We start from the raw sequence: 72,089 nt of genomic DNA, 5'->3' as shown, positions 1-72,089 counted from the left end.
CAAAGGCAGAACAGCATGTGCTTTGAGAACAAAGTTTTTCAGGACCCCCTCTCCAAAATATGGTGAAAACGGGAGAAAAATCGGCATTTTTAGTGGATATTCAGGTGGTTGCCTAAAATTAACTTATCTTTTTTTAAAATGTAAACACAAATCAGTCTTTAACAGCCAGATGGTTAATGAAGGCAAGCTAGGCAACTTCTATAATTCACAATAATGCTTATGGTAATGAGCCTGCATTATAAACTAAACTGCCAAGTGATACATAGCACCTACTTCATATAACAAAGCCCTTGGAGTGGTTGATACTAAAAAGAGAAATGTTTCATCTCTGTGAAGGAATATTGGAAGTATAATTAACAACCCTCGTTAAGCACTCACTTGAATAGAACACTCAATGTTTGCTCTAAACAAATGCTTTCAGCTGAAAATCTTTGTAACGCACTGTGGAAGAGCGAGGCTAGAAGCAAGAGAAAAGTAAAAGGTAGCCACTAGAGGAAATGAGCTCATTTATCCTGGTTTCCAATAAGGACACCATTTCCTTTTTCCATTTGTTTTGCTGTTAGCAGAGAAGCTGGGGTACCCATGGGGGAAGCTGCAGATAATGTTAAACTTGGGACTTTTCCTCACATGCCACTTATAGTTGTTCGATTCAATGTTTTTAAGAGTGAATTTGTAGCTGATTGTCTACACCTTTGGTCCCATGTCACTGTTTTTAGAGAGTCGGTATGTAGCCTAATATCAGTCCAGATATAAGTTGGGAAATGTCCATTTCTCTTTTTTAATCTATCATCCAGAAAGCAATGGTCACATCCAGAAATCACAAAGGACAATATTTTGTGGTAAAGCGAGTTCTCCTTCATGGAGAGCATGTGTTGCGGTGGGGGCCAACAAGACACCCCTCTGTTGCTGGGCGGGATCGTTTAGATGGCCAAGGACTGTGATTGGGTTCTGCGGGTTGTTGGGGAGAATTTAATATTGCAAGTTTTGATGGACATCCCAGAGGCTATATAGGTTTCTGGCATGCAGCATGAGCCCCTCTTCGCTGCATGCATCAGATCACCCTCCCTCCCTCCCTTATTTTAGGCCTCTGCGTTGACCTTGCTATGCCTGTCATGGGTTGTCTGCTTTCGGGGCAGGGGCCTGGTAGGAATTTTTCCATTTGGCTGATTGGCTGGTGCCATTTGGTTTTCGCCTACTGCGTAGCAATTAGTCACAACTTGTAAGGTTGCGGTTAGGCATTGGTTATTAAATTGGTTGGTGAAGGGGTAAGGATTGGCTGTACCTGCCCCTCCAATGCTGCTGCTGCGCGGGGAATTCCATTAAAGGAATCCAGGGGCTCACCATGCTTTTGTCCGTATCCCCTGGTCAGGGGCTAAGGCCACGCAAGAGCCCCTGGGAACATTAGGGGAGAGGCGAGGGATAGACCCCTGGCTCTCATTCTCTCCCCAAAGTGTTTTCCCTTTACTGACTTCTGCAGGGCAGATGTCAGTCTGTCCCCGGGCGGGGACAGATAGTCAGAACCAATGCCTAAGCAACCACTCACATTTTGTATTTTAATAAAGTTGTGGCCAAAATTATGCTAAAAACCTTAAACTTAAATTTCTGTGTGAAGTGTGTGTTATTTGAGGGGTGCCTTGGGGACCTCTGCACGCAACGAGAATGTACTGTGACATACAAGCATGTACAGTCAAACCTCGGAACTCAAACAGCTCTGTTCAGTTCCTGAACGCTGAAAACCCAGAAGTAAGTGTTCCAGTTTTCAAATGTTTCTTGGACCTTGGATGTCTGACGTGACTTCTGCTTGAGTGCCAGAAGCTCTTGCAACCCATAGGAAGCTGTGCCTCGGTTATCGAACGTTTTGGAAGTCGAATGGTCTTCCGGAACAGATTACGTTCGAGTTCCGAGGTGTCAGGAGTGCAGTTCCCGGCTTGATCACACGGTAAGCATAGTTAATTAAAAAGGATGATTTATTGTCAAAACAAACAGATAGCTCCAGAAGGGTCTAACACAGCCTCCAACATCATCAGTCAAGATGACCCTTCTGAAGACTCCTTCTGGTTTCCACAGAAGATGTTGAACTTTCACACTTTGCGTCTTTTGCTTTGTTTCTGGTCTAACAGCCCTCCCCTTAGCCAACTCTTAGGAGGGATTGGATCAGCTCCAATCTCTTCCTGTTCTGACAGACTACTTCCTTCTCTGTTTGGTGTAGTGGTTAGGAGCGGCAGACTCGTAATCTGGGGAACCGGGTTCGTGTCTGCACTCCTCCACATGCAGCTGCTGGGTGACCTTGGGCTAGTCACACTTCTCTGAAGTCTCTCAGCCCCACTCACCTCACAGAGTGTTTGTTGTGGGGGAGGAAGGGAAAGGAGATTGTTAGCCGCTTTGAGACTCCTTCGGGTAGTGAAAAGCGGGATATCAAATCCAAACTCTTCTTCTTCTTCTTCTTCACGCCTGTTTCGCTGGGTTCCTGCCCACTCTCAGTCATTCCCTTATCAACTGGCATTCCAAGGGGCGGGGGAGTTGGCACTAGCCAATGTTCATCCTACATACCAGTTAACCCTCTCTGTTCCTGGCTGTTTTCTTCAGTTGGCTGGAAATCTTCACTGGGAGCTGGCTCATTCCTGACACGAGGTTTGACTGTACTTTCCCCTATTCTCCATCCCTCCTTCATATAAAGGAAGTTTTAGTAAATAGGCTTACTGGTGTTACAGGCTTCCCACTTTAGATGTCATGTATATTTCTTCAGTTCAGAAGCAGGCAATAAACAATCTTTTTCTCTTCCTCGCTCCTCCACTCATTCATAGGAGACAACTCCTAGGAACCATGGAGGCTTTGGCCTCCCCATAAAATATTTGAAGGGAACTGCCACCCCAAAGTTGATGGGCATTGCTGTTCAAATGGTGTGCATGCAGCATGCCATGTGATCAATTATGCAGGGAGAGGCTTACCTGTCCCCCGTCTAATATTTTATTCAAGATGGCGCCCTTACACCCATTCCACGCTTTACAACTGCTAATACATTCTTGATATGATACAGAACACAGAAAACAGTTTGAAACACTGATAAGAAAACTTTGTATGTTCTGAACACGTGCAGTTTTAAACTTGCTTAAATCACAGCTCCATCGCATAAACTGGAGTTTACCTCTGCTGCAATTGTGCTAAATAAATTTGCTTGGGTATAAGCACCATTTTGTCATTGATTTAGGGTGTTTCCCTGCCTGCTATATGCACCTTTGCCTCATATTTCAGGAAAGACTTAGGGTGGGGGTGGGGGTACTGGTTGCTGCAGGGGAAGAAGAGGAACAGGATACTGTCGTTCATCAAAATTACTTACGTTATGAGCCAAGCCATGGTTTGTTGCACCATCTGAACATGACAATGGTTGTCAAAAGAAAGCAGCTCTGCACCACAACTGTGCTCATTATGCCACTGTAGGGGCTTCCAAACATAATAATAGAGACTCCGCCATTATGTCTGTTTCCTGAAGGTGTAAATAACTAACATGAAGCTTTGTTTCTTGGTTGCAGTCCAGCTACCTTAAGTAAAACCCATTACCACAACATCTATAAGTGTAATGGTTTTCCATGGTTTAAGGCTACGTCTGCAAATAGGTTCATTCTCTTCTCCTTTGCACATTATCTTTATTAAGCAGCCAAAGAACCTGCTGTTATAAAGGTCTTTCAAAAGCTTTACTTTTGTTTCAGTCTCTGGCTCAGATTCTCCACACTCCCTGTCATACTGGACTTGGTTCATTGTTTGGTGCCGTGTGGCTTCCATTACCCAGTTTGCCGTTCTTTTGTTGCAAGTCTATGGTTTCTTCCACACTTCCAATCAAGCTGTTAAATGGCTTTGTTGTCTTGCAGCATTTCTGTCTGGCTTGTTTCATTCTGGAGTCGGTTTGGATACTCTGTGTATGAGGCTATTAATATACACACAAAAATATTTGGAACTATCTTTTGAGATGGGAACAATTTAAATTGGCTGAATCTAACTGAATGAAAAGGGACGCAGGTGGCGCTGTGGTCTAAACCACTGAGCCTAGGGCTTGCTGATCAGAAGGTTGGCGGTTCGAATCCCCACAACGGGGTGAGCTTCCGTTGCTCAGTCCCAGCTCCTGCCAACCTAGCAGTTCGAAAGCACGTCAAAGTGCAAGTAGATAAATAGGTACCGCTCCGGCGGGAAGGTAAATGGTGTTTCCATGCGTTGCTCTGGTTCACCAGAAGCGGCTCAGTTATGCTGGCTAAATGACCCGGAAAAACTGTCTGCAGACAAATGTCATCTCCCTCGGCCAGTAAAGCAAGATGAGCGCCACAACCCCAGAGTCGTTAGTGACTGGACTTAACTGTCAGAGGTCCTTTACCTTTACCTAACTGAATGAAAACAGGTTTCAGTTGCGGGGAGGGGGGTATGCTTTCCCATTAAACACCCTAGATGAAGGTTTTCTTGTACAATAAATGCACAATTGGTAATTTGTTCTGGTGAGTAATCCAAACACCTTTCTCTCTATATATATCACAAATTATTAAGCCACCTTCAATTCTTGAATTTATGTTAAAATATGTGCTATTTTATTGATGAATGTGGTGTGTATATACCCCCCCCCAACAATCCTTATTAAGAATAATGTTTTAAAGATGTTGGATCAGACTGTATCCCCACTGAGTCACAGAAAGTTTAAGAATTAAATCAACATTTTAACACAGATTATAATCAACTAAAATCCTTTCCAACTGTGATATGTTAAATATTTATCAATCATAATTTGCTGAAAAAATTGAAAGTTAAGAAAGTATCCCTTTTTAGTTTCAAACATATTTGTTCTAGAATAACTATTCTGACTTCCTAAGATTGGTTAATCTGGTAAACTTGGCTAAATCCAATCTCTTCCATAAAGGTTCTATGGGACTATTTGGCATCTTTCTGCAGCGAGCTGTTACTCTTAGCCATTGTACACATGCTCAAAACAAATTCCAAATCAACCAACACCATATCATTAAGTAACCCAGTAGTAATATCAAAGAACCAAAAGGCAAATCATATCTAATAAAAATTTATCATAATGCTGACTCCTATTTTGCACACTGCAACAGTGGTAATGGTTTGCATTAATAAGTCCACACTTTCAACAGCATATATTATTGATATGCAGCAGCAGTCCGTGAGCCAACCAAGAGGAGAATGGCTTATCCACATAATGCTAAATTATTTGGCTTACAGGTATTCAATGTGGTGCCATGCAGATATTGTGGACTACAACTCCCATCTTCCTTGTCCATTGGTCATGACAGCTGGAGCTGATGGGAAATGTAGTCCATAATTACCTGGAGGGAACCATATTGACACACACCATCAGGAACATCTGTCTAAAACCTGTTAAAGTGAAGGGGAGTTACTCTGTATTCTTTCACAATTCCAATGAAACTGGGCAAGACAAAATCCTCAGGGAGTTAAGCCTAATATTCCAGTGACAGTGAAGCATGTTGCCCCCCAAGAAGGGCTGATATCCCACAATGAGCTATTAAAGCAAAGAACTTTTTAAAAGTAGCATGCATGGAAATTATGAGTAGGTTAACACTATTTGAGCTGGTTATTAGTATGAATATTCTGACCCTTTAAATACTTCTTAATATTGTTCAGCATATGACAGCAACCAAGCAGGATGAAGTCCTCATCAAATAAAACTCCTATTTCCTCAAAGGGTGTTCCCATATTTGTTCAGCTGAGCAATCATTTATTCCCTCAACTATTTGCCAAAGACAGTAGCCAGGGGAATCTATTTGGCACAAAGCAAATAACATGAATATTCAAGAGTGTGTTGCAGTATTACAAGAAACTCCTCAAAGTGTACTGTCAAAGTATTCCTGCTGAACATGCACATGTCCCCAAGTGTCTTAACCGAAGCTTTGACAGGTAAAATCCAATCACTTACCGTACCGCTGTCTGGCGTGAGAAATTCTGCACTACACAGTGACCTGTCAAACATGATTTTACATTCATGCAAATTTGGAGTGTTTCTTAAGGGTCACTGCACTGAAATCAATGGCATAAAGAACAGAGACTCAACACTTGCAAACATCAGCATACAGCCAGTTTGAAATACAATGCAATGGAAGCTCAGGTGCATGTCAAACAGTTTCCCGTTGCATGATTCAGGCTCAGAGATTTTTGCCACTTCCCAGAGCAACCTGCTTCTCTGCAACCCAAACATGGTCCCCAGCCATGTGGAGAGAGACTATGCATGTGTAACGTACACATCCATCCATCCATTCATTCATTCAGAAATACAGACATACATACATACATACAAACACTCTGCTCATTATCGGACACCGAACACATGGAGGTAGGGATAGCTGGCACAATACTACTTCTCTTTTACATAAAGTCTGTTTCTGCTTCTACGCATATTCCTTGCAATGTGTGAATTACCCGATTATGTTCCATCCCCTGCCTCTCTTTGCCGTCTTTGTAAGTGCGAATGAATCTGTGTGAGTTTTCCTGGAGCTGTCATCAACGAAGCAGCAATCCCCCTCTTAATTCCTCTATCTCCACAGCTGCATCATACCATATCGGCACAATATTTTTTTACCCTTTTCATTTCAGCCCAGTGCAGTGCTTGCTTCCACTGGGAGCGTGTAACCGAATATGTAATTTAAGCACATCTATATACAACATTTTTATTCAACTTATTGTTTGGATTCGTTGTAACATCTACATTCAATAATGTTCTTTACTCGCTGCATTGCAGAATGTAGCACTGAGTTTATGAGCTTTCATTTATTGCTTATATCAAAGAGAGATTAAAGAAAGAAAAAAAACCCTAAAGCCTCAAATCTCCCTCCGACTGTTTTAATATTGCAATCAACCTGTCTGCAATCCATTCTGACTCTTTATACACACTTACCCTGAAGTAAATCGCACTGAAATCAGTGGGGCTTACTCCCAAGTAATCAGGACTAAACACATCAGGATCGCATCTCCTTTCTTTTTAATGTATCCCATCCAAACAATACTACAGCTGAAAAGGGAACTAAAACAATGGGAGGGAGGGGTTTTAATCATTTTTACTCCGTAATAAATCACCATGTATAAATATAAAATGTTTTAAGCTCTTTATGGCTGAGCACTTTGCTAGATAATTAAACACTTTCTCTTTGAAAACATGCAATCTTTCTGTCTGTCACAATAACAGTTACTGCGATGTGCTAAGGAGGACTGTTTACCAATCAGGTTGATTTGTAAAAAGGGATAACCACAGTCACTTCAGAAAAGATTGGCTTCCACCAGGAAACAGGCACTCCTCGCAAATCAATACCTCATTGCCTACTACCTGCGTTGTGTATTCCTAATCTGACGGACCTTGTTTAGAGGAAGATGGAGAATGACAGGCCAATCCTAATGTCTAGATCCACTAGCTAGAGTGGTCTGAGACTGCAGGGGAATGCTTCTCTATTGGCGAACAAGAGCTGCGCTGGCAGAGGCTCTTCTGCACCTATCTGCAGAAAGGTCCGTGGCACACCCTCCAAGTAACAACATTCTCACCTGCTTCTGATTAGCATTCCTTTTCTTTATTTTTACACTTCTGTGTAAAGCGCAGAATAGACTTGAGATTGGCTTACTGTATCCTAGTTTGGATGGAACGTGGGTGGCGCTGTGGTCTAAACCACTGAGCCTAGGGCTTGCCGATTGGAAGGTTGGCGGTTCGAATCCCCACGACGGGGTGAGCTCCTGTTGCTTGGTCCCAGCTCCTGCCAACCTAGCAGTTCGAAAGCACATCAAAGTGCAAGTAGATAAACAGGTACCACTCTGGTGGGAAGGTAAAAGGTGTTTCCGTGCACTGCTCTAGTTTCGCCAGAAGCGGCTTAATCATGCTGGCCACATGACCCGGAAAACTGTCTGCGGACAAACACCGGCTCCCTTGGCCAGTAAAGCGAGATGAGCGCCACAACTCCAGCGTTGTTCGTGACTGGACTTAACTGTCAGGGGTCCTTTACCTCTTTTTATCCTAGTTTGGAATGATATCGTCTGAATTGATTTGTTCTCCTACATGACTTAGCAGCATGGACATCCATTTGGCTAGGACACTGAATGCGAGAAAAAAAATAGATCAAGAGTATTTCCCCGGGGGCAGCAATATGCATCAGAATCTCTTCGGGGAATTAAAGTGAATTGGGGGGGGGGGGAATAAATTCAAAGTAAACAAATGAAAGTATATATCGTACCTTCCACCTACTAGCCCTTGAACACTTCAAGTTATTACTATTAAATGTCACTGTAACAAAAGTTGACATTCTATAGGGGAATTTCCCACAAAAAGGGGGGGAAGGTTGACAGCTATGTTCTATTTGGAAAAAGAGCTGGCTTCATTTCTACCAAAAACAATATCATTTCTTGTTCATTCTTAACTGATTATATTTCCAGCAATCTTAATTACTGGCCTAGCTGGGATAAAATGGGTTTTAAACACAGTACAGAAGGAGTGGCAACTGACATGCATTGCTGTTATGGATCTCGAACAGATGACTGCAATTCAATCCAAACTTAGAATCATAGAATCATAGAGTTGGAAGAGACCACAAGGGCCATCCAGTCTAACCCCCTGTTGGGGAGAAAATCTATAACAATTAAGGAAAGTCGGACGGCTCAGGAATGAACTTGTCAATTGCTTCTGGTGTCTCTGTTGAATACTGTCAAGCTATGTGACACATTAAATATTACTACAATTATATATATATTTTACTGTGTGTTCAAGTCTAGCCTGAAATACACAATTCATTTATTCCCATTTATGGAATTTTGGAATTGCACTGCATGCTTTTATACTCTTCATAATAAGATGAATAGTGCTGATTTTTGTAGCACATTCAATCCATTCAGAAACAAACTAGAAGCAGGCAATAGTGCTCCTCACTTCTACTCAGTCACATAGCTCTGCAATAATCCTTCATTAAACAGTCACATTTTTACACTAATGATGCTGCAATTTAATGAACGGTGGCTCCTAACAAATCCTGCCAATTTTTCTAGAGGATCTGAGATTCTCTTATCGGTGTGAGGGGCTCAACTACGATGTTACTGACATGCTACAAAGCTTCAAAATAAGCTTGCAATTCCCAAATCCAACTTGCTCTAGCTACGCTGTTGCTGTTTTTCGAAGATATCACCATAGTAAAAATCTGGTCACATCTCTGTGGAAGGCCGTATTTATTATTTTACCCAATCCATCTTTCCACACAAGTCCTTTCTGAAGATATGTATTACCTGGAATCTATAGCCATTTATTCAGAAAATAATATAGATATTGTTTTAAGTTGCAGGAGGTAGGTAGGTTGTATACTGAGACCCTTCTAAGCCCTGGATCCAGCAATTGTTAAAAGATAAGCCAGGCGAGGTGATAGCCTGGGTAATGGGCCATTCAGGAGGAAGTGTCTTGGCCCCAGAGGGCAAATGAGTGGGCCTCCTTCCCTCACCTGGCTAGTACCGTATTTTTCTGTGTATAAGACGATATTTTTTTCTTAGAAATAACAGGCAAAAATAGCAGGTCGCCTTTTACATGGATAGCAGAGAGGGGATGGGCTATTGGTGGCAGCAGCCAAATGGAGATAGGCAGCTGTGATTGGTTGCTGCAGCAAGGCCTGCTGACGATTGGCTGTGGCTGCGGCAATTAGACATGGATTTACGGCACTGTGCTGCTTGCATTGGTGGGCAGGCTGTAGAACGATTGGCTGTGGTGATGCACCCCCCCCCAAAAAAAAGCTCAATAACTCTAGGCAATCCCCCCCCCATTTTTTTGTTGTGGTCCCAAAAAATAGGGGTCGTCTTATACATGGGGGCGTGTTATACCTCGGAAAATACGGTAATTAGGAAGAAAAGGACCCAAGTGGAGAGTTGAGTGATATGAGCTAGAAGTGAGAAGTGGAAAAGCAGCAAGTTGGGGATCCAGCAGGGGTGCCGAATTGCTCCCCACATTGAGGGGGCCCAGTGTCATGTTACCCGTCCCGTCCCTGCCCAGTGCGCCAGCACTTTCTCAGTGGCGGGGACTGGGGAGCATGGAGGGTGATCTCCACCTTCTGCGCTTCCTGTTCCTTCCCAGCGTGCCAGCACTTGCCCAGCTGGGTGGGGGGTGGCAGCCTCCTCTCGGGGGGCTCCGTCCCCTGCCCAGAAATATTGAGGGGGGTGAAGCCCCTTCTGTCCCTGTAGTTGGTGCCCCTGGAAGCCAGAGAGAGAGAGAGAGGTTTGGTTTCCGTTTGAATCCAAGACTACAGCATTGGGGAAGCAAGGCACTCTGGGGTGTTAATGCTGTGAACCCCCTCCGCTGCAGGCTCAGGTTGTATGTATGTGTAAATCAGAGGTTCCCAAACTTATTTGGCATAATTTGACTAAAACTGGAAGGGAAAGGTCTGCAAAAGGGGCCTATGGGTTTCCTTAAGAGCCCCCCACTTTTGTCATAACAACAACAACAACAACAACAACAACAACAACAACAACAACAACAACTTATTTATTTATACCCCGCAAATCAAATATTTTTATTTTCCAACATCATACAGAACACAAATGTATACATCAAATAAAGTTTTACAATGTCGCCAAACTCCGCCGAGTTTTTATTGACTTCCTTCCCTCTCATCTCTGGCTTTCTAATTTTTACATCATTCCTACGCTTTCTCTTCTATTCTCTTTTCTTCTTCCACATATTTTATTGTCTCGGTATTTTCATTACTAATTTTGTCCTGTTACAAGATTTCTTTATACCCTGTAAGTGCTTACACCTCTTTATAATCTTTTATATATTCCAAAAATTTACCCCACTCCAATTGAAACCTTTGATCCTTTTGTTCTCTTATTTTCCCAGTTAATTTCGCCAATTCTGAGAATTCCAATACCTTCCTTCTCCAATCCTTTACTGTTGGTACCTCTTTTAATTTCCATTTTTGCGCCAATAATATTCTTGCTGCCGTGGTGGCATATAAAAAGAAGCTTTGATCTTTCCTTTCAATCTCTTCCCCCACCAAACCGATCAAAAACGCTTCCTGTTTTTTTGGGAATGTATACTTAAAAATTTTCTTTAATTCATTATAAATTGCTTCCCAAAAAGGTTTAACTTTTTCACATGTCCACCACATATGGTAAAACTCGCCATCCTTTCTCTCACATTTCCAGCATTTCTTATCATATTTTTTATACATTTTTGCCAATCTTACTGGTGTGAGGTACCATCGATACATCATTTTCATGATGTTTTCCTTTAGGAGTATGCATGCTGTAAATTTCATATGTTTCTTCCAAAGGTTTTCCCACATTTCTAATTGTATGTTGTGACCGACGTCTACTGCCCATTTTATCATTACCTCTTTAATTTCTTCGTCTTTGGTGTGCCATTCTAATAAGTAATCGTACATCTTAGATAATAATTTCTCTTTACCTTCTAGAATTTCTATTTGGAATTTTGATTTTTTGCTGTTAAAATTACCCTTTCTTTTATCTTCGTTGAATAAATTATAAATCTGGTGGTATTGGATCCATCCTGTCAATTTTCCTGCTACCTGGTCATATGCTTTGATTTTCCAACCTTTATCTGACTCAATTAACAATTCCTCATATGTTACCCAGTTTTCTTCTTCTGTATTAATTTTCTTTATTGTTAATATCTCTGTGGGTGAAAGCCATCTAGGCGTTCTTCTCTCCACCAAATCCTTGTATCTTAACCACACCTCGTATAAAGGTTTTCTAAATACATGTGCCAGGAATTCCCTGTGCACTTTCACTTTATCTTGCCAAAGGTAGGAGTGCCAACCGTACCTATTATTGAAGCCTTCCAAATCTAGCAACTCCTTATCCCTCAGCACCATCCACTCTTTAAGCCAAAGCATACATGATGCCTCATAATAAATTTTTAGATCTGGCAATCCAAAACCTCCCCTCTCTTTTTTATCTATTAATAACTTATGTTTAATTCTTGGGCGTTTGCCTTGCCAGATGTATTTTGACAAATTTTTCTGCCATTCATTTAACTGGCTTGTTCCCTTAATTACTGGTAGCAGTTGGAAAAGAAACAAGATCCTTGGTAGCACACTCATTTTTACACTTGCAATCCTTCCCCACAATGACAAATTTAATTTACTCCAAATTTCTAAATCTCTTTTGATTTCCTTCCAAATAGAGTCGTAATTATCATTAAACAAATTTATATTTTTGGGTGACAGCCAAATTCCTAAGTATTTAACCTTTTTTACCACCATAATGCCATATTTATTTTCTAATTCTTCCATTTCTTTTTTACTTAAGTGCTTAACCAGCATTTTCGTTTTTTCTTTGTTTAACTTAAAACCTGCTAGTTTTCCAAATTCTTCTATTGCTATCAACATCTCTTCCACACTTTGCATTGGTTCTTCTAGTGTCATTACAATATCATCCGCAAAGGCCTTCAATTTGAACTCTCTCTTCCCCATCTTAATTCCTTTAATGTCTTTTGTGGCTCTTAATTTATCTGCTAAGACTTCCAATACAACGATAAACAACAATGGTGATATCGGGCAGCCTTGTCTTGTGCCCTTTGTAATTTCAAATTTATCTGTTAACGTACTATTGATCACTAATTTTGCTGATTGTTCTTTATAGACTGCCTTGATCCCATTTAAAAAATGTTCCCATACCTCCATCTTTTTTAAGATCTTCATCATGAATAGCCACGACACATTATCGAAGGCCTTTTCGGCATCAATGAAAATTAAAGCCGCTTTCTTATCTATTTTCAGATCTAGATATTCAATTAGGTCTACAATTGTTCTAATATTATTTTTCATCTGGCGTCCTGGGAGAAACCCAGCCTGATCCCTATGGATTATTTTATTTAGAGCCTTTTTCAATCTTCTTGCCAAAATATCCGTAAATAACTTATAATCCAGGTTCAATAATGAAATCGGCCGATAATTTTTTACATTCAATAAATCTGTGCCCTGTTTTGGAATTAGAGTGATGAAAGCCTCTTTCCATGAGTCCGGGACTTTCCCATTAATTAGAATCTTATTCATCACCTCTAACATTCTTGGTATTAGCTGCGGTGCCAATTCCTTATAATATTTTGCTGACAAGCCATCGGGGCCTGGTGCCTTCCCTCCTTTCAACCTTTGTATTGCAGCTTTAAGTTCTTCCTCTGATATTGGAATGTTCAATTGTTCTTGGTCTTCCTTTAATATTCCCTTTGGTTTATTCTTATCCAAGTATACATCCATTTCTTCTTCTTTCTCTTGATCTTTCTGGTATAAATTCTTATAACATTCTTGGAAAATATTTTTAATATCTTTTGGATTTTCTATTAATACTTCATTTCTTCTAATTTTATTTATTATGCTCTGCTCTTTTCTTTTTTTCAGCTGCCACGCAAGTAGCTTCCCCGATTTGTTAGCATATTCAAAATTCTTTTGCTTTAGCCATTTTAGCTTCCATTCTATTTCCTGGTTGGTTAATATTTCAAATTGATTTTTTAGCCCCTTAATACTCTGCTTTAGATCTTGATTTTTTGGATTTAAGATTAATTGCCTTTCTTTATCTTCTAGCGCTTTTAAAATTTCTTCTTTCTTCTTCTCTCTTTCTTTCCTTTTTCCAATATCTTGCGATATCAAGAACCCCCTTAACACCGCTTTGCTGGCATCGCAGACCACATTTATATCTGTTTCTTTATTTAGATTCAATTCAAAATAATCATTTAAGACCTTTTTTGCCTTTTCTGTTATTTTCTCATCACTAAATAGGCTCTCATTCATTCTCCACCTGGTTTTGGCACCTTCTCCTTTTAGTTCCATATATACGGCATTATGGTCCGATAAGGTTCTTGGCTGAATCTCTACTTTATTTACTTTTAATAATATTCCTTTTGTGACCCACTGTGGGCAGCTTCCAACAGAATATTAAAATGCAATAGTCTATTAAACATTAAAAGCTTCCCTAAACAGGGCTGCCTTCAGATGTCTTCTAAAAGTCTGGTAGTTGTTTTTCTCTTTGACATCTGGTGGGAGGGCGTTCCACAGGGCAGGTGCCACTACCAAGAAGGCCCTCTGCCTGGTTCCCTGTAACTTGGCTTCTCGTAGCGAGGGAACCGCCGGAAGGCCCTCAGAGCTGGACCTCAGTGTCCGGGCAGAACGATGGAGGTGGAGATGCTCCTTCAGGTATAAGACGCTCCTTCAGGTATAAGACGCTTGTTCATAATACAGGGAGTGTTCATCTTGTCAAAGTTCAGTGCTATTTCTTCTGCATTTATGACCCTTGGCTGGCCCAGAGCGAACTAATTGTGCTTAGAGCTTCTTGGTAATTCAGGGAGTTGTATCTGTTGCAGCAGAACACTGAACGTCTAATCTCTTTATCTCCAGCCACTCAAAGTATTTCCATATTGCAGTCATTTTTATGGTCTTTACCATTGTCACTGACTCACTGTAATACCTAATCACTTCCCATATTCATTTGGACTTAAATGATAGCCCTTTTTTCCAGTGTAGCTTTTTGACATGATTAGTCATAATTGGTATCATTTTTGTCAAGCATCTCTACAGTAGATGGGATAAACTGTCACGTTGTCTGCACGATTGCTAGATAAAGGAAGAAAAACATTTTAAACCCCATGCTTTAACTATTCTTCTGGGGGCCATTTCAGCTATTACTATATGAAGTGGAGGTTTCTGTTATTATGTGACAACATTTCTCCAAACTGAAAATATAACTCTGCATTTTATATTACAAAACAGGTTGATTAGGGGAAATTATATGTATTTTCCTAAGAACTTATCACTGCAGAAGGAACCCAAAACCATTTAGGCAAATACTTTTAATCACAGGTTCTTGAAAAACTAGATTTTAACATGGGAATTACTGTTGTTACTGTGGGAAGCACTTGGCATTTCTCATGTGAAAACTGAACTAAATTTTCAAAGTGAAAATCAGTCTTTCTTTTTTTTAAGTGAGGAGGGTCCGCAGATATAGTTAGAGTTGCCAAGTGATTAGGGTTTTACTAGCCCATATAGAATCTCACCTTCCATGCCAGTTGACAGAACGGGAGTAGTGAAAACCAGGGTAAAATGATGGGTAAAAATGTACCCCATGTGCACATGAGCAATAGTTGGCTAATATAACTTTGCTGTGGCAAAGGGTTTCACATGAGCCCATCATGGCATAGCACCGCCATAAGCCTTGAAAACCAGACCCTGCAAATAGGGAGCTAAAACGTGGAAGTTCAGGAAGATGCTCTGGAGTCTGGGCTACAAGCTGGCTGAACCTGATTGGTTGGATGCTGGTCCCAGGGGCCACCTGACAAGCAAAGTGATGGAGCCTTGCGGCATTTTGGTGGGCCAGGGAACTGATCCTGCTGAGGCATTGAGGTTCAATGTCTAGGGCAGGGATGTGGAACCTGTGGCCTTCCAGATGTTCTCGGACTGCTTCTCCCTCATCCCTGAACCTGAATTTACACATCTTTGCATTTGAGCAAAATAAACCCAGTCATTCTGAACACTTAAAGGAATGCGCCACCTAAATGCAAAAATATTATTATGGTCGTGTCTGTTTTACAGCTGGTTGGATGAGGGAAGAGGCACGCAAATCCCAACCACAAGGAAGGGAGGGCATTTCAGAAGTTTGAGTACTATAGATTAGCTGAAACTCACCAAGTCTGCCGTCCATAAGCCCTAAGCTAGAAAGCTGACAGGAGGTTATATTCAATGGTTTGGAAAGGAAATATGTTGGTATTTGGTTGCTAGGCAATGGACTTGTGGGCCTCTGTCTCCCTACTTAAAGGACCACAGTGTCATGTCGTTTTTATACCACTTCTGTCAAAGTCCTTGCCTGCTTGCATACATAATAACTACACACAGAAATGCCTATAATTCAAAATAACGCCAAATAAAGCAAGAAAAATCCTTGCATGGCACTTTTAAGAAACCCATTAAAACTTTGTCTCTTTTCTGAGAAAGTTGTTTACACTCACCCTCCTGTCAGCTGTCTGGCTTATAGCCTTCTCATCATGTTGGCTTCTTGACCTTTCCGCCATATGTCTGCTGACCTTTTGGACTGTTCCCTTTATGGGATTCGGCCATATGCCCAGATCCCATGCTCAGAGCACCACTTCCAATAATGGATTAGAGCAGAGGCCTCAGAGATAAGAGCTGACATTGCTTTCCATTGTTGCTGTAACCTTTGCTAACTCAGCAGCGCAGACACTCTCTCCCGGTCCCAGAGTTGCTGTTTCCTGCTGTTTGACGCCTGTTTCAGGAATGACCTACTTGATAGACATAGCACTGTCCAAACATCCGCAAAAGCCATTTTAAATCTAATGTTCACTGCTAACATTAGATGTAAACGGTGATGTTCTACTGGCCATTAATCTGTATGTGTAATCTGCTTTTCGTAGTGACATAATATAAGGTTTGTTTCACATCTTATTTGCCTTCCTGGCGAGACAGAAGTGTGCCCATAGGAATGCTGGTGACAAATTATTGCGTGTCAGACACAAGCTCCTGTTTTCACGTACAGAACAGCTCTACCAGGGAGTTTGGTGTGCAAATAAAATGAATTGTGTTCCCTGCCCTTCTCCTTGAATTTCACACTGTTTAGTCTTAAACCTGACTGTATATTTAACAGCTGGGATTTTGGCTTTCTGAATCTTTGTTCAAATAAGCACGATACGTGGACAGCGATATCACAAAACCAAACGAAACCCTGAACAGTAGCTCTTCATGTTCTGTAGTTGTCGCCTGCTTTACATTTCCTCTTCTGAATGGTACATTATTATTATTTTGAAACATGCTGTAAAAAGTGATTTTATGAAATGGTGGTTTCATCGCTAATGTTGGCATTGTACCAGAATCAAGTGGTCCCTTGATGCGGTTGCAAATCAACAAAGGACCACATGTAAGGAACGACACCATTAATCCATCATTTTTCCTTTGGCAAAGAACCTGGAATTTCCTATAATGTGCAAAATGATGCATATAGAATTTCTGTAATATAAAAGTATGCAAATGTATAGGCCTCCTGCACCATTCCTTATCTGCTTCCTAAGCAAGCTGGTTTGCCTTCAAAGAGGTATTTAATCATGGTTATTTCTTCCGTTGATTCTTTGTTCATCCGTAATTCATAAGGATAGCACTGCAAGTTTTTTTTTCTTCCTTTGGGGAAGAGGGAGATTTTTAAATATTCCAACAACATGAACTGTGCCTTAAGTTTCAAGCACGATTTTTCCTGGCAACTCCCAGAGCGAAAGGACTACTGAATTTGTGAGCCTCCTCCCTTTCCCACCCACACAACAGATGGCATATTACACCCTTCTCTGTGAGCTTACAATGTCTCCACAATGTCTCAACAGTCAGTTCTTCTTGTAACGCTACTGGCAGAATGTGTTCTGCTCCTTCTGTAATTTTTTGATATTAGGTGTTGTGTTGTTGTTTTTAAATAAAACAACAACAACAGCCAAGCCCAAGTGTCAAGGTTTTGTATATTTGCCCACATTTTCAATCAAAGTTAAAATTGTGCACTGTGGGAATCTTGCATCGATCTCACATCCACGTTGTTTTCCCTAAAGGACGTTCTATTGATTTCTCATTTTCTGTTCTTCCATCAAGGGCATAAACATAACCAGAGCCACATCCACATGGAAGTTTATTCTGCTTCGTTGCTTCTTTAGCAGATTGTGACTCTCTTTCTCAGTGTGTCCCTAAATGGGACAATATAGAGGTGTAGGGAGGTACTTTTAGATTTTTGACCTTGTGGTTGCATGGGTCCCCTTCAGAACATGAAGACCCTTTGTATTTTGCTCTGTGGGGCCCTGGACTTGTGCCTCAAAGTCTTGCCCTGACAGCCCCACTCGCACTCCAGATCAGCTTTACAAGCTCACTCAGTATGTGGCTAAAGTGCAAATCTCGTTTTGTTTCAAGAGTGGTGAGGCTCCCAAGAAGACAAAGTAGATCTATGTTAAACGGCAATGTTGAAATGTCAATGTGGTGAGTGAGGCTTCTGAAGGTCGGCACATCATTGAAAGCTATTAAATTCATCAATGTAATGAATGTGCACTTATTTTAAGAAGTGCAAGAACACACAAGGGGCAATCACAGCTAGCTAACTGGCCATAGATTTGTGACTGATCGGCAATAATGTTCAGAGTAGCAAAAACACTTGCAATAAGTGTACATCCTGCCATTGTTCTGATCGCTCCCCAGTTAAAGAAAGAAAGCTCTTTACTGTAAGCAGGGCAGGATACTCCTGGCTCTCGCTTGTGAAAGATTACCAACAAAAGGAAGGAAAATTAAACACAACCTTTTTCCTAAAGGGCAGTTGCAAAATACACACACACACACACACACACACACACAACTTTGACATCCCTGCTTCCTCCATGTTCATTAAACATGTGAGCTCCCATTGTTCGGTCCCAGCTCCTGCCCACCTAGCAGTTCAAAATAGGTACCGCTCCAGCAGGAAGGTAAACAGTGTTTGCGTGTGCTGTTCTGATTCGCCAGAAGCGGCTTAGTCATGCTGGCCACATGACCTGGAAGCTGTCTGCAGACAAACGCCGGCTCCCTCAGCCTATAGGACAAGATGAGCCCACAACCTCAGAGTCGTCAGCGACTGGACCTAACTGTCAGGGGTACCTTTACCTTTAAAGTGTCACCTGAGAGGTGATCTGGGACTTAGCAAAAGAGAATAGTGTCATCTGATTGTTGTAAAACCCCCCCCCCCCAAGTCTTCGAATAGGTTTTACCCTTCTGCTAGTGGGAGAGCCAATGAAACAATTTGTAAGAGTTGGACACATATATACAGAGAGCAGGGTTGTTTAGTAGCATAATAGACTGGAACATAATAGACTGCAAGTATTCTTTTGCAACCTGATGCAGGACTAGTGGTTGTGTTGCGTGCTTTAGGAATATCTTTGCTTTCCATTGGATTTTCTTTGTATATTTGTAAATAAACAAATACCATGACGTGACCATAATCTTACACAGTCTCTCTCATTCACACCCCCTTCTACGCACTTGGAAGAGTGAAAAAATCATGGGGAGATCGTTACATTTCAGCGTAAATATCTGGCGAGGCTAGACACTTTTAGCTTTGAAGTGTAAGCTCCATAGCTGCATAATTTCTACTCTAAAATAACTATTTACATGTTTATTCCTGTGGCGGCTTCAGTGGCAAATGTTTCATTCACTGCCTCTTTTTCATCTTGTTTCTTTTTGCCTGCGACGATAAATAGACAGATATCGAAAATGATTCTCTTTGTACATTGCCATATAAAGATGGCAATGTGTGTATTTGCATTGTATTATTTCTGATGAGGGTTTTGACAAATTTACTGCCGAGCCAAATTTTAAAAGCGTTTGATTTTTGATGTGAAAGTTGCTGTTTCAGGGTGGGACTGTAAATTATTGCTGAAAAACAAGCCCATTCCTTGCAAAAATAAAAAATAAAAATTAAAACCACAACGGCAGATCCTAGTTAGGATGCTGAGCCTTGTGTTGTTTGACACTATGGTTGCCAGAACACACCACCATAGGAGCTGCCAGCACTGTAGGGAAAAACCCGCTGCTGTAGAAGCTGCCACCACAGGTTCCTTTGTCTCCGTTGCTGCCGCTACTACCAGAAAAGCTGCTTTTATTCTGTGGCTTTCAGCATGGCTTCTGATAATGATGAACTGTTAGTGGAAGACATGGAGCCACGTATCACAAGCAATTGGGCCCAGTTCTGATGCCCCTGTCCCAAGGAAGCTTACAAAAATGGGGTGCCCCTTTTGGACTGGACAAGAGGGGTTTGTAGGTGGGTTCCCACAAGGCAAGACACAATGATAACAGCAAGAACCTTTATTGAACTAACAGAACTGGACAACAGGGGCAAAACAACTGCTTATATACATTTCTGAAGGCCTGGGCCACTCCCACTCCTAACGTGATTGGCTGTCTAAACTTCCAAGCTGCAAATCATGACTTTAAGGGCCAATGGCAGAGGCCCAAATCCTGAAATGTTCTGTGATTGGATATCATGTATTGAATCAGAACACAGGGGCTCAGAATCCAGACTCAAGCACAGGCAAACACAGACCACTGAAAACTGGTGGACAAACTAAGGGATTCTGATGAAATCTGATGAGAACAATATGTGAGCACAGTCTTGAGATGTCTAGATCTCATCGCTTTAGGGAGCTTTTATTTTCTTGCATGCTTATCTTTAAATGATGAGATTTCCAGAGCAGAGATGAGTTGACAGGGCAAACACTCCTTCATAATTTTAGTAGGGCACAGAGTGAATTGAAGCCCATTGGAAATTAGCTGATTCATAATTGCTAGGTCAAGGAGTAATTGCCATCTCAAAATAACTACCATGAAATGGCTGATCACTATATTCAGCATTCTTCTAATACACTCTCGATTTCCTTCTTGGCCTCTTGTCTAAATGATGGAATGGTTCTCAGTATAGTGGTTGCTTCTTGTTCTGTCTGGGAGATGATAGTCACATTGGGTATGGTCATAACAACAATAGTTATTGTGGTTTTAAGTTATTGGGTCTTCAGCAGTGCTGTGAAACAAAGCACTCTATTTCCAGACTTTTAACAGCTCAATCAATTGAGTTCTGGCACTGGATATGCTTGCAAAATAGTCAAAGTCCTACTTGCCTTGCTCTTTTTAGCTCTGCAGGGTGCCTCCAGATAGAGCAATAGCCATCAGTTGCTTCTGAAAAGTACATGAGCAAATTTCTGCTTCAGAGTTATGTCAAGCTGGGTGGTGCTTATGGTAACTTCTCTTTGAGCCACTCTGAACTGACCTTCTGGTGCACTAGTTTTGATCTTTCTCCCTGTGGACAAGATATTTTGCTGCCTGAGGCAAAGGGCAAGTTGGTGCCTCCTCACATGCTGAGTTGATTGGCAGTTGGCTCTTTCTTCAATATGGACAACAGAATAGCACCTGAGGGCAGCAGATTGGTTTAGAGGCTGCCGGCCAGGTCTAGCACACATAGCTCTGATCTCCAACAGAGAAATCTGGTTTGGGAGCTCATGGGGAACAGCTACAGGGGCTACAGCTCCCCAGCCTTGGCCACCTGAGGCGATTGCCTCAGCTACAATTTCCAGAGTTCCCTGGGAAGAGGGACTGACTGACTGACAGATAAACCACTCTGGGAATTGTAGTTCTGTGAGGGGAACAGGGGTCTTCTCAGCACCCTTAATGAACTACAGTTCCCAAGATTCCTTGGGGGAAGCCATGACTGTTAAAGTGGTACAAGAGTGCTTTAAATGTGTGGTACAGGTGTGCCCTGAGTGTTTTGTACTTATATTATTATTATTATTATTATTATTATTATTATTATTATTTACACACAAACACACACACACATATAATGTTTGTTTATATCATTCAGTGCCTTGTGAGGTGAGATACAAATTTATTAGTCAGAGATAGATACGTACATATACAGTATAGCTAGATAGATATAGCGTTTATAACCCACGATTCTCCTACAAACCAGAAGATTCAAAATGCACAGCCCTCATTTTTAGCTTCCTTTTTGAATGATTGTTTCATTGCTGTATTCCCCATTTAAGCTATGTTTATTCAAAACTCTTTGGTTCCCGTGTATGCTGGGTAATTTGGCTTGTAGCAAGGCTAGCTTATAATTACTAGCTTGCGATTTGGCTGGTAGTGATATTAGCATTGTGGTTTACTCTGCCTTAATGATGACAAGGACCCAACATTGTGATGATTGTCTGCAGGAATCTGCCAGAAGTCCACATTTGTTCAAATTTCCCACTGCTTTTGCATTTAGTAGATAGGGTGGATTTCAACAGTCGGCTGCTGATGGGCAATTTTGATGCCACATTTCCCTCATATTCAGCATTCGTGAACATGTTGCTGCTATGGAAACATATCCATGCTGTTAAATGTTCAAGTTATTAAAACTTATTTTAGAGAAAATTACTCATTCCTAAGGCTGCTGTGCCACACACACACACACACACACACACAAATGTTTGCAGGAGGTTTACAGCAAAATCATTGCCCATTCCACGTAGAATGGCAGCATACAAGTTAGAAAGTTATTCCCTATATGCAAACATTCACTTTAGAAAACATCCAAATGCATGATCACTGGCTCTTTTTAGCATTTATTTTTAGAGGAATAAAATGTTAGGCAAATCCAAAGTGCCTTGATATAATGTGCCTCATATACCTCTAGAACCATGGTTCCCAACGTGGGGCACAGGCCCCACAGGAGGGCAATTTGATTTTTAAGGGGGGCAGTTTGAGAATGAGTTATTAACAGTGGGGATGCGGGTGGCGCTGTGGTCTAGGGCTTGCCGATCAGAAGGTCGGCGGTTCAAATCCCCACGGCGGGGTGAGCTCCCATTGCTCGGTCCCTGCTCCTGCCAACCTAGCAGTTCAAAAGCACATCAAAGTGCAAGTAGATAAATAGGTACCAATCCGGCGGGAAGGTAAACGGCATTTCCATGCGCTGCTCTGATTCGTCAGAAGCGGCTTAGTCTTGCTGGCCACATGACCCGGAAGCTGTACGCCGGCTTCCTCGGCCAATAAAGCGAGATGAGCGCCACAACCCCAGAGTCGTCCACGACTGGACATAACAGTCAGGGGTACCTTTACCTTTAGGGGCCTCATATACCGTATACAAATATACTGTATATTGTGACATACACATTTTTAAAATTAAAATCAGAATGTACAAGGCAGTCAGCTGGTGACAATGGAGAGGTTATCTAAACAGAAAATACACTGGGCGCATGCGCATTCGGGGGAAGGGGGGTAGCGCTCAGTCAACAATTGTGGAATTTCCCCCTGAATGCGACTGCTCCGTAGCTGCTCAGTTGGAGCAGTCGCTATTTTTTGGTTCTCTTTTATATGTTTTGAAACTTTATTTGCTATTTTTTCATATCACTTCTTCTTCTTCTTCTTCTTCTTCTTCTTCTTCTTCTTCTTCTTCTTCTTCTTCTTCCAATTTCTTAGTGATTTCTTCCTCAATACTTCAACAGTCCTTTCGTTCTTTTATTTTTCTCTTTCATGGATGCCATGTTCTTTGGGAGCTTTTAGGCTTCCTCCACATGAATAGGAGTTCACTTTTTTTGAATAATAAAAATGATATGTCACAGGGAGGGGGTGCATCAGGATTTTAGAGATGCTTAGGTGGGGCATGACCAAAAAAAAAAAAGAGGTTGGGAACCACTGCTCTAGAGTAATAATCATTCCAGCCATGGAATCGCTAGCAAAGTTGCCAATTCATACCTGGTGCCACGATGTGATTTAGGTTGAATGACAATGATCAGCCCTTCTCTTATGCTTTCTCTCTACCTATTCAATGAGGATTGAGATTCTGCCCCCAGCATCTACATGTGCACTCTCTCTGAGCCCGACTTCCATATATGGGGTGGAATGTAAGAGAGGGTCTGCCTTGTCACAACTATGGACCCCATAGTTCACAGGGCCCATTTTAACATTCCTCCCAATCTGCAGAAAGCAGAACGGTTGTCGAGGATGCATGGTTCAAGGATGGGCTGGGACAGAATGAGATGAATGCTAATAGCCCTGATCCTGCTGTAGTCATGTTACACTAAGGTGCCATTTAGAAGGCAAGAGAGTAGGTACCTTTGCACAATCCCATCTACACTGCAAAGCAGATTAGCGAATCATCTGGATCCAAACGTGCACATCAGATTCACATTCAATCAGTGTGCAGAGAAAACAAGAATCAGGGCAAGTGTATTTAATACACTTTAAGGCACAATTTAATACAATTTATTTAATAAATACTATTCTGGAGGCCCAGTTTGATCCTGAACCACGATATTCTGGAGGCTGTTCAAAAATTAAGAAGCCATTATATCTCTAATGGTCAAGAAAGCCAGGATGACTGTAATGATTCCAAAATGAATGTTCAGTTTCAGGGTTTTAATTTTGCAGCACATACTCATCCTGAATAGATGGATTTATTTTCCCTGCCAAACCGAAGCAAGAATGGCAAATAATCTGTTTCTTAATCAATACAAGCTATGTGGCCTGTTGCAGGACTATTATGCATTCCAATATATGAATATGTTGACATCTAATTCAGCACAGAACTTTGCACTTCCTTAATGATAATGATAGCTTCTTCTTGCTGCTGATAGCATTTAAGATGCTGTCTAACGCAAACTCAGCTGCAGCAATTTTAACATTTTCCCCTCAGAAAAGCTTGGTGCTGATTTATTCCAAGGACTATGGTTGAACCACAGCACTGTACTGCCATATGAAGTGCACTGGAAGGCCATATCTGCCTCATACATTGTAAGCATAGTCAAGTCACAGCCACCCCACAGAAACTGTAGTTTGTTTAGAATGCTACGATTTGTTAGGACACCCCTATTCCCCCCACAGAGCTGCAATTCACATAGTAGTTTAACAATTAATCCTTGTGTCCAGGGATCTTCCAGACCTCACTGCCTGACCCTTGGGATTCTTGCAAAGCCACACCCCTTCCTGTTCCTGTTCTTCCCAGGCCACACCCCATCCTGTTCCTGTTTTGCACTGCCCTCGAGTGTTTTGCCTGTCCCATTGTTCTAGGTGCATTTTATGACAGGGGATTTCAAGCAGCTTCTGAGCTCTGGGCGCAGTACTGTGCCTAAGATTTCAGATTAAAACTGCAGAGTGGAAGGAAAGGAGGGCCTTTTTCTGCCTCCCCACTTCCAACTACTCTATGAAGACTGGAGGAGAGACCCTCTTAAGAATATTGGGGGGTGGGGAAACAGGGGAAGGACTAGACCATGTGAAAAATGAACATAATATTTTAGCTGCAGTTCATTCATTTTCACCCAAACCAAGAGTCCAAGTCTTTTGTTTGAGAGTGGGAGCCAGAACATTAATTTATATGTAGTGTATTTTTCTGTGTATAAAACGATATTTTCTCCTTAGAACTAATAGGCCAAAATTGTGGGTCATCTTATGCAAGGATAGCAGAGTGGGGACGGGTGATTGGTGGTGGCAGCCAGCAGGAGATATGCATCAGCAATTGGTTATGTGATTGGTTGCTGCAGCAAGGCCTGCTGTGGATTGGCTGCGGCAATTGGACGCTGATTTGCGGCAGTGGCAATGTGTAACACTAGATACATTGTGGGAAAATAAACGGGCAGCTCCCCAAATCCAGCCAACTAGAGCTCAATGAAACCTGGTGGGTCCCGCTGATGTCTGCCACTGCCGTATAAGCCTTCTGGGGCAGGAGGGGGAGTAAAGAGGGATCCACCAGATGTCCCCCCCCCAAAGATCCCCTTAATCCTGGAGCCACCCCTGAGTATACAGTAAATACTGTTGTCCTATTGCTGTGGATACAGAGCCTTTTCAAAGGCAGCACACTCCCATACATAATGCAAAGGAAATTACTTTCTTCTCAGCTTTGGGACAAAATAAATAGGAACAGCAGTCCCTTAATAATCTCCACTCAGGTAGCTCTGCAAGCCTTACAGCAGTACTTTAATGAACCCATTTGCACCTGTCCTTTCAAACAACAGAGCATTATTATTTCAGCAATAAGGAAGGACAGAGGATGCTGACTTTGAAAAGGGCAGTCTCACCAGCTACTGCTGACCAGGATGACAGATTCAGTCGCATACTCTGCATGAAGAATATTCTGCATTTTACCCTTCAAGCAACCGAGAGGAAAATGCTACCAAGATCTTACAGCAATTTGACACCAAGAGAAAAGGCGACAGAGGCACAACCAGCAGAAGTTTAAGCAGTTAGACTGCCAATGGGATCACATCCAAAATCAAACTGGACAAGAACTGTTAAAATTTTAATCGGGGAAGGGCTGTAGCACAGGTGCATCACACGATGGAGTTCCCAGGATCAATCCCTGGATCAGGGTTTCCGAAACTTGGGTCTCCAACTGTTTTTGGACAATTCCCATCATCCCTGTCCACTGGCCCTGCTAGTTAGGGATGATGAGAGTTGTAGTCCAAAACAGATTCAAAGTTTCGGAAACTCTGTGCTAGATCCCTGAGTTGGGGCTGGAATGGCAGAGCTGTCAACCTTCCTTTTTTTGCATTGGGAAATGGCCATAGCTGTCAACTTTTCCTTTTTTTGCAATGGGAAACGGCGCTGGAATAAGGGAATTTCCTGCAAAAAAAAGGGGGAAAGTTGACAGCTATGGAATAGACTCCTGCCTGAAACCTTGAAGAGCTGCTGCCAGTCACAGTAGTCCAGAAGTGGGGGAACTGTGGCTCTCCAACTCCCTTCATCCCTGACCGTGGGCCAAGTCCAAACACATCTGGAGGACCATAAGTTTCCCACCCAGCTGTAGATAACGCTAAGGTAGATGAGCCAGCGTTTCAACTCTGTATAAGGCTGTTTCCTATGATCTTAAGAATTGCCAGCTGTCTGTGAAAGTTAATTAGACTTTGTTGCAACAAGATTCATTTTCCTCCTTTGCTTCAAAAATAGAAGTGTCGAAACTTGGAAAAACAAAGGTCATTTGCTTTCTGCTTTTCAAGCTCCCTACAGCAGGCAAGCTGAAGCGTATTCCATAAGTAACACTTGCTACACTAGTATGAAACACACACACACACACACACCACATTTATCAGTCTGCAACTCCATTCATTTACTTTTGTGTCTGTATCAGCAATATAATTTACCACCCTTTGCCCTATCAGAGGTATGCAGATCTAGAGGAACACGGTGATCAATGCCAGCATAAGATAGGTGAAATCTTCATTCTTCTTTTGAAATGAGCTTTTTAAATTTCATTTATTTTAGTTACCGGAATTTCCATGTTGCACAACAGTGATACAGCTTTCAACCACAGCATTTTCCTCAAATAGCTGTTTTTCAAGGAAAACAAAATGGCAGCCACCAGGTGTGGCCACTGATGTCTCTTTTAAGTCATGAAATGAGGATGAGAGGAAAGGACTTGCAGACATGATTCCATTTAGAAAATGCCCTGTGGTGAAGCAAGAAAGGCCGCAGAAGCCTTTTGTGCCTTAATGAAAGCACCTCTGTTTGAAAATATAATACACTCTTAAGAATTTTATTTCAAGATCTGGTTTAGTAGATTATAGGAACTCACAAATTATTGAAGGTGATTCAGAGGGTTTTTTTGTTTGGTTTGGTTTATTATTATTATTATTATTTGCTTATCATGAAGGTAGGCTTCAATTTATTTTCTGCTTGTAAAAGCATTTGAAATTCAGCCCTACTGCTTGCAAAGAATCTAGGGCACCCGAAAAGCCAGAGGGATCAGGATGTTACAAATAAAGGGGGGAAATAAAACCTGGAAGCTGAAGATGAGAAATGATATATTCAATCTATTTAAACTTATGTAAGAATTCAGATACATTTTTATATTTAAACAAAAACTGGAATTAATAAAGAACTGGAGTTCCCTATGCATGTGAGACAATAGCAATCAATATCAACAGCTGTTAGGTTCTGCTCCTTTGACCTTAGGCTACATCATATACAACAGAAACTTGTTTTTCAGTCGTATGAACCCCGCCCCTTCCATTGTCTACTGATATGTGTTGGCATGTGGTGAGGCAGGAGCAGCACCGTAAAACTCATGATCTGGTCTCGCCCTGCGGTGGCTGTGGCCCCTTTGGGGCAAGAAGTCCTTACCTGTATTAACTTGGTCCTAGAAATATCTCCAAAATTTTCAGATGTCCGTGCTGTACTTCATTATGTCCAAATGTCCTGGAATTTATTGGAGAAACGCCAGATCTGGACCTGGAGTGGCCAAGTAGCTAATCGTGCAGCACTGGAAGGAAAGAACAGTTCCTTCAGATGCCTATTGACTGGAACATCTCCTTTTTCTTGTTGCATATGAAAGAGCTGCTTGTTCAGGGGCACAAAGAAAATAAATACTGTTGAGATGTGGGACACTTATCTGGAACTGTTTGTGTGATCTATCCACTATGTGGAATCTGCCGTGGCCTGTTCACTTCCTCTTCTTTCTTTTCCCAAGTCCTCCTCCTCCTAATTTCTCCTCCTCCTCCTCTTCTTTTGTTACGCCTGGCTTTGATTACATATGCCCAGTGCTTTTTTTTCCTTAAAAAAATGTTTAGGGGTACTCTTATTTTCCTACCAATATTGAAATACTGCCCCTCAATGAGGCCAAACTTAGATTCACAAAATGTTTGGGGTATGTGTACCCCTGCATCCCCCCAGAAAAAAGCACTGCGTATGTCTGAGTTTCTTAATGGCATTATGAATTGATATGCTGCTGTTTTTTAAACCCATATTGTTCATGTTTGTCATTTTTATTTTATTTTATTTTTATTGTTACAAAAAAATTACCCCCCCCCCCCCATCGCCCTGGCAATAAACCATGCATTACAAAACATACACACTGAAATTAGCACACCAGAGTCTGATGCATATCTTACATGTGTGCATTTTTTTCTTTTCTTTTCTGTAGAATGCTGTGTGCATGTAGCCTTTTGGGCTCCATAATGGTAAATATAGGGGCACATCAAGAGTGTATGTGTGCTTCATCAATGTTTACATGCAGGTCTGCTACTCTGTGCCAATATATTGCCATATGAGCATTGCTGAATATCTTCAATCTGTTTTACTCAATTTGGTTTTGCCACTTATGTCATCTGCCCCTTCTTCGTGCAGTATTGTATATGGCAAGCAGTTTTTCTTCCTTCTCTCCTTATGCTAAGTTGTGTCTAGGTTGGAGTGTGGATCAAGTATGATCTGACCTGGGACTTGGGTTTTGTGAAAGCATCCTTAGCAGTTCAGAGTAAGGAGTCAGATTTTGGCTTGATATTAAACAAACAAACCCAAGAACATCATTAGGCTATGGGACCAATAAGGCAATTTCCACCACTGTGTCTCATTTTCTCAATTACTTGGAGAGAAACTGGGAAAATTCTATCCTAACACTAAGTCTTCCTTACCTTACTATTTCATGCTCCATAAAACAAGACGGTCAATAAGACCACTGGCATTGCAGATAACTTCACAGTGAGCTGGCGCCTTGCAAACTCTTCTTAGTAAATTGATATTTGGGGGAGAACAGCAATTAATTTGAAAGAAAAGGCAAAAGCATTTGACAGTGAATGTTTTTTCCTCTATCTGTTCTCAATGGTACATATTTTGGGAGTAGGTTCTTTCAATAGTACAACATGCACCCGGATGTGTTTCTGTATATCTTGACATGTCCTTAATGTAAATCTGTCTTCATTTCTGTCATGCTGCTGGTCTCTTTTTATTTTGTAGATTCTTCATTTGACAGCATATCTGTGGAACAGCCTTGAGAAATCAATATAAGCTACTTGCCTGAGAATGAAATCTATTATATTCACTGCTTTGCCACTATGGCTCTAATGATAACACTAACAATACATTTTTACTCAAACATCAGAATAAGCAAAAGCTTTCTCTTGGTGACCAGGCAAGTCAATTTTACTAAATAAATTGCCAGGAGCTCTTAAGTGCATGCATAATGGACCATAAAGAAGGCTGATCGCTGAAGAATTGATGCTTTTGAATTATGGTGCTGGAGGAGACTCTTGCGAGTCCCATGGACAGCAAGAAGTTCAGACCTAGCCATACTTAAGGAAATCAGCCCTGAGTGCACACAAAAGCTCATACCAATAACAAACTTAGTTGGGTATCTAAGGTGCTACTGGAAGGAATTTTTTTTATTTTGTTTTGTTACAGCAGACCAACATGGCTATCTACCTGTAACTAGAAGCATAGAAATACTTATGTATCTATTTTTACACCAAAATTTCCCTAGGTGGTTTACAAGCTAAAATAGAATGACAGTGGGTTTTTGTTTTGTTTTTGTTTTTCTTTTTTAAAAAAAGAGCAAATGCAGATAGTAGTTTTGTTAGTTAAAAGAGCTTTAGCTTCTTGTGTTGCTGTCTGTTATTTGCATTGTTAGCCACCCTGATTTTTTTTTTAACAGAAAGATGGGCTATAAATATCTTAAATAAACGAACAGGCTATGATTCAATGAACCTCAGCTATCCCCAATATGAATATTTCCCAGTCTTCTTGGCACAGAATCCCCGGGTCACTGATATTCCTTTTACCCGTAGGCCTAGTCTCTTTATGCCAATTCCTATTCCTTCCCAAGTTTTTTTCCCATCCATGTTCAGTTCATTCCATTTCCTCTTGCTGCTTCCCTGCAAGTGAGCTCCCTCTGGCCTATCTTTTCCCCATCTATCTCCCCACAATTGTCCAGCCTGATGAAAACCTTTGGAGTTTCATAGAATAATAGAACTGCAGAGCTGGAAGGGAACCCTAAGGGTCGTGTTGTCCAACCCCTTGCAATGCAGGAATCCTGCCCACAGCCATCAAAAGCTCTAATTCTAATGCAGTGATGGCCAAACTTGGCCCTCCAGCTGTTTTGGGACTACAATTCCCATCATCCCTGACAACTGGTCCTGTTAGCTAGGGACATAGCTGTCAACTTTTCCCCTTTCTTGCGAGGAATCCTATTCGGAATAAGGGAATTTCCCTTTTAAAAAAGGGGAAAGTTGAAAAAAAAGCTATGGCTAGGGATGATGGGAGTTGTAGTCCCAAAACAGCTGGAGGGCCAAGTTTGTCCATCACTGCTAATGTGTCAAGAGTAGGGGAACCATGTGCCCTACTTTACAGAGGACAGTCCTCTGCTTCAATGTGCCTTTTTATTGTTTGGGCAATGCATAAGTGGCCACCCTAGTCACAAGTGCATGCCCTGGCTCTAGTTTTATATACTCTCCAATATTTCTCTGATGAAAATAGGGACGTCCTAAATTATTATTATTATTATTATTATTATTATTATTATTATTATTATTATTATATTTGTTGTTGTTGTTTAGTCGTTTAGTCTTGTCCAACTCTTCGTGACCCCATGGACCAGAGCACCCCAGCCACTCCTGTCTTCCACTGCCTCCCACAGTTTGGTCAGACTCATGTTGGTAGCTTCAAGAACACTGTCCAACCATCTTGTCCTCTGTCATCCCCTTCTCCTATTGATTATTATTATTATTATTATTATTATTATTATTATTACTACCTGGCCCGGCCATGCCTTGCTGTGGCTCTTCCCCCCCCCTCCGTTCTCGCCTGGTTTCCCACAGCTTATCCCCACGAACTTCCGTGTGTCCCATTTCAGTCTTCCCTCCCCCCCCTGTTTTTGCCTGATTTCCCACACGTTATCCCGATGAACTTAAGCCTGCCTCCTCTCAGTCTTTCCCTCCCGTTTTCACCTGGTTTCCCACAGCTTATCCTGATGAACTTCTGTGTGCCTCCTCTCAGTCCCCCCCCCCAGTTTTTGTCTTCCTCCCACTCACGTGGCATGATTTGTCCCCCTCCCCTGCACTCTCCATGGTCAATCCAAAACTGTGTTGATATCCTACCTCCCTTCTCTCCAGTCCCCCCCCCCCGGTTTCGCCTGGCTCTCTACAGGTTGTTCTGTTGAACTCCTGTGCTGTGATTTGTTGCATCACCTCCGCACTCTCATGTCTGTTGCTCACTGTTTTAAAATGGGAATTGGCCGAGCCTGAGGCAAGGAGTTGTTATGGTGGTGGTAGCTAAAGGTTGATTCGGCCCCTCCCCTGCCAACAGTCTATTGGCTGAGGTGACCTCAAGTTCTGCTCCCCCTCCCACCCTCTTCTGAAGTCTGTTGTTGTAAAGTGTGCGTTCCTTTGATGTCCACTGGAGGGTGCTGTTTTTTTGGACAAATTCACGGATTTACCTGGGAAAGGTGTGATATTTTTGCAATCTAGGTACCTAAGAACCTTCCCATATGGCCAAGGAATGTTGTGTCCAAATTTGAAGGCAACCGGTCAAACGGTTACGGAGCAAGGCCTTCGCATCCGCGCACCCATCTTGAATGTATAGATAGAGAGAGAGAGAGAGAGAGAGAGAGAGAGAGAGAGAGAGAGATTATTTTACTATTTATAACCCTCCCAACTGACTGGGTTGCCACTGGGTTGCCACTGGGTGGCTTCCAACATATATAAAAACATAATAAAACATTAAACATTGAAAAAAAACAAAAAACTTCTCTATACAGGGCTGCCTTCAGATGTATCGGGGGTCGGATAACTCCATACCCTCAAACATTTCCCCAATAAAATAGGGACATCCTACCATAACTGCCAACATTTCTCTGATGAAAATAGGGATGTCCTAAGGAAAAATGGGACATTCTGGGATCGAATCAGCAACTGGGATTGTTTTTGTAAATCAGGGACATCCCTGGGAAATAGGGGCACTTGGAGGATCTGGTCCTATATTCGTTTTGGAAGTAAGTTTCTAAGCATACTGAGTTTGTCACTCAGTTCTATAGTCTAGGTAAGATGGCTATTGCTGAGCTTTTACTTAGCTGGAATCTTGTGCTCAGTAAGAACCACACACTGAAAACATCACAAGCACAACCAGCACAGTAACAACCATTCTCACAAAGCCCATAGTAACTGCACAGTTAGTCTACCAATCACACTATTGCTCACAGACAGCTCCCTTAGCAATGATACAATAACAACACGAAGCAATAGCCAATGATGTCACAATTGCTGAAGAGTATGGGTGACTCGTATGTGCTTAAGAGAGCATGTTTATTCAGAAGTAAGTGTGCTTTGGATTGCAGCCTTAAACCATACCTCCTTTCTCTCACACACAATGATCAGGCAGAGGCTCAGGTATGCCAAGCCCAGCCTCCATATGGCTTTACAGGTAAGCGGCAATTTGACTTGGGACCTTAAGCTGATAAGGTACAACTGCAGCAGAATGGAAGTGAGATATTCCCTAATCCTGGGTCCAGACAACAGCCAGACCAGGGTATTCTACAGTATCTGAATACTGTCCTGTGTAAATATTATTCATTTATTTTGCCAGTTATGCAAGTGTTAAAAGTCACTAGAGCTATGCATGCAAAGGTGGCAGGGAGATAGTATGGCATGAGAAATATCTGAGATACAATTCCTGGCATATGTAGGGGGGAAAGGCACTTAAGAGTAGAGATAGCTCATCATTGGAAGTTTTCCATGCAATTCTTATTGCAGGGATTGTGGTTCAAAGTGTGGTCTCTTGTCCTAGCTGCAAAACTTACACAAAGACATAAAGTAAAACCAACCAACCAATCCACCATATAAAATTAATTGCAAGGTAAGATACAAAAATTAGTTTAGGAACATAAATATAAAATAACACACAGGTGAGACATTGAGAGCCCTGATATTAAGATCACACATTATTTAAAGAGATGGGGGGGGCAGGTAGAGAGAAATCTACCTGGAGCCAAAATGGCCATAAAGAAAATGCCAGTTGAGCCATGCTTCTCTGGGGAGGCCATTTTACAATTGGGGTGCCATCACTGAGAATGCCTTCTCCCTAGTAGTCACCTGTCTCACTTCACCTGATTGCGGCACTTGGAACACGGTCTCTGCAGAGGGTCTCGAGGAATGAGAATGTGTATTGGGAAGAAATTAACTTTTCGGGTAACCTAGTCCAAAGATAAAAAGGTAAATGACCCCTGACAGTTAAGTCTAGTTGCAGACGACTCTGGGGTTGCGGCACTCATCAGGGAGCCGGTGTTTGTCAGCAGATAGTTTTTCCGGGTCATGTGGCCAGCATGACTAAGCCGCTTCTGCTGCAGTGGAACACTGACACCAGAGCAGCACACGGAAATGCCGTTTACCCTACCGCCGGAGCGGTACCTATTTATCTACTTGCACTTTTTGGCGTGCTTTTGAACTGCTAGGTTGGCAGGAGCTGGGACCGAGCAACGGGAGCTCACCCTGTCGCGGGGATTCGAACCGCCAACCTTCTGATTGGCATGCCCAAGAGGCTCAGTGGTTTAGACCACAGTGCCACCTGCGTCCCATAGTTCAAACATTTGTTGTTTAGTCGTGTCCGACTCTTCGTGACCCCATGGACCAGAGCACACCAGGCACTCCTATCTTCCACTGCCTCCCGCAGTTTAGTCAGATTCATATTGGTAGCTTTGAGAACACTGTCCAACCATCTTGTCCTTTGTCGTCCCTTTCTCTTTGTGCCCTCCATCTTTCCCAACATCAGGGTCTTTTCCAGGGAGTCTTCTCTTCTCATGATGTGGCCAAAGTATTGGAGCTTCAGCTTCAGGATCTGTCCTTCTAGTGAGCACTCAGGCCTGATTTCCTTAAGAATGGATAGGTTTGATCTTCTTGCAGTCCATGGGACTCTCAAGAGTCTCCTCCAGCACCATAATTCAAAAGCACAAATTATTCGGCAATGAGTCTTCTTTATGGTCCAGCTCTCACTTCCATACATCACTACTGGGAAAACTATAGCTTTAACTATACGCACCTTTGTCGGCAAGGTGATGTCTCTGCTTTTTAAGATGCTTTCTAGGTTTGTCATTGCTTTTCTCCCAAGAAGCAGGCGTCTTTTAATTTTGTGACGGCTGTCACCATCTGCAGTGATCATGGAACCCACGAAAGTAAAATCTCTTACTGCCTCCATTTCTTCCCCTTCTATTTGCCAGGAGGTGATGGGACCAGTGGCCATGATCTTAGTTTTTTGATGTTGAGCTTCAGACCATATTTTGTGCTCTCTTTCACCCTCATTAAAAGGTTCTTTAATTCCTCCTCACTTTCTGCCATCAAGATTGTGTCATCAGCATATCTGATATTGTTGATATTTCTTCCGGCAATCTTAATTCTGGTTTGGGATTCATCCAATCCAAAGATACTAAGGGCCTTTAGAAATTAAAACCAGCACTTTGAACTTGCCTTGGAAATGGATCCTGGGCACTAACATACCGTATTTTTTGCTCCATAAGACGCACTTTTTTCCTACTAAAAAGTAAGGGGAAATGCCTGTGCGTCTTATGGAGCGAATGGTGGTCCCTGGAGCTGAATTGCCCAGGGGCCAAAATAGGATCATGCTTTTTATTTTACAAAGAGAAAAGGGAGTGTTGAAAGGACCCCGCTCAGCAGCTGATCAGCAAGAGATCAGGAGAGAGATAAGAGTCCCCGCTCCCTTTCAGCCCCGCCCTCCTTTGTTGAATGTGCTGCAGAGGGAGGTTGTTTGTTTCCCCAGGACATGTGACTGGCTGATTAGATTATCTGTCTGGAAACTGTAGAAATGGCTCCCTTTCCTTAAGATTTTTCAGAAATGTGAGTTAAACCTCATAAAAATGGGGCTTTTCCTCTTTGCTTTTCCCCCTTTGCAAAAGGAGCTTTGCTTTTCCCCCTTTGCAAAAAAAGCTGCAAAACTTTTAGCTGATCCTCAAAAAAAAAAAAAAAAACCCACAAGAAAGGGCTTTTAGAGGAGGAAAACCAGAAAAATATTTTTTTCCCTTGTTTCCTCCTCTAAAAATGAGGTGCGCCCTATGGTCCGGTGCGTTCTATGGAGCGAAAAATACGGTAATATTGTTGCACACCACCCTAATCACCACAGCAGTGCAAAATTCAGGGGGTCTCAAACCCAGGGTCTGTGTTTCCTTTTGGACCAATGAGGCACAGTGGAGTCTGTGGTATCTTTATGATATATGGTTTATTTAAACATGTATACAAACTGTGCTTGCTGTGGAGGGAATTCCAAACATCACATCCCAAATGGCACCAGCTTCTTCCAAAGGCAGCAGCATCCCTCCCTTGGCAGCCTGCCTCTCCTGCACCCAAGGATCACATTTCCCTGCCTGTTCTAACCTTGCTAACCTAAGCCCTGGCCTTCTCTAACACAAAGGGAGGCGGCACTCACCTGCTTCCTCACACCTGGTAATTGATGCTTTGTTGTGCTAATATCTCCAGGCTCTCACCTCAAAGGAAATTAGGTTGACTCCATAACCTTTGAACCCATGTTAATTTCTCAGGATTAAGGATGTCTAGCACACTGTCCAGCACACAGGGTCTGACTTAATTAGCCTTCACCTGTGCTAATTAAAGGGGTTATCACATAGTGTAAACACACCTGAGTCTGGCTATTAACTCCAGGTAAATTAGCTTTGATACCCCTAAATCTTAAGCTAAATTCTAGCACCGATAAATCAATAACAATATGATGATAGTATCTGGTCCCAATTTAGGATTTCGAAGAGCTCTTTTTAGATCAACTACCACTTCTAGATAATTTTCGAAGGCAGCCTTGTGCATGATGCCTTGCAATAGTCTTACACATGGGGACACCAGAGCATGGATACCTTTGTCCAGACTATCCCATCAAAGCATGGTCCTGGCTGATGTACCAACTGGATAATTTCTTGCATTTTTATGCTGTGAACCGCCCTGAGATCTTTGGGTGGTAAGCAAATTAATTAATTAATTAATTAATAATATATTAAATTAATTAATGGGTTAAATATATTAATAATATATTTCAAGGCACCTTCTATGCATGTATCAACAATGCTGGAGGTATAAGTACCCCATCCAGTCCATTACTGTGCCCAATAATGTTGGAAGCTGTCCAGAGTGCCTGTTGCAACCCAGTCAGATGGGTGGGGTACAAATAATAAAGTCATCATCATCATCATCATCATCATCATCATCATCATCATCATTATTACTATTATCAGGGAGTGAGTCCGGCAGTGCCTCCATCCCTTCGATAGTCTTGTTGCACGGGCCAATCTAGCAATTTGTGCATCGCTAGGCTTATCTGGTGTATAGGATTGCTCGACAATGGATAGGATCAGGCTGTTACTTCTAATCTGAAGAGAGGGAGAAAATGCCCATTTTATGTTAGCAGGGCTACTCTTCTTCTGTGACTTGGATTTGCAGCACCTAGGACCGCTGATCAGTTTGTGTGTATGTAATTACCCCTCGAGCATCTGCAATACAATCAGAAAACATACACTCGCAAGGTACTTTCCAGACGATATCAGTGGCTTTTTTCGCGTTTCCCAGCAATTATGCCGGACTGGGAACTCAAGGGTAGGGATATGCATCGCGTGCTACTTGTGTACTCCTCAAGAACAAGGCAAAGCCCCGCTGCCAGGAGCTTATACAGTATACCCTCATAGCTCCGCAATGACAACTTTACTGCGGGCTCCAGGCGGGATTATTACTACAGCTCCGCAGCGGCGGCGGGACTGCGACTTTGCGGGGCAGAACTGCCTGTGAAAGCCTCCTCCGCCGAAACGCGTGTGTGAAGGAGCTCCTGACAGACGCCCGCAAAACTCCAGCCCTCAGAGGGAAGGAGGGAGAGCGGTGGGCGGGCCCTTCCAAAACCTCCGCCTTCATTTCCCCTCACCGATTGGCTTCCTCCCGAGAGGTGGGAGGCGGGATTGGCCGGCGCGTGCGTGGCTTTCCCGGCGCGATTGGCCGGGCCGGCTTTCCGTCCCGAGGTGGTGCGTCTCGACTGCCGCCGCCGCCGCCGCCGCCCTGTCGCCCTTTGGCTTAAGGGGAGGCGGTGAGTTTTCGCGTCCGGATTCTTGAGGGCCGGCGGTCGGGTGGGCTCCGGGGCGCGCCGCTGCGGGCCCTGGCGGGAGTAAGAGGCAGGCGGGCGGGAGCTTGGCTGGCTCCCCGCCCCCTCGCAGTTCTCCTCAGAGCGGAGGCCTGGGGTGGGGGAGGGGAAGGAGGCCGAGCCGGCCGCCCCTCCCCCACCCCGCTTCTCTCTCCCCCTCGGTCTCCGCCCGGGGTTGGTTCTTCCCGTGACCCGGCTGAGAGGACGGTGCTCTCCAGGGGGAACCGCCGTAGCCGGGTACTCTGAAGCGTGGGGTGGGAGTGGGCCTGATAGGGCTGCGACGCGGCTTCGGAGGTTGCGCGGTGCCCAAATCTTGGCGGGGGGGGGGAGCTTTGTGATGCTCACAGTTACGTGGTGTGTGTGTGTGTGTGTGTGTGTGTGTGTGTGTATATATATATATATATATATATGCACACACACACACACACACATATATATATATATATATACACACACACACATAGCGAATGGGTATGTAATATGTATACTTTCTTGTGTGTATATATACAGTGAGATGTGAGCATGCTTCTTAGCGCGGGGGGGGGGGCATCGGCGCACGCGCGTAGGTCGCGCGAGAGTGGTGCAGCGAGGGGCTTGAGGGTTGGCTCCCTTTTTGACAGGCCTGCATTTGTTTTGACCCGTGTGAGGTTTGCCACGGGCGTGTGACGCAAAACTTCTTCCCCCCCCCCACCACCCCACCCACGTTCCTCCTCCCCACGTGGGTTTGATTTGGGAATGGGGCAGAGAGACGACTTGCACCGAGATTTGAGTTGGGAACCAGATGAATTCTTCGGCTCTCTTTTGATGGCCCGGAGATATAAAATGCGGGTTCTTAGCTTGCCATCTTCTGCACGTGTTTTCGTATTGTATGCACATTTGGGGCTTATGTAAAAACAACAAAAAAGAGTTTTTTTTTCAAGAGTGTCTCCAGAAGACATAATCCAGTATGTTCCAAAGAGAAAAGTTTTTCTCATATAAAATGCCACATCTGTGGCAAAAAAGATACGTGTCATTGAAAGAGAGACACTGAGGCTATTTAGATCTTTATACTGTATTTCTAACTCATAGTTTTATGCCCCTTTGTTAAATAGAGAGGGGGAAATGCAAGCTTAAACCTACTTTTCAAGTTGTTACACACTGATTTAATATGTACAAAAAAGTATATAAAAAAGAGTAGGAAAATTTCTTAATGCAGTGCTTTTAACTCTTTAAGAAATTAAATGTACACTGGAGAATTTAACTGTTTGATTTGGTTTGCAATTTGGCAATGCACGGGTGGAGAAATTTTAATTTTAAGGTCTGCATTTTCATTTATAAAATGTTTGACTCCTTTTCATCATCAGCATTACCTGATGGGCAGCATTCAAGGGGTCACTTGACAAATGCATAGAACAGGGTTGGTTAGAGACATGGATTGGGGGGGCAGGGAAGGAAGAATCCTGAAGGCTGCGTAGAGAGGTTTTTCAGGTCATATTTGGGCTATGGGGTGCACGTTCCCTATTCCTGATTTAGTAGATGCTGCTCCGCTTAGAATGCTCCAATGGTAAAAGATTGCAATCTGGTTTCCAGTTGATTAGTAGTAAGATTAGTTGATTTCAGAAAATATAAGTTCAAAAAATGTGCTTGATAAGACTTTCCAATGAAGAAATTTTGATCTGGTTCCTCATGTTAAAATTGTGAACATACTACTTTGTGTCACACTTAATGCAGTTATAATAAACAATGAATCCCATTCTTTTCTGACTTGGGTGTTTTTGGAAGATGATAGCCATATCTGAGATAACATGCATGACAAGCTACTTTAATCTATTGGAGATGGGCACAAAGCATGACCTGGAAATCTTTAATCCCAGCTTCAAATTTATCTCTTTTTGCATTGTATGAACTGCTGAAAAACAGATGTGTAAGTGACTTGTGCCCCCGCTGTAACAGTTAAAGGAGAATTCAAGTGGAGGCCATGTGTGAACTCAAGCTTTCATGAGTACCGGTATTCTTTGAAAGATATGGTGAAAGTACGACTCACTTGTGCTGGCCTTGATAGTTTGTTTATAACCAAGGCCTGATGCAGATGTAAAATTCCTAATCTCAGGATCACCGTTTAGAGCAGGGATAGCTAACTGCAGCCCTCCAGATGTTATTGGATACCATCAGCCCCAGGCAGCATGGTTAAGGGTGTATGGGAGCAACATCTGGAGGGTCACAGGTTAGCCACCACATTTAGAAACCCCTGGTTTAATTTCCTCCTCCCCTTTTTGGAGATAACTATTATATCTGCACCCATGTTAACACATAGTGTGGTTAGTGGTGTCAAACCAAAGTTTGCCTCCTGGTATGCATGTTTGCATACCCTGATTAAATTTAACTGAGGCATTAACAAAAGTGGAAATGGAATAATTTCCGTAGGAGAGGAGACAAGGGAGAGCAGCCTGGCTAAGAGATGTGGAATGTGTTGCTTGTTCCAGGCTTTACAAGACAACCTAAATCAATAAAACATGTTGTATTGTAAGGATTAGAAAACTACCCATCCAAGACCTTTGAACATACTTTAGATGTTCCTATAATTTTTGTTGTAATCCTAAACTCTGATACATCAAGTATACACTTTAGAGATAATTACTTAAGTTATATCACTGTGCATAATACCACTATTTTTTATTTAGCTGCAAAGTGCCACTGGCATGAATTTAAAATGTTTGTTGGTTGTTTGAAGATGATTTATTTAATATTACATAAAAAGTTGAAGTGTTGTAGTTCTAAATCCCAAACTCCTGGAATCTGAATATCTCAGTAGTGCCACTAGTCCATAAATTGTTGGAGTATTTGTGCAGCATTTCACTTTTCACCTGGCAACTGTGAATTATGAAATGGCTCCGTATTTAATCTGCATGTGTAGTTAGTTTAAAATGAAGTAAAATATGAACTGAAGCACAAGTTTGTTGTGAGAATTTCTAAGCCAATCATAATCATAAATTTTGGACTGCTATGCATGGATAACTTATTCTGTTATTTCTGCAAATAAGTTACAGACATAGTTGTGGAGAAGCTGAGGTAGTCACTGTATAACTCTCCTTTAGATGATCCTAAGAAGAATAAGGGGAAACTAACTTTGGTGGTGAAATTGCTGTAATAAAAAACATGTTCATGTAATATTCTGTGTTTTATTATTTTTTTAAAAACTTGCAGTTCATGGTGACTTGCTTAATAATAGACTCTACATCTTCTGCTACACCTTCAAAAATGCCATTTAGCTACTGACCAACTCAGTAAGGTCTTGCAATATTTTTGAAAGATGCTTGGAATTTGGCAAATTCTAGGGAAAGAATTCCATAGTTACCACTGAGAATACTTCTATATTATTGATGCCTGAACATGGCATGTACATTATATTGTTGAGGACATTCTTTGTCAGACTAAGATCACTCATTGTAAGGTTCTGTGGATAAATATTAGCACCTTCCATTGTGCTTGGGGTCAGTAGTGCCACCTGTGTGGTACTTGTGTAATACAACATGCGGGGGACCAGTAGGAACATAAGACTGTCTGTAACATTTGCACTAGCTGAAGCTTTGATCAGTACCCTAGGATATGTAGTGCAGTAGTCTACGCTAAGGTATGAATGAAGACTGCTAGATCTATGACTCCCCCCAAAAGTCAGTAGCCACTGATAGGAAAAAACAGTTTTGGCCACTGCCAGCGCTTTGAGTCTGCTATTTCCAACACCCTACAGTTTTCCTAGGGGACTCCCTCTAGAAGGAAAGGTGTGCCAGAGGAAGGGTAGGAAGGAAGAAGATGGCTACCACAAGCAGTAACTGTCTCAGCACTGGGGCAAAACTAGAGGAAGTCAAGGATATGGTTAGTTGAGGATTGAAGCAGTGGATGAAGAAGGAGCTACCTGCCTATTTAAAAAAAAAGAAGGTGACAAGCTCGGAGGAAAAAAGAAATATTACTAAATTGTTATAGGTTTAATAAAGTAAAAATGGGCTGTTGCAGTCTTCTGAGATCTTAAAAAAAATACAATCCTTTTCCTAATAGGAACATAGTTTGCTTTTAGGAAGGCAGACCATTGGTCCATCTAGCTCAATGCTATCTATGCTATTTGGCAGCAGCCCTCCAGATTCAAAGATGAGTCCTTTCCAAACTTTCTGATAAGTTTTCTGATTCAAAATTTCCCAGAAAACCCACATTACTGATCACGAAGCTTCAAATGTTCATTAAATATTGGTTTGTATTCCATTATCCAATGGACCACAGACTACCTGTCTTTGTAATAGATGAAGAACAAGTCATACCGGCTCAACTGCATTCCTGCTCAATAGGCTCTGAGAAACAGAGAACCTTGTAGAAAGACTTTTGTTAAGGGTTGGAAGGGGCACTGGACTTGAGATTTATAGGAAATATTTTCATCACAGTGTTTTCCACTTGGCATTAGAGAAGGATTGTATGACAGATACGGGTGTGATCTCAGAGAGAAAGCACTTTCATTGCAGGGATAATCCCCCAAAGCATCATAGGGCAGCTGATATTTTGTGTTGTCAGAATCTCTACTGCAAACTCCCATTGGAATAGGAAACCGCAGGAACAGATAATCTCTTTCAGTCTGATGGATTTTCTTTGATATTTGAATACACTGATTCTACAGTTAGTTTACATGCATCACCAAAGGGCTTCAGCAGTAATGAATATCTGAGCACCCAAAGATTTAAATGTTTGTGGCCAAAAGTCTGTTAATGATATCCTGTCTGCCTTAGATCACAAGTCCCGGTGGCCTGTTATTTCAGGGTTTTTTTTTATTTGGCTTCACTAAAGGTCCACAAATCTGTTGCTAGTGGCATTCATATATGTATAGATTTCCAGAGACCGTTGATGAAAGCCTGTAGTATATCCTCCATAGGAATAATGGTTTTTGAAAAGGCTGCTGGCACAGGAAGGCAAAGTAACTCTTTTCATGATGCTGTGCTGTGCTGTGCACTGTGTTGGGATTCAATGTCATTGATTGAAGGGTGGGGGTTGCTACAGATACTCATCTCCTAAAACCCTCACATCTTACCTGGCTGCTAGAATGGTTGACTAAGAAGTTGACCAGAATTCTTTGTGTCATTCTTTAGTGGCTCTGCTGCATTCAGTCTCTTATTATGAACCTTTACCACATGAATACCAGTACTAAAGGCCCTAGTCATGAGGAAAGTATGAGCACAGTGTACCATCAGCATAGGATGGCATCAGAAAAAACCTGAAGGCAGCCCTTTTTAGGGAAGTTTTTAATGTTTGATATTTTTGTATTTGATTTCTGTTGGAAGCCGCCCAGAGTGGCTGGGGAAATCCAGCCAGATGGGCGGGGTACAAATAATAAATATTATTATTATTATTATCAAGCCCTGTGCCTTCCTATGATTTCTGTCAGTAGCCTCTTAGATGTATTGGAAAGCTGATTAGCTACCCTTTCTCCTGTTCCAGAACCTCCTTGCCCAGAATGCATCTGAAGCAATGTCACCAACATGTCATGATCAACAATATTGAAAGCCATTGAAAGATCCAAGAGGATCACCAGGGTGTGATTTTCTTTGCCCATTTCAAGGCAGATGAAAGCAACCAAGGTCGCAAGTGCTATCTCTTTGTGATATCTGCTATGAATACCAAATAAATGAATACCAAATAGATAGTGGTTAAAAATGCTTGCATCTAGATGTGCCCAAAGTGGAAGGACGGTTATTACAGGAATATTTGTTTGTTTGTTTGTTACAAAAGAAGATGGAAATCAAGAACAGCTAGTTTAGAGCATTGCTGCTCAAACTGGTGGTCCACTGGTGCTGTTCCACAAGTCATTGGCTGCTGGTCCGCAGCAATTCTACCACAGCCTAGGTTGGGTGGGATGCTTTCGGGACCATAATATGCTTTGGGCGCTAGCACAGTTGGGGGGGGGGGAGAGAATTACTGGTCTACCACATCAGTTTGAGAAACACTGGTCTAGCGGATCTAGAGGGCAACTTGTACACTGCATTCCATGAATGAAGCAATAACAAACTGCAGAGTCTGCTGACTGTTGAGCATTCACTAAAAATTATGAATCTAGTGTCAGTGGTTGCTTCCAATCACAGAATTGTAGAGTTGGAAGGGACCCCAAGGGTCATGTAGTTCAACCCCCTGCAGTGCAGAAATCTCAACGTGCAGTCCTCTATCCAGTTGAAGCCATAACAGGCCCTATCTGGAATGCTGACTCCATTAACACTAGCAACTTCCAAGGGAACTGAATCTAAGCAATTTTATATGCAAAGCAGCTGGTGTATCATTGGCAAGAAAAGGAGCTGTTCCTCAATTTTCAGGCAAAGAGAGCCTGAATTTGTCAGAACAGTTTCCATGTAGAATAGACAGATTGTCCACACAGAAGACAATTTCTTTAGCAAGCTATGCTATAGCAGTAACAAAGATCATTTAGAAGGCAGTGACCAAACTGTAATAACAACTTCCATTCCCCAGAGGATGTATTTCTGAGTCAGGAAAATATATTAAATGTAGTACTACCCACTATTTATAAGCTAAGCATTTGGGATAGATCCCAGATTGTTAAAGATGGGAAATCCTGAAACTGTTATCCTGGCCTTTGATGCACATATGCCAAATTATTCAGAGTAAGAACTCCACAACCATTTTGACCAGGAAATATTGTATGTAGGATGGTTAGATGACAGCAGAATCTCCATTCTAAATCAGACCATCAAGATAAGGAATTTGTTCTGCTTTGGCTAGATTACATGCTTTTATTGTGTTATAGGCAAAGACATCTTTATAGATCACAGCTGCTTCAATCTGTATGTCATGAAAAGTTATATCTAGGAAAGCAGTGTCTGCAGTGTTTTTGTCCTCTTAAATACTTGCTGCCCAGCAAGTGGTAGTTTTTGATGGCCTAAACTAGGGCTTTACTGTTTTGCTTCTAATTCTATTTTATTGCTGAATATTGCTTGAATAATAATGTGAATACCTGAATTGTTTGAGTCATTCCTTGATGATGAACTGTATATAATCCAAAGCAGAATAGGAAGATGCATTAGAGGAAGCATTTTGAAACGTTTCTCTCTAGCATTTATAAGTTATACTCTGCCTTGCAAAAGGACCTCACACACTAAAATTGCTATTTACTGCAGAAGTTACTGCATTCTTTAAAAGTGATGTAGTTAATGCACAGAGAATTAATACTTTTATAAATATAAAATGTAATGTTGTAATGTTCTTGAATTACCTTCTTTAGATCTCTTGGGAAATCTATAGCTGTAAATGAAATAAATGCAAACCTAATGATAGAATACATACAGCTTTTTTTACTGAGCATAACTATTATAGACAAACTTTGTCTTTGTTTAAAAGATACCAATTAAAATCATGTGATTGGTATCACACAGGTTTCATGGACAAATAAAATGATAGATCTGATGGACTGAGGAGATGGCAGGAAGAAAACTACTGGGAGAATATGGATCACATTGAAGTCTTTTCTAACAAGACCCTGCTGAATTGCAGTAGGTATTATAATTGTTGGAAGTAGATATCTACTAAAATAGGTCTGGAAGAGCAGAGAAAATGAAGTTTTAATTTGTTGGACATTTTTACAAATGAGTTCCCATAAACAAAGACCAGTTTCAGGGTCAAAAACAGTCACTTTGTGGGCTAGCACACTCCTTCCTCTCATCATGGCATTTTTTACTCCACATCGTGTTTTGTAGGTAACTACAGCTTGCCACACAAGATATGAATCAGGAAAGCTATGATTATTGCCAACGAAAGTTTGCCTACAAACCAGAATTCACAAACCTACTTCAGACTGCGGTTTCTTAATTCTGGTTTGAAGGCAAACTTCCATAGCTCATCTGAATAAATGATTAGAACTAATTCCTCCAACTCTAATTAAAGATTTATATTAATAGAATTGCTGCCAATCAGGGTGCATGACTTGGAAGTAGTTCACTTAACATCTCTGTTTTCTTCCTTGCCTGCTTGATGTTGGTTATTCTTGTTTGCTTTTTAAGCAACTATTCTAAAATTATTACTATTATTTTTACTTCATCGTAGAAGGTGACAGATGGATACAGATTGCAAGGGATAATTTTACTGCAGCATAGTCTAGTGAATGCAGATAAAAAAGGAAAAGAACTATATTTTATACAGACACACTGAGAGAGGTAGCAGAAGATCTATAAGCCTTAAGGCAGGACCTTATTTTAAGCTCTTTATAAAAAAAACTATACAGCACTTAATTGCATTTTGGAGCTTAACAAATTATAAATATTAAGATACAAGGCAAATATACCATAGACACAGTGAATAGACTTTTCCTTTTCTTCAGTACATCTTTATCTTGTGATGTTCATTCGTGTAAGCTGTAAAGTATATAGAGGGCCACTAGCTTAAATGAGTTAAAGACTCAATTACAGGTAGGTAGCCGTGTTGGTCTGCCATAGTCAAAACAAAATAATAATAAAAATTCCTTCCAGTAGCACCTTAGAGACAAACTAAGTTTGTTCTTGGTATGAGCTTTTGTGTGCATGCACACTTCTTCAGATAAGTGTGCATGCACACGAAAGCTCATACCAAGAATAAACTTAGTTGGTCTCTAAGGTGCTACTGGAAGGAATTTTTTTTATTTTTTATTTTGTTTTAAACACTCAAATTCCTGAGGCACAGGTATGTCAGCAGCTATTAGCTTATTGAAATCTCTGTGCCCGGGGCAGTGTACCTCTGAGTATCAGTTACTGAAAGAGAAATAGAATGGCCATCACCATCAGCTTCCAGAAACAGTTCAGCCTCTGTTGGATGCACAATGTTGGGCTCTTTGGTCTTTGATCTGATTGTGCAAGGCAGTTTTTGTGTCCATTCTTTGCGTGATCCGCGCTTTAAAATCTGCTTGACTGCCATTGCCTCCTATCTGAACTTCAGTAAAGAACAGACAGAACATCAGAACCTGCCAGCACTGCACCAGACGTTAATTTGTTTCTATTATAACGTGACTTTCTCAATTATAATGTGAGTTCATGTAATCCATCTTGTAATTTTCTACTCTCCTGCCATCAGGTTGAACAAGCAGTGTTTGTGTATGCTGCTTGCCCTAGTTCCATTATTTCTTCTTGTGGAACCCTCGCTTGCCTTACTCATCCTCTTTTGCTTCTCTTGTATAAAAATCAGAGATTGCAGTGATTTGTAGTTTCAGTGCCTATAAGGCACCAGAAGTGGAGCAGACTAGATTATAGTTGTGACTGTAAGGAGAAGGGATAGAGTCAATTATTTGGAATCGCCTTTTGAGCCCTAATTTTTCCCCTACAACAGAAAAATGCAAGCATATTGTATTCAGCAACTGAATCCCCCCATATTTAATGATAATATTATATAGAAGGATTATATATTTAACTAGAATTCAAGCATAAAATATAACAAGGGATGTAGTGAGCAACCTGTGTATTAAAGGTGGCCATCCAGAAGTAGCTGTATGTGGTTAGCCCAGTTAAAGAAAAGAAAGGCTCTGGAAATTAGAATAGTCCCTTACATGTTGGCACCTAATTGTAGGTTTCTTCCAAAAACTTGAGAAACTCTGGGGTACTGTTTGAATCCCAGTGAGAGAAGCAGCGGCATAAAACAGGCTGTGAAACTGAAGACAAAACTAAAAGGGAGATACTGTATAAGGAACAGTTGTGGAATGGGTTGGATTGTTTGATATTTCCTAATGTTAAAAAATGCTAGAGAAATGTGATTTATTAGGGGATGCTGCTAAAAGTTTAAGAGAGTCAGGTGCATCGATTCAGCTGGGCTAACATGCCAGCTTTTTTCTAAATTGGAAGCTGTTAGACAAAAAAGCATGCTAGTTTGTTCTTTGTGCTTATGCCACTGTCCTATTTTTAGGTTTTATGCAGTATTTTGAAAAGTAAAGTAACATGACAATTGACATATAGTACATACCTGTATTGCTAGCAGGATGAGCACCTAAACTTAGTTTTGCATGTAACATTTGTTTATACCATTATTAAAAATGAGTTTTTTATTTAAAAATATTTTCTAATGTGTTTAGAATTGCTTCCCTCCTCCCCTCTTTCTCTTGCAGAAATGGGTCAGGAAGCTGGAAAGCCCACATGGCCAAAACCAGCAGGAGGGTATCAGACTATTACAGGCAGAAGATACGGAAGAAGGCATGCCTATGTCAATTTTAGACCATCTCTGACGAACCAAGAGAGAAATTCAAGCCAACACGATGGAGAATGTGAAGGATTAGAACTAGATGATGTTCAAAAAGAAAATTATTTGTGTGCGTGTCAAATAATTACAACCTGAAAATATTTTTCTTCTTTAGGGAAATCATTTGAAATAATAACAAGCTGTTGGTACAAGTCAGTTGAACAGCTAGGCAATAGTGAAAATGGCAATATTGATACAACTTTTTTCTTACATCTACAAGTGTATTTGAAGCTCATCAGAACAATATGAAATTATTAAACTGCGGTCAAAATCTTAGCCATCGCCCCAAATTTGCATAATTCTCTAGTGAGGGAAATACTAAAAGTGGTTTGTATGACAGTGGTTCATAGATGGATCATTATTGGAATTTTAGTTTTATTATGCATGCAAACAATAGAATGCACAGAAATGGGAATGTTTCAGGTGTCCATTGTCCATGGATATAGGCAATTATATACCATGCTTTGTAGTGTTGGGTAGTATGTAAGTGCCTTCTGTTCATTTTTCTCTCCAGCTTTGCTTTATTTGTTGCATCCAGTTAGTTTCTGCACAATCATCTTCTAGCTTCATTACCTTAATGTTGTTGGTTGTTGCTATTTTGAAGAACTCCTCTCCCCCCTCCCTACCCCCTCACCTAATCTTAGCAGTATTTTAACTGTTCTAAAAACGTAAGAATAACTCAAATCCAATTTTCTCAAAGTAAGACCCATAGGAACATGGGAAGCTGGCTGGTACTGAATCAGACTATTGATCCATCTAGCTAGTATTCTCAGTGATGACTGGCAGCGACTCTTCATGATTGCAGGCAGGGAGTCTTTACCAGCCCCACCTGGAGATGCCAGGGATTGAACCTGGAACAATCTGCATGCAAGGCAGATGTTCATCAACTACACTGCTATATTGTAACCCATCAATTACAGTACTGTATTGTATTGCCAGTATCGTAGGATATGCCAAATCATCAGTTAACACATTTACATCTAACCTGTTAGCCAAATGTTCATGCTGCTGCTTACGGCATATTAAATATAAATCACAATAAAACCATTTAATTGAAAATAAAATAATAACTTTGGCAACATAAAGTGAAACAGCATCCTATTAAAGCTAGCAGAATATGTGCCCTTCCATGTTTTCAGGTTCTTTTATCAAAATCACAGAAATACTGATGGAGAGACAGGAAGGACATTCCAGAACCTAATTAAATTGTTCCATGAAGCACTTTGCTTGTATCATAAGGAATGGCATTGACTGAGACACAATAAATGTACACTTGTTTAATCTTAGTAATAGCTATTGATAGAAAATACTGTGTTCATCTTCTTAAGATGTTGTAGAACAAGAATTTCCTTTAACTGGCCATGTTGGGATGTTTGATACAGTTTCTAGTGCAGGGATATTTTTTAAAATTTCTGTAATATAATACTGCGTGTTGACTCAGAAGTAATACATAGTAATTCTGCAGCCTGGTCAAGCATTCTGTGTTGTCCCCTAAGTTATTAATATGTGGCATATCAGGAGCTATAAAAATGTCAGGGTATGGTTAACACAGAACTGCAAGATGCTGGCTTTCTCCTTCTGACACACAATACAGCATGATTTTTCAGCATTACCTAAATATATTTTAATTCTAATAATGAACATCCACGAAATCTTCATGAAATGTCTTATACATACTATGACTCGCTTTTTAAACATTCTAATGAAGAACAGCCACAGTTGAGCATCATCAACAAATGCCATTTTTATTGTGTGTGTTGATAAAAAAAACTTTGATTGGTCTTATCATTCCAACATACGCTTTCTTTACATTTTTATATAAAGGTTCCAGTCCACTTGCCCAAGTATGTTCTCCTTTGGCAGATGTACCATTGTTAGCGAATGTTGCTTCAGAAAATCCTGTTGGTCAAGCTGAACTGAACCAAGCAGTCAACACAGATGCTTCTCCATTTTCTCCAGCATGTTACAATTGGGGAGACAACCAAACTGTGGGTAACAATATGAATTCTAATACTTGTGGAGAGCACAATAACCTTAATGGTCAGAATGGAATTGCTTTTGTAAACATTGACTCTTATGAGCCAGATAGCAGTGATGGAGAGGAAGAGAATGACCAAAATGATATTTCATTAGCTAAAGAAGAAGCGGGAATATTTCAAGAGACACTGGATAGTATGCTTTCTGAACTGGAGAAAGGAGTGGATTCCTTTAGTGATCTGCAGTCACATCTGTCTAATTTCAATCATAATGCTTCAAGCAAAAGTTTTGAAGACATAGGACCAGTGCCTTTCAAGAGACATTCTAGCCTAGAATTGGTTACTGCTCACCAAAATAAGACACTTGTAAAAACATCTAGTGAAGATAAACATCTAGTAACAAATAACCTTAGTGTTACTTCTGATATGGAACAGCAAAAAAATACAGCTGATCCTACAATTAGGACACAAATAGGAATTTGTAACGAACTGAGTACTGTGAAGACAGACCAAGAGAATTCATCAGAACTGGTCGTAAGACCCAAAGTTAGAAAACAAAATCCTGTGAGCCAGTTGGATAGGAAGCAGTCTTTTTCAAATGAAGAGGAAGAAAAGACCAGCAGTAGAAGGTGGACTGAGAATGTGGATGTCCAGCACTGTAACACAGAATGTGTCCTGAAACACAGCAAAGAGAAAAGCAATTCTAGTATGTTTTTTGATCCAAGAGACTATGGAGGAGCTCAAAAGAAATTAAAAAGTGAACTAAGGAAGCAAAATATAACACTTCAGGAAAAATGCAAAGTGGACGATAGTGCTTTCTGGGATGAATTTGAAGAGACTGGCAGAAATCTATCAAGCTCTAACAAAGATGAAGACAGGTAAGAGTTTCTGCAAAGTTTAATTCAAATTTTCTACATGTCTGAATACCTGTACAATGAAAATCACTATGGTTAGGACAATATTAAATGTTCTCGTAGGATTGACCCCATGTAAGGTGCAGTAAGGTGATATCTGCCAAATGGTACCAGTTCCCCATTGCCCCCTTTCTGATCTTTACCAAAGGGAGTGGCTCCCAAGAAAGAAAATTCCAGTCTATACCATCTGATGTTCATACTATTCACTATGTACTTTATGGCATAATTATTGGTGCCAAAAAGTGGTGAGTTTTTTGTTTTGTTTGTTTTTTGGTGGCGCTGCCAGCCCTAAGAGCCTCAGCAGTTACTCATAAGACCAGCAGTTTTGGAAATAACACAATTTTTGTAAGATATCTTGATAGCCAGACTTTTTTTATCTTGTGACATGTATTTTGACCCAGACTTTTGAACTATTAGCATCATCTGCTAAAAGCAAAGCTGCATTTTTATTTTTATTTAGTGGTATATTCACTGCTGTTAATGCTGTCTTAATATTTCAGAAGCACTTTACAACTTGGTAAGTCATTCTCTCCACATGACAGAAAGAGAATGAAGTCATAAAAGAAGCCACACAAACAAATTTAGGAATGAAGGTGAAGTGGAAGTAAAATCTTTATCACTAGCGGCCTCTTCAAATTTACCACAAACTTTGAACACATTTATATCTTGTCCCAAGTTTTCCCAGCAGTGTGCAGATGTAGTGTTAATGCACCTACTGGAATTGAGCTGATTCGTTATTCTATATATGCTTCATGGGAAGAAAAATTGGGGATAGGCCACAGGAATATGCCGCTTCAAGTATCTTTAATGCTTTTGGAAATTGTTCTATCAAGTAGCGTAGGGCAGGGTATTTTCAGCATGGGTGGGGTGAGATGTTGGACTATACACCTTATTGTACTCATCCTCGTGTGCACAAACTCCCACCTCTGAATTATTAATAAAAGTATATACTGCCAATTCAAACAATACAACATGGCAGTGTACAGCAGCATATACAACAAAACACCATAAAAACAGCTGAGAATGATTAAAATGACTGGCTCATCCAAAATTTTAAGCAGTTGCATAAGCTTGTCTACATAAAAAGGTCTTTAAGAGATGCCTGGAAATAAAAGCAAGGGTGTCTGCTGAATCAAGGGTGTTTGCTGAATCTGCTGAAAGAGTGTTCCACAGCACAGGGTTGGTGGCATTAATGCCCACCACCTAGTGGAGGCCATGCCTCCCCCTAAAAAGATGCATCCCCAAAGATAACACACCCCAAATCTAGCTTTGGGGGGGGGGGCTAATTAATTTCAGCACTTCACTGGAACTAGCTTCAAAAGGAAAGTTCAGGGAGCCATTGCATCAATGCATTTCTCCTAGCCTTCCCCCCAACCTCCTCAGCTGCCTGGCTACCTTCATTTGGTTGTTGTACCCTGTATAGTAATTTTGCATAGTTAAGTAGATTTTTAATTTCCCATAGTTGAAGCTAATATGCTCTCTGCACCTTCAAATAAAGAAAATAACTGTTTCAGAGCTGTATCTGTAGAGTATCCTTTGCATTATCCTTTCTTTGAATGTTTTAATGAATGGAAGTACTTTAAATTTTTTAGCATATTTAAGGCATTTTCCATGGAACTTGAACCTGAATGAAAAGCAGCTATGAAATTTCCATGTGCTGAGCTCTCCTCTATATAAACGCACCTCTTCATTAAAAGCTCAAATGTGTTTCTGCCATGTTAAATCTACTTCGTGATACAAAGTTAATTTGTTCAAATGCCCAAGTAAAAGAAGAAATAATAGATGTATCCATAATGATTCTCTAATTTGGCTGCATTCCAGCTTCACTTTTAATCATTCCCTCAGTGCTAACTGGGTATTGTTGCGCAGTGTAATTAGGAAGACTTGGATTTTAAATGTAATTAAAATGTGCTGGAATTTTACAATGGTGGCCTGTTTCTAAATTGTTCAACAACTGTGAAAAGAAAGGGAATAATTGGAAGGGTGATACAGAAGGGTGTGTTTTGAAAAACTGTTAAAGCATTAAACTGTTTAGGGGCTACTATGCACACTTTTGGGTCTGTATCCTAAAATAAGAGGTGCCTAAACCACTTTGGCATTTCTGAGAATGAAAATTATGTTCAGCATCTACTAGTTCATTCCATCAAGGCTCCAACTCCCTAGTTGTTCATTCTTCTGGGTATTTTGTTTTAATTGAACTATTCTCATGTCATGAGCTTGTGCTCCTTTGCAAGTGGGAATAAAGAACAGATGGAAGTATTTCATCATATTTAACTTCTGCGCTGTTGCAGCAACTGAATGCCGTGCAATCTTGGAAAACCTATTGGAATGCAGCATATTACTTCTTAGTTTAAATTATTTTCAACAAAGTCATAAACATATGGCAGAGGAAAAATCACATTTGCACATTGTCCCATAACTTGGCCAGAAAAATACAGCGTAACTGTCTTAAGATAACTTTTCATTCTGGGTCTTAAATATGTCTACAGCCAATTAGGTTAGAACTGCTTCATTCCTTAGAATTTTTAAATGTGGAAATCAGGTATGGTTAAGAAAAATGCAAAGTAGTATATGAATGACTATGTGTTTTGCGGGAAATGCTAGAAACATTTTACAGCTATTCAAATACATTTCTAAGTTGGGAATAAGTAATGGGAAGCTCAGTAGCTCATACTTTGATTGTTACAACATTCTAACCAGCTATTTCGGTTAATTGCTTTTAGATAGAACCTTCATCTAAACTTGTAAAAGCAGCTTATTTATTTATTTAATTTAACTGAGAAGCAGACCAAGCTGACTGCTTCTGGTAGTATTTGTAGTCTAAAATATTACACATGGAGCTTTATTGCCACAAGACTTCTACAAATGTGTCATGGCTTTGGATGAAACTGTATATAGTACTGTTCATTGAATCCACCCTTTCTGACATAAATTTTGTTTGTTTGATTTCATTTTGTTTGAAAATCATGGATCAGACTTGTTATTTGGCAAATGTTTCCCACTCCCAGTTATTGAAAATTGACCAGGAGCTAAAATATTAAACATCTCAAGTGTATATTTCTCAAAGGTAATTTATTGTTATTTACTTATAATAGGTTAAAAAACTGTAATAAAATGCAGCACAAACAAGCAATTAACCAAAATCAACAATATCAAAGCAGTTAAAGCATGCAACAGCAAGATTTACAATTACACACTGAAAGCATGCCAGGGTAGAAATGCCTTCAGTTTCTTGTTTTATTTTTTTGAAATACGCATTATATTGGCTTTAATAACAATAACAACAACAACTGTGAAGTACAGTGATGCAATTATACAGTCAAGTTACAGTTTAGATTGCTCTTGACCTACTTTGCTAGGTATGTAAAGTGTTCTGAAAGAGCTATTTCCCATTTTCTGTTTAACCAGCTCCAAATAGTGAGACTAACCCCCCGTTTCCAATTAGCAGAGATTTATTTAGATGTCCGTGATTTAGAGGCTTGAAAACATTTGGATTTGGGAAAGAAAATTTCGTTGACCAGAACCAGTAAAAGAATTGGCAGCTTTAAGTTTGTCCTCCAAAAGGAAGATAAGCATTTTTATTTTTATTTTGTTTTCGGCAATGTATTATGTACTGACATAATGCATAGAGAAACAGTAAATACAATGGGCACACAATCCATCCAAACTTTAAGCATGATCAAATCTCACTGATTTCAATGGGGGAGTTAAGCTCGTGCTTAAATTTCTCTCATTATACTTTTTGGGACAGAAATATACTTAGCTTGGCTAGATCATATTCAGCATGTTAACTTCTACGTAAAAATCAACCAGTTTTTAAAATGCAAATGTAATGTCTTATATTGCAGCTCTGAATGCAGTGATGGTGAATGGTCTGCATCTCTGCCCTCCTATTTTGCTGTGACAGTGAAAGATCAGTCCTCCAGCGATGAGAGCTGGGAGACTCTCCCAGGGAAAGAGGAGCAGGAACCTGAATTGCAGAGTGACAGCAGTGGTGTGGAAGAGGAACATAATGAGTTTGGTTTCCAAGCAGGGTATGTTGTCTTATAGAATGAAGTGTACTACTCAGCAAGAATTGTTGATGTATTATGATCACTTTACTGTGATAGTTTCTGTTAAAAGAAAACTAATGATTATGTACTGTTCCATATGTGATCATGGGCTGAAATAATTACAGCAGGAAGTATACAATTAGCTTTTGGGGGCCCCATTTTGGATAGGTTTCAGTATGTAACATCAGGTAAGGTTTTCCAAGTAGATGTTGACTTCAATCTCCTCTTCCCTGACCCCCCCCAAAGTTGTGCGGTCTTCATTAGCTCTGCTATACTATGCATTATCAACAGCTTTGGGGGGGGGGGGTCACTGATATCCTATTTTGTGATCAGTAAGGTTTAGCTGAGATAGAGAAGCAGAACCAATAAGCCTACAGCCTTTCAGCCCATTGAATATGTGACATACAGTGTGCAGGCAACAACCAATTTACGTGCATTTGATGTGTGTTCATACATGGCACTGAATTTGGAAGTGGAACACTTTACGCAGGCCCCGCCAATGTGCATGGGCATCTGGAGCATAACTCCCGTGCAAAGCAAGGAATGCCTGTATCTATAGCTTCAATACACCATGACTCTCCCTTACCATGAAAAGCAGCATCTGCTTACTCTGGCATAGTTTATTTTTGTAGACATGCCAAGTGTGCCCTGTCCAATCTTCCACGATTTTGTCAAATTGAAGTGTTATGGGTAATGAAGACTCCAGATAGTGATATCTCCTGGGGGGTTGGTGGGGGTGATTGTCATGCAGAAAATTCATCTTTGGTTTAGTTCTATTCAAGTGTGTGGATGGTGACTTGAACGCTGCAGTTTGTTACTAATGTAATCATTATATGAGTTTACTGGACACCAGTTGAAGGGTATGGGATGGTGCACAATGATGTCACTGTTACAGAGTGTTCTCTTCGTGTGCTAAATCCTTTTTACGCATTTATAGATACTGTTCTTGCTCTGTGCCTCAGTAACTTACAAGTACAGGGCCTACTCCAGGATGCAGTCAGCTTTATATATCACTGTTGAAGTGGCTGTTCTCTCCATTTTACTTGCTTTATCATTTATGAACTGTCAAAAATGTCAAGGTAACAACAAGTAACTCAGAAGTAACTCAGAATTTTTGTAAGCAAGAGAGCACTTAGAAAATGATCACATAAGAGAGAAACCAGCTGTTTCTGTTTTGGTGCAGAGAGGACCATTTGACATACATTTCCTCTATCTGCATTCTGAAGTGTTACAGTCTCAATAAAGCTGTACCACATAGTTTTTGTCTCACATATTTATTTATTTTTATCACCCAGCTGCAAGGTGAGCTGGTAAGATTAGAGCAATAAGGGCTGCAGGCAATAAGAGTAGTTATAGTGCTAATAAATAACATTGGTATATCCACTGATATATCCACAGCCAAAACATTAATGTGGCCTCATTCTGCTCGTAATTTTGTATGGTATCACTAATATCAGTGTGTTATCTTACCTTATTAAACTTGTTTATTCTCAAGAAAGCCAGTAATGATGGATGTAAGAAAAAATTATCTAATTCAGTAGTTTCATTGTGAAAGCACAGTTTAAAGGGCCATTCAGGAATTTAAATCTTTTTAGGACAACCGTGAATCATACTAAAACTAGCTTTTGCCCTATGTTTCTGCATTTTTCAATGGGAAAATCAAAAGGGAGTCTCAAACAAAAAGTCTGTGATACCAAATTGTAAGAAAAATTATATATGGTGAAATGGTTTTTTTCCCATTGTTGTTTCCTTGCTGGGTTACAATTTGGCCATAGCAGAAAGGTTATGTTAAGAGAAGCGCCATTGATTATGCAGTTTTCGCAGGTGCAGGTGCTGCGTTACATATTCAATACCAACATTGGGAGAAAGGTGTAAATTTGTTATATAAAATACTTGAAAACCCCAAAGTGGGCTTTTGTTGCTGCAATAAAGCTGCTTAGACCACTCCCTCCAGTTCTGCTAGGCAGAACATATATTAAATATTTTGGTTGATGATTTCCTTTCTGGTTAGATTTAAGAGCATCTAGAATTCTTGCTCTGATAAAATTGTCACGTTTTCTTAGAGCTGTGCCAGTTTGTCATGCTTGTGTACAACCAGTTGCACAGAGCTTGAGAATTCATTAGCAGGGATTCTGATGACCTTTCCTCTTAAGTCAGTCACTTTTGGGGAACTGGACTAGAGCAGTAGGAATGTCTTGTTGCAAATAAGTAGTGAAGAATCGTGTGATTCATTCTAAAACATTGGGTTGAGGTTGTTGTTGTTTTTGTAAATGGAAAGAAAAATATAGTTAAGACCATAATTTTGTCCACCTACACAATAAAGCAGTTGAAAAGGAAATTGTTTTACTTGCATGCTAATGACCTTTTTCATGCCACATGACTACAATATAACAAATTGTGACTCTTACAGAGTGATTTAGATAAGAGGTATGTGTGTTCTTGAATACATAGTGCTGACAGTTTTTAAATAGCTGCTAACTTTAAATTATTCTCCCTATTTTCACACACAAAAATATGAAGGTCTTGTAAATCATTTGATATTGTTGACCTTTATATAAAGACAGCAGACTGTAATCAGCAAGCAAGATAAATTTCAGTTGCAGCTAATTTAGCCAGAATTAGTCTCATGTAGGTTTATAAACTGCTTTATTTAGCCTTTTTTCTCATCAAGAAGAGAATTGCTCAAGCTTCACATTTCAAGCTAAGAGAAACACACACAGCTTGGGTTGTTTTGTTTGGTGTTAAGACAGATGGAGAGGAAGCAAAGGGTTATATCTAATTGTATTTCTTTTCTGAAGGAAGACTTTTTGATCCAGTGGAGACTTCTGTGAGTTAAAAGGTGAGAGGAAAGTGATTTTCACAAACTCCTGCTTTCTCCTACAGTCCCTTGAGTGTGTGCAGGTTGCTGCAGAGGGAAGGAAGAATATGTGAAAATGCTCTTCCCCCCCCTCCTTTTTTTTTTTTTTTTTTGCTAATGGAAGCCTGTGCTGAATCAAAGAGTTTTTCATCAGTAAAGGGACACTATTAGATGCAGGGTTGTATAAGCCCACAATGTGTCATTGTCTTTTCACACAGAAGGATCAAGAGCAGGAACTCTACAAAGAGCAGGTAATAGTTCTACTAAGGCCCTCCGCAGTCACTCAGTACAATTAGTAGAGATGCGTAGCCACTTGTGTAGTGCTGATTGAGTCATTGGTCTGCCTCCTCATTCTAACACACGGTGCCAGATTCTCAGGAGTTTGAGGCTCATTCCTTGTGCAGTAGGTCAGTAGAAAAGGTGAAAAAAGCTGTACCCGTTTAGTGTCCTAATCATAAGGGCATTACTTTGTGCAGGTTCACTCCTTTTGTACTATATAATTTGCTTTTTACTATAAGAATGTTCTTGGTGGATGTTTCCACTTCCACAATTCATATAATCATAGATTTGTAGAGTTGGAAGGGACCCTGAGGATCATCTAGTCCTACCCCCTGCAATGCAGGACTATGCAGCTGTCCCATACGGGGATCGAACCTGAAACCCTGGCATTATCAGTACCACACTCCAACTAGCTGAACTATCCAGGCTCAATTCCAAAAGGGATATTTTCTGACTACTATCAATATTTATGAAAAATCAATTTAATATAGCTGGAAATTACAGCTCTGATTAAGAAATTCCTCTGCTCTTGTAGTTAGCCAGCTGCTTTAACTTGTCCTACTCACTTCTCTGACTATCTGCCTTCCAAATGATCCAGTTACAGCCTACCTTCATGATTTGCATTTTGTGAAGATGGCAGATTTAATCCTCTCCAGAGCAAGATCACTAATTTTCAGTTACAATAAAACCTTTGTCTTGTATTCTGTAACAGTATCATTCAATAATTATGCAAGGATGAATGTTCAATAAACACAGTGTGGTTGTTGTTTTTTAATTTATTCATTTAGTAAATTTATATTCTGGCCTTCCTCCCATGGGAGCCCTGGACAGCAACCACCAAAGTAATAAAACAATTAAAAACGAAGTAAAAACATTTAAAAGTATTTTTTGAAAAACTTCTAAAAGCATGTTAAACTGTCATCATTGTGCTATAGCAGTAGGAGAATACAAAATTCAACTATAGATTCATGAATGGACTTGACAAAGAGAGTAGTAGGGTGATACCTTCCCTGCACAATGTGCTAGGGCTTTGGCTCACATCACCAGAGCAGTTTATGCAGACATTAGATCTTTATTATTCATATGTATATACTTAAAGGTAAAGGGATCCCCGATCATTAGGTCCAGTCGCGGACGACTCTGGGGTTGCGGCGCTCATTGTTTTATTGGTCAAGGCAGCCAGCGTACAGCTTCCGGGTCATGTTGCCAGCATGACTAAGACGCTTCTGGCGAACCAGAGCAGCACATGGAAGTGCCGTTTACCTTCCCGCCAGAGCAGTACCTATTTATCTACGTGCACTTTGACATGCTTTCAAACTGCTAGGTTGGCAGATGTATATACTTACTCCCTCTTAATTTTAAAAATAGAAATAATGGTATTTTAGCTATTGCTGTTGAATCATTACTTAATAGGATGTACTGCTTTCTATGGAAAACGGCTGCCAGGTTTTGTTTGCTAGCAGCTGGACATAATATAAGCATTCACCAATGAAGAGCACTCTCTGTACACTTGCTTACATGTAGTTTTACTTTCATTTTGTATAGCTTTTCTCATTTTTGTATAAAGGGAACAGACTACCCTAGAGGACGGCGAAATTCCTTGGTTGCAGTATCATGAAGAAATTGAAAGCAGCAGCGATGAGGAAAATGACCAAGTGAGCCATTTTGTGCATCCTGGCTTTTTCATGTTGGATGGAAACAACAATCTGGAAGACGATTCCAGTATGAGTGAAGATCTAGACGTGGAATGGAGGTACTTTACCATGCGCTGATGCTTATTTGAGACATTCACCACTCACATGTTGCCTGCATTAAAATCAACTGAGAAATGGCATAGTAAGCGTTCTGTGCGGCTGCAACAGGTTAACTTAACTACTGAAATGTATTATGAACATTGGGTCTCAGCATCTGGTGAGCCTCTGAATCAAATTCAGCATAGAGAGAGGTGCTGCTAGCTCCCCAATTGCTATATAGCACTGCAATTTCCCTCCTCCCTCTGCAAATTAAAATGTGCCTGGGTTTGAGGGAGGGCATTTGGAGAGTTGCATGATGAAGGGAGGGGAGGCTTAATGAGGCAAGTCATGCTTACACACTGTATGTCCATGTCAAAAAGGAAGGCCTGATAGCATGTTGGGCCATTGCTAAGGATTGACTTCACATGCCACCTGTTTCTTTGGCATACATGGGGGACTTACTGGGAAGGCCAATTGTGCAAAGGGGGAATATTTGGTCTGCCACTCACTAACGGATTACCATAGTAAAATTCCTTTGGCTGCAGATATTTTTGTGTTTACTTTCTGCATGACTGCTCAGCTCTAGTTCCCACCTAAGTGTTCATTAGCACAACTTAAAAGAAAAACCTATTAAAGCCCAGCCCTGGAGACCACATTTTCACTTATTCCTCCCAGAGGAACTATAGTCACTCTAAAAGTGCCAACTCTTTTTGACTCAAAAGAAATTTTGGCTGTTAAGGTACTGTATTGAAAATACTGCTAATCAGGTTGGTTTTGTGTTGTACGCATCTTCTAAGATATCCAGGCCAAGCCTGTTGAATGGTTGTATTTCCTGGCAGCAGCAGCAGGTTTCTTTGTGTGCCTCGTTTTTCAGACTGAGAACTTACTATCTGAAGTTCTGGAACATGAGAGGCAAATGTATGCAGCCCCTTGTAACAGCCTTATTTTTTGGGGGGTGGGGGGTGGGGGGGAATATGGTATCTAATTGCAATTGAGAACATAAATCCTGCTTTTCCCCTAGGCTGCTTGATGAATTTGGTGATGGCTTGGGTGTTGCTCAAGCCATTTCTTACGTGGATCCCCAGTTCCTTACATATATGGCCCTGGAAGAACGACTGGCACAGGCCATGGAGGTAATGCAATACTTTTCTGACTTTTCATTTTAAGATTAGTTAAACTGAGGGAAAACATAGCTCAGCTACATTTATATTAGTGCAAACATCCACTTTGGATTAGGCATTTTCATATTTATCGCATCTGTGAGAAAGCCCACAAGAAGCATCTGAATGCAGTAGCACTGTCCCCACAGTGACTCAAGCAGTTGGTAGTTATAGGCACAGTGGCTCTGTCAGTGGACGCCAAACTTAGCTTTTTGAACATTTGAGGGGCCCAGCCCCTACCCAAAAATGGGGGGGGGGGAGGCTCAGCCCTCAGGAGATGGGCTGCAAATGGTGTAAGGAATTTGGACTGCTCTTTAGGAAGAAATGAGGAAAGGGAGTATAAAGATATCTGCATCAGCTTTATTCTGCCCTTCGATTTTGCTCTGATTAAAACAGGATTTGTCTATTCAACGTGTGCTATACGAGCATTGAGCGTACTGCATTGTCTTAAATGCAATGTAAAAATATTGGAAATATTTCTATTTATAATGTATATGTTGCTGGATGGATGTCTCAGTTATTTCAGTTTTATTCATTCCCCCTTGTAGCATGGGAATGTGTTTATATACTCCCCCTGGTTTAAGTCAAGGGACTCAGCTAGGTTGGTAAAGAAAAAGCGTTTTTTATGCGTTGTATATGCGATATAACACTTTGGCTCCAGATGGTGCCGTGGAGTCCTGTCTTTCCCTACCGGATTTCCCTGTTTGAGTTTACGATGCGTTTAACTGAATCTCTTCTTTGACGTGTCTAGATCCAGCCAAGGTTTTAAAAAAATATTTATATTTGTATAGCATCTTACACATGGCTGCCATTAGTCTCCCATTTAAGGGATTGGCCACCTCGCCCAGCTTCAGCAGTACTGTGACATCTGATCCAAATTACTCATTGGTTTCTATTTTAAGTCAAGTTTTTGTTTGTTTGTATGTTTTTAAAGCCAAGCTGGTCCAAGCTGTTTGTTATTACTACTTTGGAAAGAGGTGCAATTCTTCTATAGAACATAGAGAAGGGCAAGGGCTCTCCCTGATTTAGGAGCTGGAAAGGAAGACGAAAGATTTCCATGCAGTTGCATTGTGCTTTGCAGGCATTTGGGGCACCTCTGGAGGTCAGCATCATGTCACAAGGTCCCTACCTCACCTGTTGTAGGGGAAGGGGAAGGGTTGGTGACGTTGGTTTGGTGGGTAGATACGGCAGTGTGGCTCATCCTTTAATATTACCAAAGTATTATCAGAGTATATAGAGATAGCCCTTGGTATCAAATTTTAGGCATCTGCTGTTCAGTATAACAGTTTCTCTAGTTTGTTCTGTAATTAAGTTCAGTATTATGTAGGAGATCCATTTCAGGCTTTCAGATATGGGTAAATTCAGCTATTTCCTAAGTTAGTTTTTGAAATAACTAAATTTTATTGGGATAAGTACCGGAACAGGCCATATGATCACAAGTAATTTAAATCCAAGTTTAGAGATCATAGAGGTCATTGAACACTTGGAATCTTAAATGTAATGAGAAATATAATACACTTCTGCTTTTTAGTGAACAAGGAAGGTTGAAAAGTCGTCCTCCCAAAACTTAACCCAGTTCTATTTATTTGGGCTAACAATATTTCAACCAGCTGTTGTAACAATTGTGAACCTGATAGTTTCTAGGATCCTTTCCATTATAGCCTGGGAAAGTACTTTGGATATGTTTGAACTAGCGAATTCCGTCGCAACCCCTTGAACAGCATAGGGAGCATATAATACATACAATTGTAATGCATATAATACTAATCTGCAATATATTCACATGTTCCCTGGATTTCCTGCAATTGGGTCTGCATACTCTGCTATTAATGCCACTTTATTGACATTTTTGCCAGTTGCCTTTTGGATTCTCTCTATTCAGTAAAATTAAATTAGGAATTGGCTGAGTTGTATGTTGTTGCGTTATTAAAATGGCAATGTTTAGTGGTCTAAATGAATAATGCAGATTTAGGTTTTCAAAAATGTAGATTCAGAATTTGGACATGTGGTCAACTACTGGAGAAATGAGATGGTAGAGGGTAGAGCAAAGAGCATCAAGGTTGCATATAGACCAGTCCTGAGCTTTTGGGCTCAGATCTGCTGAATATTCAAATGAATAGATCATTGTGCCTGTCACTGCTGAAATTATCCTGCACATCCTTTTTTCTGCATTTTTTTTCTTTTCTTCTCCTGCCCCAAGATGCTAGATAGTTCTGTACTTTCCCCGTTGAGTTCATGAATAAACGGAAAACACATTTTTTTGGCTAATGTCTGAAGTGGGGGGAAAGCACTTTGACTTCTGAATGCATAATTGGAAAAGCTGTTGAGATGTAGGTTTTCCATTTAGTAAAATGGGATGAACTTCAGTCAGTTATATACAGCTGAAACTCGAAAAATTAGAATATCGTGGAAAATTTCATTTATTTCAGTAATTCAACTTAAAAGGTGAAACTAATATATGAGATAGACTCATGACATGCAAAGCGAGATATGTCAAGCCTTTATTTGTTATAATTGTGATGATTATGGTGTACAGCTGATGAAAACCCCAAATTAACAATCTCAGAAAATTAGAATATTGTGAAAAGGTGCAGTAGCTGTTCAATCCATAACACCTGCAATGGGTTCCTGAGCCTTTAAATGGTCTCTCAGTCTGGTTCAGTAGGAATCACAATCATGGGGAAGGGTGCTGACCTGACAGTTGTGCAGAAATCCATCATTGAGACCCTCCATAAGGAGGAAAAGCCTCAAAAGGTAATTGCAGAAGAAGTTGGATGTTCCCAAAGTGCTGTATCAAAGCACATTAATGGAAAGTTATGCGGAAGGGAAAAGTGTGGAGGAAAAAGGTGCACAAGCAGCAGGGATGACCGCAGCCTGGAGAGGATTGTCAGGAAAAGACCATTCAAACGTGTTGGGGACTTTCACAAGGAGTGGACAGAGGCTGGAGTTAGTGCATCAAGAGACACCACACACAGACGGATCCTGGAGATGGGCTTCAAATGTTGTATTCCTCTTATCAAGCCACTCCTGAACAAGAAACAACGTCAGCAGCGTTCTTTCCTGGGCTAAAGAAAAAAAGAACTGGTCTGTTGCTCAGTGGTCCCAAGTTCTCCTTTCTGATGAGAGCAACTTTTGCATCTCATTTGGAAACCAAGGACCCAGAGTCTGGAGGAAGAATGGGGAGGCACACAATGCCAGAAGCTTGAAGTCCATTGTGAAGTTTCCACAGTCTGTGTTGATTTGGGGAGCCATGTCATCGGCTGGTGTTGGTCCACTGTGGTTCCTTAAGTCCAGGGTCAACGCAGCCTTCTAGCAGGAGATTTTGGAGCACTTCATGCTTCCTTCCGCAGACGAGCTTTATGGGGATGCTGACTTCATTTTCCAGCAGGACTTGGCACCTGCCCACAGTGCCAAAAGTACCAAAATCTGGTTCAATGCCCATGGGATTACTGTGCTTGATTGGCCAGGAAACTCGCCTAACCTGAACCCCATAGAGAATCTATGGGTCATTGCCAAGAGAAAAATGAGAGACATGAGACCGAGCAATGCAGAAGAGCTGAAGCTGCTATTGAAGCATCTGGTCTTCCATAACACCTCAGCAGTGCCCCAGGCTGATAGCATCCATGCCACACCACATTGAGGCAGTAATTGATACAAAAGGGGCCCAAACCAAGTACTGAGTACATATGCATGCATCTACTTCTCAGAGGTCCAATATTGTTCTATTTGCAATCCTTGTTTTGTTGATTTCATTTAATCTAATTTTCTGAGATTGTTAATTTGGGGTTTTCATCAGCTGTATGCCATAATCATCACAATTATAACAAATAAAGGCTTGGCATATCTTGCTTTGCATGTCATGAGTCTATCTCATATTAGTTTCACCTTTTAAGTTGAATTACTGAAATAAAGGAACTTTCCCACGATATTCTAATTTTTCGAGTTTCACCTGTATAATACTGGCCAGGGAAAAACTAATTTCTTGGAGTTAAGACCTTCAGTTTCTGTGCAACTTTCTGAAGCATAACTTACGTTGAGGGATGAGAGACAGCCATACCCGTAGATTACAGAAAATGTTTATTTATTGATTTGAACATTGTCTCTAATACTAACCACTGTACCACACTAGTTTTCCTAAAGATCAGAGCACCAGTAAGATCAGAGAAGTCTGACAAGTCCCTTGTTGGTATTGCTACCAGCGTGCTACCTGGGACAGACTTATTGGTAGTATTGATAGCAGGAACCTGGCAGCAGCTGTGATGGACCTTGGCAGTTGCCCTAAGTTACCACATGCTGGTACTCATTTCCGTAGACATTTTTGATACTTTCTTGAATAATGCCAAACTTTTTTTTGTTCACACATACAATCTTTATTACATGTTGAGGTACCGCAGAAATCAACAAGTTTTAAATAAATGTACTTAATATTCTTTAAATATAGGATAGTGATATTTTAATATGTAATTGTTATTACAGTAACATAAATGAAACTTACGTTCCCAGCCTCAATTGAATAAATTATACATTTCAAAGTACATGTCAGTATTTCTACACAGAAAAAAGAGAGTTTGTGTGCCTATGTATGTTTGTGGGTAGTATATGCATGTGTTCTGTCTTGCTTTGGTCTCACAGGATTTCATTGTGTATAAAAATAAGTTGTGTGATTCCTTGTTAATAAATGAGTTATCCATTTTATTTGATTTAAAAACGAGCCATTTGCCCTTTTGCCAAATACTTATGTGTATTTCTTTCAATGTTTTTTATTTCATCTGTTATAACAAGAGAAAAGTTTGTGATTCTAACAACTCTTTTTAGAAGATGGTTCAGTTTCTTGAACTTTGTTCTAAGAGGGAAATTCAGAATTGACTTTTAGCATTGTGTTATCAACATTTAGGTGAATTCCTTTAAAACACTGTACTCTTAAAATAAGTAGCTTAGAGAAGTTGTTTTCAAGTGGCGAAAATATACTAGTCAGCGCTACTCTGTTTCATTTGAATGTTTTATTCCTTTTTCAATATATTTATTTCAACACCTTTAAACAAAGATTCCTTTTCCATGTGCTGCATTTAAATAACATGCTTAGTGTTTCTTTATCAGAGAGGAGCTGTGCAAAGAATGTAACATTATAGCTACAATAACTGTACCAGAAACAGCCATTAGTTTACATAGGAACTGAAATGTTTTGAAATTTCACAAATTTCACTCCTTAGCTACTTTAGTTTGGGGGTAAACATTTTTAAAGAATGCTTTACTCCTCTTCATCACTAAACTAAATCTTTTCAAATACCAATGGGATACCAGTGTCCATAGGTACTTGCAATTTCTGATTGCCTCCATTCCATCTATGTAGATGATGTACTTAATATGGCAGGGCGCCAGCATTTTTATATTCTATTTTCTTCTGGTTCAGTGAGTCATTGCCTTCCTGCAAGATTCAGTGACCTTTCCAAGAACATTACGGTGCACAAGAGCCTTTGCATGTAAGTCGCAGGTAGTCAAATTCCCTGGAAAAGGCACAATGTAAAATGTTTATGCCATACCATAATTGGTACTTGTCATTTTGTGGCAGTTTTGGCTGTTGATTTATTTATTTAGATCTGGCTTAGCCTTTTTGAATACTTTTGAATACTTCTTACATTCCTATGTTATCTAGAAATTGTATTGGGTGTATTCTACCCTCATCAACAGAACTTTTATCTAAGTCAAATATAGTTCTGGTGCCCTGCTGATGTGTTTTAGGTTGAAACTGTGTGCTGCATGCCCTATACCAGCAGATCACAAACTTCATTCAGATAAGTCTGTGACAAATCTATGAATTTGTGGTTGAAGATGGGAGATGTCATATCCATCACACTGAATATTTGTATTGATTTGAATTGTGCGTTTATTCATTTTATTTTATTATGATTTGAATTCTGTGGAATTACAGTTGCTACAATGGACAGGAAAATGATTAAGTGGTCTGCCAAGGCCTTCAGCAATTTTCAAGTGGTCCATAGGGGGAAAGTTAGGGAACCACTGACTTATACTAAATACTGAAATTGTGTTGCAAAGCAGTTGTAAAAGGAAAAGTAAGCGAATGTTTAATATAACATTGAATTGTTTTATTCCTTCTTTAAGTTTAAGATGGCAGCCTTACTGCAAAGATTATAATTTCCTTCTTTCTTTAACTCTTTTAGATGTTTAGAAGATTAATCTTCCAAATCATTGAAGTAACTTTGTCATCATGCTTATGTAGTTAATCTTTTAGATTTGTTTGTGTGTTATGTTTCCCATCATTCTAGGTTTGTTAATAAGTGTGGCATCTCCAACCAGCTGGATCTGCATTTCTTACTGTTTGCAATACATTATTCTCATTGTGAGTTCATAACCTTTCTGTGTTGGCTTGGTAGTGGAAAGGCTGGGGGAGAACATCCCCTTTAGGTCAAGGCGGAAGGGTTGGTGACTGCATGTCACAACATCTCATTACGTGTTTTGCGCCTTCTTTGAAAACAGCTCAGGAATTTTGTGCAGTGAATTTGGAGTTATAAAATATGCTCACTAAACATGAAATCAGAGGAAATATAACAGACAGGCTCTTCTCTAAGGATAAATTAGTTAGAATAGTTCATAATTTTCTCATATTTTGACAATCTTCTCAATTTTGAAAATTCAGAACTCTGCTACATGCAGATATAATAATAATAGTAAGAAAAGTAGGTAGAGAATGATGTTACTGATAAATATTTGTATTGCCTGGTGAATTAATGGTATGAAGCTCTATCAGATATTTGCACAACTTCAAGCAGAATAGTAGTTTTGTAATCAGAATACATCTCCCACAGTACTTTTTTTTAAACAATGTCCAATAAGTTTTGCTACAACAGCAGAATTCATCTCAATTATTTATCTTCTAGGACACAATTGTCAGCGACACTTGTGCACCAAACTTGGTTAAGTGAACATATTTTCTCTCAGACTTTCTAACAGTTTCCCTTTTAAAATATATTAAGTTAAAACAACAAGTAGTCTAATGGAATAAATATTTATGTATTAAAAGAATTCATAGATTTAGATATTCCTATGATGTTATTTTTTATTGAAGAACTGCAAAGTTCTTTGTAAATGATGATGAATAATAATGCCATTCTAGTATTTTTCTGGGGAAGTAATGTAAATTTATGGACCTTTTGACTAAGCACTGCGATGCAGTGTTGAAGGTGAAATTTGGCATCTGTTCACCAAAATGGCCATGCATAATCAATCAGAACTTAATTGGAAATATGGATGTAGTCTAAGCAGTTAGACCCCAGAGCAAAAATGTACTGCATTCTTGTGGTTATGGAAAGGGGTTTTGGTTATCTTGGCCACATACCCAATGAAGTTTACATACGAAATCTTGTTTAAATAATAATAGCCATTGTGTGTGTGAGTTTCTCAATTTTTAAACACTCAATATCTTGATGTAATATTGAACAAACATAGGCATCTTCGAATTGTGTGGCACCACAGGCAAGTTCCTAATTCTGCAGCCCAATCAAACCACCTGATCACCCATCTGCAGCTCATTCTGTATGTGCAAACCAGTACATGGCATCTGGTTTCCATTTTCCGGAGAGATTGTACTGCATGTAACCACTGCTTTCCCCCTGAGCACCATGGACAGTCAGTTTTGGGGAGAAGGACAGCATAGCAAAGTTGTGACAAAGGAAGATGTAGCTGCTGGCTGAAGTAGGGCAAGGCACAAAGAGGGAAGTGTATGTTTTAGAAGCATGGCTTAATTAAACTATGCAAACCACTATTGTAACTGGTAACAACTGTATATTCTGGCCTTCTCAAAAATCGGGGGTCGTCTTATATGCCGGGTGGAGAACCTGCATCGAGTATATCTCAAACTCTATATTTTAACTGGAAAAGTTGGGAGTTGTCTTATACGCCGGAAAATACGGTAGTTGAAATGAGAGACTAATCCATGATAGCGGCATGCTGTTACTAAGGCAGTTGAACTTGGACCACTCTCCCCTGCTGAAGTAAAAGATGACAGATGGTTCATCCACTTTAGTAATATAGATTCATGTTCATTAAGGAGTAAATTTTATTCTTTAATTAATTCTCAGAGATTAATATTTACAACCAGATCTCTCAAACATATTATATCAATTTAGCATTTCTGAGGGGAAATGTAGAAGTGTGTCAATTTGTACCCATCCTTTTCTGCAGTTGTTCAGCTACATGCAACCCTTTTAAATGGTTTTTTTTAGAGGAATAAATTATATCTGTCTTATGCATCTTTTTAGACCGCTCTGGCACATTTAGAGTCCCTCGCAATTGATGTTGAGCAGGCACATCCACCAGCTAGTAAGGAGAGCATAGACTGTCTGCCACAGATTATTATAACAGAAGATCACAATGGTAAGCATAAATGAGATGCTCACAACTCCGGTCAAATTCTGATTAAAATAATGGTGGCCTGTGGTTTTTTTGCAAGGTTTAGCATGGCAGTATCTGACCCGCAATTAGAACTAGAGGCCAGTTTCAAAAGCTTTATGCTTAGAAGGCTTATATTTCTAATTGTGACACCTTAATCTTTGAGATCTCCTAGGTTTTGAAAGTGCAGGCTGATATGTACTTTGTTTCCCTAAGCTGTAGGTCAGGAGCAATGCTGTGCTATCTGCTGCAGCGAGTATATCAAAGAAGAAATTGTAACAGAACTTCCATGTCATCACTTCTTTCATAAGCCCTGCATAACACTTTGGTTGCAAAAGGTGTGTATTTGCATTGAAATCTAACAAATTCCTTTAAAACTCACAATTTCTGTGAAACGTTGACGACACTCGGTGGACATGGCTTTCTTCCTACTTGCTTTCAGTTGTACTTTGTGAAGATGCCAAACAAACATACAATCATAATATTGCTGTTTTTTTGAAGTTAGATTTAATTGTATAACTACAAGTGCATTGTTTTATCCAGTCTATTTACATGAATATGTTCAGTGCCATGTTAATTATTTTTTAAATGCTTCATTGACTAGACGTCCAATTGTTCTTGTGTTTAAAGGCAGAAAAACTCTGCTGGTGGTGATTGTCAGGCTTCAACTTAGTACTGAAAGAATATAAAGATCAGTTCAATTTGATCCTAGGCATTTGTTTTCAGTAGCTGAACTGAACCTTAGTAACAGTCCTTCCACACACAAGTTCACTCCTGGTTAGCTTTCTTTCAGCAGCCTAATAAAGGTGGGAAAGTGGGGTTGTTTGTTTGCTATTGTTAAACAGTTGTGAATCAACAGTCCTTGCTGGTCTACAACAAGTTACCCAGAGAACTACAAATAGATCTCAAACTATCACCCCCACAGTTTCTGGAATATTTGCAAATTTCACAGCTTTACTGTAAAGTTTGATTACAGTGAAACACAAGTTAGAGATATTGGAAAATTTGACTACATTATATTTGTTGCTTGACCTTAACAAATTCCTGAGATTTAAACATTTGTTGTGGCAACAAGTGTTAACTTAACCTGCCCTCATCAAGACACTAGTCCAGGGGGAGGGGAGGGTAGTGAGTGCAGTGTTGCATATAGATTGGCTTTCTGGAATGAATTTTGGCTATTTCACATAGTAGTGAACTTTAAACAAAAAATGTAGTGATAAGAAACTTCTTAAAATATTGAACACAAGTAATGCCACATTTCGTCATTTTATGTTCGATGTTTCACTACCTCTACCAAAGGCAGTCTCCCAATTTGCTTATTCCAGAGAAATCCCTCTGAAATTGACATGACACCTAAGAAGCAGGTACACAAAGACACTGGTCTTAAGGTTAGCAAACTGGCTGCTTTGCTCACTCATTGTTCACACCCACAAATCTACATTTATTTGTGGCGTTGCATTTTGGCATTCTGGCGTACCTGGCCTCCTTGTAGGTGCATTGCAACAACTGATTGATGGCCTTTTCTTTCATCTAGTCCGGAACGTGTCCTGTATGCCGCCATGTGCTTGCGCCTGTGCTTCCAGAGACATCTATTCCCACAGTTACCTTCCTGCCTGATCATGATTCTACTCCTTCAGTCCACAGTACATCAGGAACACAATAAAACGAACATCTGAAAAGAGAGTTTGAACCATCAAATTTTACTGTAAATTTCTCCTGTTTAATTACAATGTGAAATTGGTTTATATGTAAGTATATATATATAAATATAAATATATATTAAAAACACTTTAAAGTATACTAGTTTAGAAAGAGAATGTATGACCTTTCTAAATGGTTTAGAAACCATTTAGAGCTAGAATTATCAGACTAAAAGGAGTAAAAGCTTGCACTAGTTTTCCTCAGTAAAACATGTCGCTGTTAACTAATGTCTAATGCTTATATTAAATTTGTCTTAAGGAATGATCATTAATGTGGCACTTGTGTTCAAGGTAATGCAACTGCAGTGCAGTTGGAGCTTACAGATGTTATGCATATAACCTGTTTATTATTACATTATATAATAATTGAGGCTTGGGTTGTTTCTTTTTGTTTAAAAATAGTGCCACTTGATTACTTTGTACATAGCTCTTTCATATTTGCATCAAATGTGAAGACGTTCTGTGATCACAGCAGTAGTATACTTTGGTTTCACTGGAAATAAAAAAGCATAATAACTCAGCTTCCCTGTGATTTCATAATAGCATGTGTTTCTCTAACCAGAACTGATAGTTGGGCAGCTTTATGGAGTTCATAATCCTACACGATTTGACATGCCTGTGGTAGAAACTGAGGGCACATCATCCAGACTATAGAAAACCTTTGGGAGCTGGGTGCTTTCATTATATCAGCTGTTGGAATTTCTATAGGCAAATTTTAGTGGCCAGGTTGAGAGGTTATAAAGGGGGTCATACTGCCTGCAAAGCTACTGAAATACAATGGAAAGAAAGAACTGCGATCCTTGTCAGTAGGACACCTAAGGTTATCTTACAATGCATTAGTCTTCCAAATTTTCTGCTGACTTCATTATTAATATTTTTATTATTTTAAAATTCTGTGTGCACTAGGATGAGCTGCTGGGTTTCACACTATCCACTCACTAACTGTTCTCTTTATACATTGTACAATACATCCAAAACCCATGATAGTGATGGCTGGGGAAATTATGCAAGTCTCGAACAGTGAAGTGTCTGCAGGTGTATTATTTTACTGTAAAAGACTATGAAACAGACGCATCCCGGGGTTCTTCTACCCAGCTCTTATTTAATTTAGCATAATATGAAAAAGATTTTGCACTTATACATAAATGATCTGTTAACAGCTACATTTTTTTAAACAGTTGTCAGAGTATATTCTTCACTTGTCCTGTAAGAATAGATTTTGCAGCAGTGCTTTAGCACTGTAAGAAATAGGGATGTAGGGAGGGAGAATAATTCCATACTTCACCCACAAAGATGTCAGCTCACAGTTACTAGAACAGAAGAGAAATAACAGCTGGACTCTGTTTGGAAAGGGTGTAGGACTAATTATTTAAGTTCCCATAGTATCCTTGCACTGCTGCTCT

The 72,089-nt window shown here is 40.4% G+C and overlaps 1 protein-coding gene across 6 annotated transcripts; it reads left to right on the top strand.

The window, feature by feature from the left end:
• Positions 1-32,582: 32,582 nt before the first annotated feature.
• Positions 32,583-71,206, top strand: PJA2 (praja ring finger ubiquitin ligase 2). Of its 6 annotated transcripts, none has more exons than XM_033164815.1 (10): positions 32,583-32,684; positions 44,792-44,908; positions 47,479-47,679; positions 49,434-50,463; positions 54,348-54,533; positions 59,255-59,440; positions 60,442-60,553; positions 68,857-68,971; positions 69,203-69,324; positions 70,521-71,206. In XM_033164815.1, exons 2-10 carry the CDS (start codon positions 44,863-44,865, stop codon positions 70,647-70,649), a joined length of 2,127 nt encoding a protein of 708 aa, XP_033020706.1. In that variant the 5' UTR covers positions 32,583-32,684; positions 44,792-44,862; the 3' UTR covers positions 70,650-71,206. The 6 variants fall into 6 exon arrangements, with proteins under 6 accessions (XP_033020706.1, XP_033020705.1, XP_033020710.1 ...); XM_033164814.1 differs by lacking the exon at positions 32,583-32,684 and adding an exon at positions 37,223-37,343; XM_033164817.1 differs by lacking the exon at positions 32,583-32,684 and adding an exon at positions 46,333-46,389 and having other exon boundaries at positions 44,803-44,908.
• The last annotated feature ends 883 nt before the right edge of the window (positions 71,207-72,089 follow it).

The sequence above is a fragment of the Lacerta agilis genome, chromosome 11, assembly GCF_009819535.1.
Source record: "Lacerta agilis isolate rLacAgi1 chromosome 11, rLacAgi1.pri, whole genome shotgun sequence".
NCBI lineage: Eukaryota > Metazoa > Chordata > Lepidosauria > Squamata > Lacertidae > Lacerta > Lacerta agilis.
This window is presented reverse-complemented; position numbering and strand designations above follow the sequence as displayed.

Bases quoted from the DNA above. Each gene is read 5' to 3' on its own strand.
- PJA2 (XM_033164815.1), top strand. From the start codon at position 44,863: ATGGATCACATTGAAGTCTTTTCTAACAAGACCCTGCTGAATTGCA. The intron at 54,534-59,254 runs GTATGTTGTCTT...TTTTGTATAAAG, and splicing joins GAGTTTGGTTTCCAAGCAGG to GGAACAGACTACCCTAGAGG. The intron at 59,441-60,441 runs GTACTTTACCAT...CTTTTCCCCTAG, and splicing joins GATCTAGACGTGGAATGGAG to GCTGCTTGATGAATTTGGTG.